We start from the raw sequence: 70,462 nt of genomic DNA on the forward strand, positions 1-70,462 counted from the left end.
ACACTTGATCTACTTGTTAGATAGGAGAATAATATTCATTTTTTTGAAATTTCATCAAAGTAGAAAACCGATCAGGTACATCCCTAACTGAATACGAACTTTTCGATTAGGATTTGATATAGTCATATAGGAATATCTCCCAAATCCTATAGTATAAATATGTACGAAAAGATTATTATCATCTTAGTTTCTATCCCTAATTTATTCTTACTTTTCATAAGCCGCCGTGATATGGAGACACGTGATTTCATCGTACCTATCTTAGTTTCTATCCCTAATTTAATCTTACTTTTCATAAGCCGCCGTAATAAGGAGACACGCGATTCGCAAGAAATATGGTTACCGCAAGAAATATGGAGAGAGATCCTTTCGAGACTCCCGAACAGATGCATTATGAGGTGTCGGACCGTTTGTAAGTCATGGCGTGATCTAATAGAAGGGGATGGTCTACTTGTGAAACAATTCATGGCTTTCGTTCGTCGAGACAAGAAGGGGTATGCAGTGGCTAATGAGGACGGCCGACCACTTTTTCAATTCGACTTGCCCCCTTCTTCAACTCCTCACCATCGGTTTGTACTTAGTTCAGTTGATGGTTTGCTTTGTTGTGGGATGGATTGGATGGTAATAATGATATTCTCTTCGTAGTCAATCCAATGACTCGTGAATATATTGATCTTCCTCCTCTACCTGCACGTAGGTGTCTATTTGGATTTGGGGTGAGCAAATTAAGTGGACAATATAAGATTTTATGTGTCGATGAATCTAGGTTCTGTCATGTGTACACTCTAAGAGGAGAATGTTCATGGAGAAGGATCCCAGCACCAGCGGCAATTAGGTTGCCTCACGCGCTAAATATTACATATAGACCGTCACTTGATTATGCTATATTTTTGAACGGAAATATTCACTGGCTTGCATGTGACCTTGAGAATAATTTTTTGATTTGTTGCTTTGATCTTGAAACAGAGCTCTTCACCAGTTTTCCTCTTAAGGATCCACCCCTTCTCAATGTTATCTTTATGGTTCCGGCACGGTGGTGTCTTTGGGTTTTATTATGTTGGTATCAGCTATGCATTTTAGAGGGTCGACTATGTATATGCGATACATTGCATTTAGGACGTACTAAAATTTGGAAGATGGACAAGTATGGAGATCCAAGTTCTTGGATAATGGAATATAACTTCGAATTTCCATTACATGCCACTCAAGTTATCACTCCGCTCACAGTTTTGACAAATGGCGACTTGTTGTTCTTTAGTAAACATATGTTATTTATCTACTCTAAAAAACACTGAAGCTTATGCACTATGTGATTTTCTTTTACATTATGTCTCTTCTACTTTTTCCTAGCATCATTCTTTATACCCCAAGCTTTTTTTCGCTCAAAACATTGGGGCTTCACAATGTTCAATCATTACGTTTTCATTAGGAACATTTTTGTTATTTCCAGAGATTTTATAATAGTTGTTCAACTAATAAATATATTTTTTACTTTTTGGGGTGTTTTGTACTATTTCTTCCGGTATTCAATCGAAATACATCACATTATATATGTCCAAGATGATTGAGCCATGTGTAGAAAAAGCTTTTCATTCTTGATTTGAGCGGACATATCTTCATATGTACTATGATCAAGATGATATAATAATGAAAATACATAATCTCCTATCATATTATAACGAGGCTATATAGCAAATCATAGCTTATTAAGGATAGGTTAAGAGTGAGTAATTTATTGTGCATCTCTTGATTTGTCCTGAGCATAAGTTCGTATTTATTATATACTAGTATGGTCCATTTTTATTTAAATCAAATTATTTATATGGAATACGAAATAATATCATTATAAGGTCTAAAATTAGAAATATATTTAGCATAAGCGTATAACATAATACATTAATAAAAATTTAATTTATTAAAATAAAGTTGTGATATATAAAATTGTGAGTTAAGTGTAGTTTGTGTGAAAAAAACATAAGAATAATTTTATCATATGATGATAATGATAGTACTGATAAAATGCTTTAGATATAGAACAAAAATATTTAAATGCAGTTAATTTGAATGTAAGTTATTGAGACGTGAAACAAAAATATAGTACTAGTATTAATAAAGTGTCAATCAATCAAAGAATCACTAATAAACTGTGAATCATTTAATTTCATATTCAATGGCTAGAAATATAGTACTCCTACATACTAATTCATGGAAGACGACCGTTGCTTCTCTGGTTGATTTTCAATGTTCGGCTAGTAGTTTGTTTAGATGTTGTTGCGGGAGCCTCCATCCTCTTCTTCACGCTTCATCTTCTGAAATTTCTAGAAATTAGCGTCCATATACATAGTTCTATAGCAACGCTTTATAGAATAATCATTGTCAAATCTCCTCACAAGAACAAGAACAAGAACAAATTGGATGTACACCAACACCAAACTCCTCCTAATAAATGGTTTGCTAGCAGAATTCAGATATCAAAGTCAATTGAGATGAACTTACATTGACTACAAGTATATACTTGTAGGTTTGTCTGACACGATCAAGCTCTGCTGAAGTCTCCTTCACCAACTCCCTAATCTGTAACCTACTTTTACGGCTGCGAACAACAACATAATCGCCTAATGACAGCTTCAAAATCAAACCAAAAAGGAATTTAGAACATACGAGTACAATTTCATGTTTCTCCTCTTTATCCATTGAAATTCCAATCGAACACATAAAATTAGGAATTGATCTCACGGATGTTTATCAATGAAATCTAGTGGAAGGCAGTTAATAGAAACAGTAAATGATCGTGTGTATAGTATATGTGTGGCAAAAAACAGTTTTATTTAAATGATACTAATATTTATTTTAAAAGGATATTTTCCTAAATACTTCCAAAACTCCCCCTAAATTTTTATTTGGAATAGATTATAATAATTACTTAAATTTAACACTTATCAAGTTTAAATTACATATATATATTTTTAAAGATTTATTTGTAACCATATTATTATTTTATTAACACCTTACTCAATAACAGGCTGAATTTGGGATATAATTAGTCAATGTCATTTGAATCAAATTAAATTATATACCCAACGGAAATATATGGAGTATAATGGTAGGAGTATTTTTTTAATTTAATATGAAACATGGAAACTAATCTCCACAAATAAGAAGAAAGGTGGGAAACCAACTAAACTAAACGTGGGGAACCAACTAATATATATGTATATTAGGATTATATATTTATTAGAATTAATTTCTAAATTTAATTTCTGAATTTTATATTAATTGCATTTTACACCCCTCAGCACAAAATGATAATTCAAAACCTCCCAAAACTCCCCTTTTATATATTGTATAGATAGATATATGGGATACCATCTATGTATTTTAGAGGATCGACTATGTTTATAACGATACATCATATCCTATAAATATTGCTAAAATTTTAAAGATGGACAACTATGGAGAGGCAAGTTATAAGATAATTAAATATACCTTCAAATCACCATCATATGTACCACTCTACTTAAAGTTTTGACGAATGGTGATTTGTTGTTCAATGGCCAATGCGTATTACTCCCTCCGTCCCTAAAAAATAGAAATATTTTAAATGGTACGAGTTTTAGTGCATAATTGATAAAATAAAATAGAGATAACAATATGAAGTGATTAGAGTATTGTTAGTGGAGAATGAGAAGTAAGTTTCTTTAAATAGAATTGGTCTATTTTTAAAAGATAGAGATTTCGGAATATGAGTCTCGATTCGCTGACCTTTCCATATTTTAGATTAAATTCGTTAACCTTTTAGAAAATGGGATCGAGCCATGCGAATTTTTCGGAATAAGTGATTTTTGTATTTTTCTTTTATCTTTTCTCTTCTTTTTCATATTATTTCACTCCCAATATTATCAATTGACCAAACTACCCACCTCACACCTGAATTGTAAAAATCAATTGAAATTTAGCTCCGCCTCATCCTATCCTTTCGGCCTCCTCCTCATCCTATTTCTCTTTTTTGCTACCATCGGCGAATCCAGAATCATCAATTGAGGCCGTTTCGCAATGTATAGTCATTACAACTTTTAATAAATAGAAATGCTCATATTTATATTGGATGATCAGAAATGAAAAATGTACACCGAAGAAGTACGTGACAAAGTCCCTTGCCAAGGGATAGGAAACAACGAGTAATATTTTGGCAAAAGTTGAGATAAATTCAATAAAGTTTAAAATTTAAATTGATAAAATCATTAAAAATTGTGGTACTGTATTTGATTAGTACTATGTTGATAAAGACTACCCATTAAACAGACCCAATCAAAATTACGTAAAAAAGAAAAATCAAAATTCCATTTTTTTGAGAAAATCCAATAATGCAACGGGAGAAAGAAATTGTGAATAAGAAGGATAGCACAAAGTATTTAGATAGGAGAATAAAATATTCATTTTTTTGAAATTTCATCAAAGTAAACCTGATTAGGAACATCCCTAATTGAATACGAACTTTTCGATTAGGATTTGATATAGTCATTATCTCCCAAATCCTATTTCTTTCAGCGCTGACTGGATCATTAGGCGGCTTCATCGGCAGCGGCTGCCGCTTCAGCGGTGGCCACGGTGGCGGCGTAGGCCATGATAGCGGCGACGGCTTCAGTATAGTTTTGGGCTTGGGCGACCGCGGTGCGGGCTTGGATGACGCCGTTGTGGGCTCGGATGGCGGCGTTGTGGACTCTCACGGCCGCGGTGGCGGCTAAATCGGCGGCGGCCATAGTTAGTCCCACATCAGCGGCGGCGACAGCCATGTCGGCGTTGTTCAACGCGTCTTCAGCGAGGGCGTTGGCATTTCCCCTGACGTTCTCGGCGGTTTCAGTAACTTGCTCGGCGGAATCAATAGCGGCCTCGGCTTGAGCGAGGACGGCGGGCGAGGGGGCTTCGACGGCGTCATCATCAACCTCAAGTCCGAGGTAATTCGCAAGATCAGGATCAGCGGCGACGCCGGCAGCGGCGTTGGCGTCGGTGACTAAATAGGCAGCTTCTAAAGCGTTGTTGGCTGCAGCGAGGGCTTGGTCGGTGTTGTTGAGGACTTCCGCGACGCTGACGCCGACTTGGACTGCGGAGTTGCGGGCGACGTTGGCCGCCAAGGCGCTTAAGATGGAGTAGGCCACCGTTTGTTGGACAGGACCAGCAATAGCGGCGCGGAAGAATGCCGCTACAGCGACGATAGCGGCGTTGCCCGTGGCAGCTTCCCCGGCTACAGCGTCTGCGGCTGGGGCTTCAGCGGCTTCCAAGGCGGCCTCGGCTTCAGCGGCTGCGGCTGTGGCTTCAGCGGCGTTGTCGGCGTGCGAGGGGGCTGCGACGTCGGGCGCGAGGCCTTCCAAGGCTGCCTCGGTTGTCGGCGTGCGAGAGTGCTGCGACGTCGGGCGGGTAACGAGTATTATGCCAACAGTAGTAGCAATGGCAGCGACAGTAACCACAGATGTCCACAAATTCTTACTCATGGTTGTCGATTTTCAATTGTGTGTAGGATATGAGAGATGAGAGTAGAGAGGGGTGTGAAGGGGAGAAGGAATATAAGAGTAGAGTGGGAGGATAAAACAAAATGTAACAAACCTGCTCTATAGCAGAGCCTGTCTCTGTACGTAGTTTCACCTTGAGGTGCAGGACAGCATACTCTATAGCAGAGCCTGCTCCGGAATATTGGGTCTGGAGCAGCAGAAACAGAGTTACATAGAGTGTCAAAGCAGAAGCTTACGATTTTATGAAACTGGTAGTATTTATTTGTAAGACCTTGTCATATGGAGGGACCATGTTAGCGACATTACGCACCACAAACGCCTCCCCCGGTTGGATGAATCCGAGCATGCAAAGATCATATACTGCAGCGGATAACTGATCGATATGAATCATTTACACCTTATGGGTCGAGTCAAGACTCGAGAGTATGTACCTTGGGAGTCTGGCCTCTAGCGTGTTCGAAATGTGTACCTTGGGAGTCTGGCCTCTGGCGTGGTCGATTCCAGGATCACAACAAAAGAAATTGATAGCTCCCAATTGCAACAGATAAGGTTTAGCTATGATTTTAAATAATAATGTATTGATATTAAATTAATTTATCATAATATTAATATTTAAATGAAATTGAAATGAGCATGCAACTAAATATAAAATTTAGAAATTTTAATTAGTGAACTAAATAAGCCATAAGTTTTAATGAGTAGTTCGATACTAATTAATCGTTATTTTATAAAACTATTGTACAACTTAAATCACTAAAATAAAGTATACTATAGAATGGTTATTGAATCATGAGTTAAAGCTATTTGGATAAAGTAGAGTTTGAAAAAGTTGACCCAATACGTCGCCGTTTAAATAGCACAGCATCCCCTGTCGTGTTTTCACTACAGCGGGGATCCACTCCCGAGCAACCGACCTTAATTTCAAGGGGGTAGATTTCCTAAAACACAGCACAATATGTAGTGCTCAATACGCACAAATTCATGAACAAAACGCAAACTTCTATCACCATTCTCTTTCTTCATATTTTTCAATATTTTAATTCTTATTTCTTTCTTGTTTTCATATTACTAAAAAGCATCTCTTTCTTCATCTTTTTCAATATTTTAATTCTTATTTGTTTCTTGTTTTCATACTATATTACTAAATAATGAAGACATTGTATTATATTTAGCTCAAAAATATTGCATACTTAATTATTTTTTTCTTTCTTAAACAACGAAATTTTGGTGAAATCTGAAAATATAATTGTAGTTATCATTTTTAATAAAATATTTTTAAAAATGATAGCTATAAATTAAGTCATACAGTAGTACTCCCTCCGTCTCGCACTACTCGCACATTTCCTTTTGGGCACGGAGATTAAGGAATGAGTGATAGACAAAGTCAACAGTTACGGCTGTAGGTATAAATTGTTAAATAGTGCAAATAACTTGGGACGCCCAGAAGGAAACAAGTGCAAGTAGTGCGGGACGGATGGAGTATTTAAAATTGAATGATAAATATATGCCCCAATTGAATGTTAATCAAATCATCAAATATATAAAATATGGAGTATTAAAAATAAAAATCAAGGGTAACATATTTTTGAGATAAGTATTTTATTTCAATAATGATAACTATAATTAATACAACTAATATTTAAAACTGAAAGATAAAAATATGCCCCATTAAATATTATTCAAATCAGAAAAAAATGTTAATCAAATCATCAGATATGATGTGAATTTTTTCTTCTTCAGCCCACGTACTTCTCCTTATATAGTTAGGATTTGATTAGTTAGGATTTGATGTGAATTTTATCTTCCTTAATTATACTTAGTATTTAATTTATTTCGATGTTGATTAGGATTTGTTATAAATCCTATACTATAAATATGTACGAAAAGAATTATTTTATTTATTCGCATTATTGTAATTAATTTTGATAAAAAAGATATAGTAGTATGATTTTATTTTATTTTCTAAATTTGACATAATGTATATGCGTAAATATTTGAATATAACTTTTCTTTGGGTCTCTAAATGTATGAAATCACCTTAGTACAAAAAATTTAAATTATTTATAAATGACTTGTTCAAATTTGGCCTCGTATATTGTTGAGATAATATACTAACACTTGATCTACTTGTTAGATAGGAGAATACAATATTCATTTTTTGAAATTTCATCAAAGTAGAAAACCGATCAGGTACATCCCTAACTGAATACGAACTTTTCGATTAGGATTTGATATAGTCATATAGGAATATCTCCCAAATCCTATAGTATAAATATGTACGAAAAGATTATTATCATCTTAGTTTCTATCCCTAATTTATTCTTACTTTTCATAAGCCGCCGTAATAAGGAGACACGCGATTCGCAAGAAATATGGTTACCGCAAGAAATATGGAGAGAGATCCTTTCGAGACTCCCGAACAGATGCATTATGAGGTGTCGGACCGTTTGTAAGTCATGGCGTGATCTAATAGAAGGGGATGGTCTACTTGTGAAACAATTCATGGCTTTCGTTCGTCGAGACAAGAAGGGGTATGCAGTGGCTAATGAGGACGGCCGACCACTTTTTCAATTCGACTTGCCCCCTTCTTCAACTCCTCACCATCGGTTTGTACTTAGTTCAGTTGATGGTTTGCTTTTGTTGTGGGATGGATTGGATGATAATAATGATATTCTCTTCGTAGTCAATCCAATGACTCGTGAATATATTGATCTTCCTCCTCTACCTGCACGTAGGTGTCTATTTGGATTTGGGGTGAGCAAATTAAGTGGACAATATAAGATTTTATGTGTCGATGAATCTAGGTTCTGTCATGTGTACACTCTAGGAGGAGAATGTTCATGGAGAAGGATCCCAGCACCAGCGGCAATTAGGCTGCCTCACGCGCTAAAGATTACATATAGACCGTCACTTGATTATGCTATATTTTTGAACGGAAATATTCACTGGCTTGCATGTGACCTTGAGAATAATTTTTTGATTTGTTGCTTTGATCTTGAAACAGAGCTCTTCACCAGTTTTCCTCTTAAGGATCCACCCCTTCTCAAGGTTATATTTATAGTTCCTGCACAGTGGTGGCGTCGGGTTTTATTATGTCGGTATCAGCTATGCATTTTAGAGGGTCGACTATGTATATGCGATGCATTGCATTTAGGACGTACTAAAATTTGGAAGATGGACAAGTATGGAGATCCAAGTTCTTGGATAATGGAATATAACTTCGAATTTCCATTACATGCCACTCAAGTTATCACTCCGCTCACAGTTTTGACAAATGGCGACTTGTTGTTCTTTAGTAAACATATGTTATTTATCTACTCTAAAAACACTGAAGCATATGCACTATGTGATTTTCTTTTACATTATGTCTCTTCTACTTTTCCTAGCATCATTCTTTATACCCCAAGCTTTTTTTCGCTCAAAACATTGGGGCTTCACAATGTTCAATCATTACGTTTTCATTAGGAACATTTTTTTAATTTTAGAGATTTTATAATAGTTGTTCAACTAATAAATATTCCATTAGGAACAATTTTTTACTTTTTGGGGTGTTTTGTACTATTTCTTCCGGTATTCAATCGAAATACATCACATAGATGATTGAGCCATGTGTAGAAAAAGCTTTTCATTCTTGATTTGAGCGGACATATCTTCATATGTACTATGATCAAGATGATATAATAATGAAAATACATAATCTCCTATCATATTATAACGAGGCTATATAGCAAATCATAGCCTAATACAAAAATATAGTAGTATTAATAAAGTGTCAATCAATCAAAGAATCACTAATAAACGGTACGGTCAATCATTTAATTTCATATTCAATATAGTACTCCTACATACTAATTCACCGTTGCTTCTCCCATAAAATTGCGTGGTTGATTTTCAATGTTCGGCTAGTAGTTTGTTTTAGATTTTCAATGACACGATCGAAGTCTCCTTCCCTAATCTGTAACCTACTTTTACGGCTGCGAACAACAACATAATCGCCTAATTACAGCTTCAAAATCAAACCACAAAGGAATTTACAACATACGACTACAATTTCATGTTTCTCCTCTTTTATCCATTCAAATTCCAATCCAACACATAAAATTAGGAATTGATCTTGCCCAGATAAAGTAGTAGTAATTAGGTGCAGATGTTTATCAATGAAATATAGTGGAAGGCAGTTAATAAATGATCGTGTGTATAGTATATGTGTGCCAAAAAACCAGTTTTATTTAAATAATACTAATATTTATTTTAAAACGATATTTTCCTAAATACTTCCAAAACTCCCCCTATATTTTTATTTGGATTAGATTATAATAATTAATTAAATTTAACACTTATCAAGTTTCAATTACATATATATATTTTTAGAGATTTATTTGTAACCATATTATTATTTTATTAACACCTTACTCAATAATAGGCTGAATTTTGGGATATAATTAGTCAATGTCATTTGAATCAAATTAAATTATATACCCAACGGAAATTATTTTTATTGACATGTGTTTGTGATTGATCTGTAGTATAAATCGAAAAGGGATTTAAATGATATGCGATTTGTGTGCAATTTTTAGTTTATAAACTTATTTGATTATATGAGTTTTTATTGGTACATTAAATTGCTTTTGTATAAATTTGTGAATTTAGAACTTGAAATAATAATAATGTTTCTTATTCAGTACAGTGCAGTACTATATATGAATTCACAGTTTTGAATTAATGCAAATAGAAAATCAATTGAGCCGTACATGGATGTGATACTAGTATAGGATAAAAGTACAGATGAAGTAAATATATTAACTATTTATCTGACAGCAATATATCTTATTCTTCACCACTTCACTCCATCCCACTAAACAACCATTTTTTTCATAATGTCCACTCCATCCCACTAAACAACCATTTTTTTCATCCACGTTTTCTATATTTTGAGAAATGGAATTCTTACCTTCACCTCTATCGACATTATGTGTGTTTACCGTCATTTAATTGTGTTTCATGATGTTATATTTTTAATTATTTTTTGAGAAAACTATATTACTATTACCCCTAAACTATGAAAAATTTATTGAGTTGAGAAGAGTTCTAAATTATCTAATCCAAGTAGATCATATTATCGTCTCTTACACGATAATTGTTTTTGTTTTTTTTAAATGAGTTACTGTATTGTTTTGTGTGTAAGAATAAAACAATTTATCATAAATTGGAGTGACACACTATCAAACATACCATTAACATTTTATTTGAGTTAGTACGAAGGAAAATGCCCGTCAAGCAAAAGAAAGATTCAATCAAATATTTGTGTGAGTTTATTATGATTGTGCCATCTTGTTGGAATGGATTTAAATATGTCACAGTGTTAGTTCGCTGTCGTGACTCGTGGGGAATAACATCATATAATAGGATTTAATAGTTTACGAATTAAAAAATGTTTGAAACGGGTTGCGTTATCATGCCAACTTTTCTTAAATTACTAACTTGCTAATTCATCAACGTAGTATATTAAAAATGTCAACACGATGATACTGAAATATCAACATAAAGTTAAGTTGATATTTTAATATATTGTGTTGACATTAATATTTAAATGTCAACAGAGTTTATCAAAATGTCAATACAAATATGTATTGACATTTTAATTTGATCGTGCTGACATTTTTAATACACTACAATGATGAGTTAGCAAGTTAGCAATTTAAGAAAAGTTGGCATGATAACGCACCCCGTTTCAAACATTTTTATCTCCATAAGAAATTTCTTTGTCTATATATATAAAATGCAAAAAAGTCTATTTAAGGAGAAATTCCACTCCAGCTATGCACTCATGTTTGTGGTAGACTGGTAGACAGTTATTATTCGACGTTGCTTGATAAAGATAAGTGATGAATATGAAAGCTCGAGAATTTCAATTTCAATTTTACGCAAATTTTAACCTTTTAAACTCTTGTAGTATGAAATATTCACATTTTTGTTACACGTGGTGAAAAAATTAATCATTATTTCTGTTTTATTTTACTCATTCCAATCTTACCTTTAAAACTCCTGTAGTGCATTCAAAAAAAAATTTCCAAAAAGCAGCATGTGGATTTGTTATCTGGGAACGAATTGTGATGCAAAATGGGATTTACTTTTTCATAAGATCGAAGTGCATCATCTGTTCTATTGTTATACTCCACCGTCTCACAAAAGATGTCACACTTTCCTTTTTAGTTTGTCCCACAAAAAATGTCACATTTCCATTTTTAGAAAAAGTTATCTCTCATATAAAAATTATATTTTCTCTCTCCATCTAGCACACAAAACAAAACCTCCTAAAATCACGTGTCATCTCATATGTGTGACATCTTTTGTGGGACGGATGACGTATTTTCTTTGGTTGTGTATATAGATATTATTGCCAATTTGCCATACGTTATTAGCGTAATAATCTATAATATCCTAATTAACTTTTTGATTATTTATGCATCTTATTTATAGTTGCTCTTCAGACCTTGATCATTGCCTTGCTATTTCATCACATTGGAACATATACTACTATCTTTCTTTCTCAAAATACGAAAAAAAATATTTTGGAATAATTTAATAAGTTTGTTAAATAATTCCTAGACTTTCTTTAAATTATTACTCTCTCCGTTCCATAGTAATAGAGTTATTTTCCTTTTTAGTAAAAGTCAACACATTTTTCTACACCTACTTTACTCTCTCTTACTTTTTTATCTTTTCATATCTCTATCTTTTTTATTTTTCACTTTATTATCCATTTACTTAACTCAACTAACATAATTTTTCTTAATCTCCGTGCTAAAAAGAACCGACTCTCTATTACTATGGAAACGAGGGAGTATATGTGTACACCGACTTTTGTCACGCATCATCATTTCTCATGATTGCAAATGGCATTTTGCATACCTTATCTTTCCCATTTTTCAAAAAAATCGAAACAGTTTCTATTGTTTCCGATTCTACCTTAATGTAGAAAGGAAAAGAAAAGTTTCGTAATCCATGCTGATTTACAACAAATTAAGCTCAACAACTTGATTAATTTCATCAAAATATCAACATCACAACTACAAAAAATGCATTACATATTTAATTTCCTGTTAGAATGTGGTAGATCACCCCATATGGAGTAAAATACTAGCGCAGCGCCGATCCGGTCGAATTGCTTTTCTCGCACAACGCTCTCCAGCTCGTCTTCCTCCGACGAGGAGCACGACGGCGCGCGATCGCGATCCTCTTCGGCGAAGAGATTTCTCAGCGGAATCGGTTCCGATTGCTCGGTTCCGCCGCTGATTTGTATCAAATCGCGGCTGAATACGGGGAAAACCGGTCCGTCGTGGTGGAATTCCGCGGCGGAGACCTCCTTGTAATTATCGTAGCGCAGCAGAGCGAATTCGAAATCATCGTCTCCGGCGGCGACTCGGACCGCGATCTCTGCTAATCGATCGGATGAGTAGCTGCTGAAGCTAGGGCATACGCAAACATCGTGTTCATTGATTGTGTTTGTGTGTGTGTTTTCAGAGAGAGAAATCAGAGGGTTTTAGAGAGAGAGAGATGGGAGAGGGGGGAAACGAGAAAGAGAATGCGAGTTTGAGTTGAATAAGCGTTAATTTATATGAGGTGAGTGAGAGGTTGAATTGAATAAGCGTGTTTATATGGTGTGGTGTGGTGTGGTGTGGTGTGGTGGGACCCGGATCCTCTGCTGTGGAATAACCAAAGCACAGCCTGCTGTGTATCCAAAACGGTGCCGTTTTGTGTGATATCCATATCCTTTTTCTTAAAATTCTTTATTCGAACTGCTGAGCAAATCAAATTCTGCAAAATAGATTTCTTTTAAAACTCTTATCTTACAAATCTTTTGGTCTCAGTTAATGAAGATGTAATATACCAATTGATTTAAACTTCAAAATAAACTACTCTCTCCATCTACGAAAAAATAGACAAGTTTTACCATTTTTGTCCGTCCACAAAAAATAGATTAAGTTCAAAAGCGAAAATTTTCAACCAATACTAACCTTACACATTAAAACCCGTTTCATTTAATCTTGTCTATTTTTTTTGGACGGAGGATGTATTACCTAGTTTTCACTTCGTCCCCAAAGAATATGCACTTTGGGTACGACACGGGTTTTAATGCAAAATTGATAAAGTAAAAGAAAGGTAGAGAGAAAAAGTAAATAAAGTATTGTTAGTCGAGAATGGGTCCCACCTCACTAGAGAGAAAGGAATTTTCAAAATTAAAAAGTGCATATTTTTTACGGACTAAAAAATGTGCATATTCTTATTGGACAATATTAATCATAAAAATGAGAAAGTAGATAAAATAAAATTAGAACACTACACACACGTCCTATTTTTTCATTCACTCTTCCCATTTCTTTTAGTATTTAGTACTCCACATAGTATGTTAATTATTTTTTATTTTGCAGATTTTCATTTTTTTAAATACTAAATTTCAAGCAGGAATTTACTCTATCATGATTAAAATAGTATAACTATTTTAATTTAAAATTTTAATTAATTTTATGCTTATTTTAGAATTTAAATAAAAGAAAAATTGCAAAATAAAAAAAATAAATGCCATACTGTTTTGAATTAATTATTATTTACAGTAACATATACCAAAATATTTGTAAGAAAGGGTTTTTGGAATAGAAATGGACAGAAATAATTTGGGTTTGCTCCCGTCCCTCGCCACCACCGCGTCGAACTTCATCTGCCCCGCCGGCGTCTCCAGCATCCTCCGGTCCCCGGCCGTCAGCCACTCCCTGCCGGCGCCGGCGCCGCCGAGGGCTTCCTCGACCGCGCTGACGAGCGCCAGGCTGTTGCTGGTGTACTCGGTGCAGTTCCCGAGGTGGCCCTCGGCGAGGGCTCCGAGCGCCGCGTCCGCGGCTCTCAGGTCGTCGACGCACGTCTCCTGGTACGTCGCCGCGGCGCTCATCCACGTCCTGTGGTCGTGGAGGCCGGCGGCGTTGGCGGAGGACGCGGAGTCGTTGAGGTGGTCGAGCGCCAGGAAGAATAGCTCGCGGCAGCTCTCCAGTGCCGTGAGCATTCTGTTGTTGTCTGCGACGACCTTCTGCACTGTAGGGTGTTGGAAGAGTCCGACGGCGGCTCGGGAGAGCTCGCCGAAGGAGACTCGGAGGGAGAGCTTGTAGATGTTGCTAGGGCTGACGTGGCGCGATTTCACGAGTGGGGAGAGGCTGGTGTAGCACGAGTCGGGGTATAGGGTCGCCGCGCAGGAGGCCTTCAGGGAGGTGGAAAGGCCTCCTGCGGATTTGTTGTTGTTGTTGTCGTCGTCTCGAGTTTGAGTGAAGAGGAAGATGGTGCCGCCGATGATAATGACAAGGACTATGCCGACGATGCTCGCGATGCGTTGGTGCGTTTTCCGACGCGCCACGAGCCGTTCTTGCTCGGCCTTATTTTGATTGCCGTAGGGGTTGAAGCTTGCCATGGTGAGTTAATTTTTTTTATGGGTTTGATATTTTTTAACCTTAAAGTGTGTGTGTATATATAAGTATAAGATTTGGTGATATTTTTGGTATTAATTATATGGAAGGTAGGAGTACCATATTTTTGAAGGGGAATCACCATGATCATGTCATGTAATAGAATTTTTGTTTGATGATTATTAATTGAAATATTTAGATAATAAAGTGTGTAATGTCATGGGGGAATTGAAGTGGACTATTCTTGTTTATACCTAATTATTAAATTCTTCATATAACGTCTTGAACCCGGGTAGATGCAATGTTTAATCGCTTGCAAATCGTATAATGAACCAAATCGTTTGCAAATTGTTTGGTAATCAAAAATGTTTATCGACACATTTTGAGTCACTCATCAGGGTACTCTTTTTCCCCTTGGGGAGTTTTATCTCATAGAGTTTTATCCCAAGGGATTTTAACGAGGTCCGCCTACTCTGGGTTTCGATGGGTGATTTGAACTGTGTTAGATCCTGTTGGGGCTTTGCCCTTTGCTTTTAGCACCTTGGTTTTACCTTGTTATTTTGTTCTTGCCGACTTGTGGCTTTCGCTTGTTCTTTTCTCGGGTATGCCCGAGTGTATGATGTAAACATTTGGTTTGGTTATATTTCATTTATTTATTCATAAAAAAAAAAAAAAGAAAGAAATGTTTATCAAATATAATTGCGTTTTTATTATTGATAATATTAGTGAGTGTTGTGATTTACGCACACAAGGCTTTCACACACTCAAGAAGATCACACACACACTCACTATTGTATGAGATCACACAATGCAGAAACACACACACTCACACTTTGAGTATTGAAGATGATAATCTTGGAGAGAAACTGGAAAACTCTTTATTGATAAAACTCTACTTCTAAACTACATACATGGTTTATGAGCTATTTAAAGCTCTACAATCAAGTAGCAACTGCTACTAACTAACTACCGCAAGAATCAAGAAAACAAGAAGAATAACCGCTACATGTCAGCTAACTAACTGCTGCTCCAACGGCTAGTTCGGCTAGGTTGCTTCTTCCTTCTCGGCTTAAGGCCGAACTCCCTTCTCGGCTCAAGACCGAACTCTCTTCTCGGCTCACAACCGAACTCCCTTCTCGGCTAGTTCCAGCTCAAAGCCGAGCTTACCGAACTCCCTTCTAGCCGAGCTTACCGAACTCCCTTCTAGCCGAGCTTACCGAACTCCCTTCTAGCCGAGCTTACCTTCTTCTGCCTTCTTCTTCCAACTGAAATGAGCACTCCATTATTACAATTCTCCACCTGAGGGCTCATCTCAGTTCTTGCACAAACATTGATCAACTTCTTGCAATGATCAAACTTGTCTCTACCTAGAGACTTTGTTAGCATGTCAGCCGGATTGTGCAAGGTGTTAATCTTAATCACCTTCACTCTCCCCTTCTCAATCTCATCCCTTATAAAATGCAACTTTATGTCTATGTGCTTGCTCCTTTCATGAAAACCCGGATGTTTAGCCAAGCACATAGCTGAGCTGCTGTCACAATGAATCACCATTGTCTTTTGGTCAAAACCAAAGTCAGAAATCACTCCTTGAATCCAAAAGCTCTCCTGTACAGCTGCAGTGAGAGCTATATATTCTGATTCTGTTGTTGAGAGAGCAACAACACTTTGCAACCCTGATTTCCAGCTGATTACAGTTCCAAACATGGTGAAAAGATAACCTGTTTGGGACTTTCTGTTGTCCAGGTTTGCAGCATAGTCTGCATCACAATAGCCCTGCACAACCTCCTCAGATTCACCTTCCCAGCCATTGAAGACAATTCCCCAGTCACTGGTTGACTTCATGTACCTCAATATCCACTTAAGAGCATTCCAATGCTCCTTCCCCGGGTCAGCCATGTATCTGCTAGTCACTGAGATAGCATGTGCCAGATCTGGTCTGGTACAGATCATAGTATACATAACACTTCCAACCACACTAGCATAAGGAATAGACTCCATCTCCTCAGCCTCTTGCTTAGATTTAGGGGCCTGCTCCTTTGAAAGCTTAAAACTCTGGGACAGAGGAGTTGATGCAGCTTTTGCATTTTCCATTTTGAATCTCTGCAAAACTTTCTCAATATAGTCAGTTTGCAGCATCCACAGCTTCTTGCAGCCTCTATCTCTCTGAATATGTATGCCTAGGATCTTCCTTGACTCTCCTAGATCCTTCATTTCAAAGCTTGACTTCAGATCTTGTTTAACTTTCTGAATTTCTGTCATAGAAGGCCCTGCAAGTAGCATATCATCCACATAGAGTAATAGGTAGGCAATGGGAGTCCTGCCTGCCTTCTTGATGTAAATACAATCATCATATTCTGACTTGGAGAAGCCAATCTTCTTCATCTGTGCATCAAACTTCTTATTCCACTGTCTAGGACTTTGCTTAAGTCCATAAAGACTTTTCTGTAACAGGCACACCTTGCCTTCTTCTCCAATCTTCACATAGCCCTCTGGCTGTTCCATGAAGATAGTTTCCTCTAGATCTCCATTGAGGAAGGCTGTCTTCACATCAAGCTGTTGTAGCTCCCAGTCAAGCTGATTCACCACAGCCAATAGGATCCTAATTGAAGTGTGCTTCACAACAGGTGCAAACACTTCATTGAAATCGATTCCCTCCTGCTGTGTAAAGCCTCTAGCCACCAGCCTTGCCTTGAACCTGACTCTATCCTTATCAGTGGTCTCAATCTTTCTTTTAAACAACCACTTACAGCTTACCAGCCTCCTTTCCTTACCATCTGTACTCAGCTTGGATTTGTCCACCAAAATCCATGTTTTGTTCTTGAGTAAAGACTCTATTTCCTCATTCATGGCTTCAATCCATCTTTCTCTATCTTTACTCTGCATAGCTTCTTTATATGTGAGTGGATCTGCACCATCAATACTTTCAGCTGCACACAGAGCATAATACACAACATCAGAGAACTTTGTTGGTGGTCTTGTTTCTCTTCTAACTCTGTCCCTTGCAAGCTGATAGTCTCTGATAGAATCTGATGTAGACTCACCAGCCTGGTTGCCCTGAGTTGGAGCCTCTTCTTTATCTGAATCAGACTCACTCCCTGAGTCAGTAACTCCACCTGCTCCTAGGCCAACCCCCACAGGCTCCACCTTGAAGAAATCACCCTCATCTTCACTGGAGTCCAGTTTATCTTTCAGGAATGGCATCTGATCCTCCAAGAACACCACATCCCTACTCACCAAGACCTTCTGCTTACCGGGCTCAATACACCAGAGCCTATACCCCTTAACACCCCTCTGATACCCCAACATAATACATTTCAGAGCCCTAGCTTCAAGCTTGCTTTGCCTAGCATGAGCATAGGCCATACACCCAAACACCTTGTACTTTGAGTAGTCACTATGAGCTCCATACCACATGTAATCAGGAGTTTCAGATTTCAGGGCAGTAGATGGGCATTTATTGATGAGATAGGCTGCTGTATACACAGCCTCACCCCAGAACCTGCTGCTCAAACCAGAACCAAGAAGCAGGCACCTCACCCTCTCTAGGATAGTCCTATTCATCCTCTCCACAACACCATTTTGTTGGGGATTACCAGGAACAGTACGGTGCCTCTTCATACCCTTCTCTTTGCAAAATATATCAAATTCAGCAGACAAGAACTCTAGGCCATTGTCTGTTCTTAAGCATTTAACACTTCTACCCTTCTCTAGCTCAACCTCCTTACACCATATCTTGAACTTTGTGAGTGTTTCAGATTTTTCTTTAAGAATATATACCCACAACTTCCTTGTATAGTCATCAATGATAGCTAGATAATACTTTCCTCCACCAATTGAACACACCGGTGAAGGCCCCCAAAGATCACTATGTATGTAGTCTAAAGGGGCTGTAGAAGAGTGAATACCTGTAGGATATGGTGCCTTCTTTGCTTTTCCAAGTATACACTGCTCACAGGGGTTCATCTTGTTGAAATCTCCAGAGATCAGACCCTTCTTGATGAGTTCTTTCAAGCTTCCTTCAGCTGGGTGGCCCAATCTCTTGTGCCATAGCATTATGGAATCATCTGACACTGCATTGCTTTCTCCATCAACAGCCTTAGCCTTCAGATAATAGAGAATATGCTCTCTGTCAGCCTCCATCATCACTGCATCTCCAGATTTAACAAACAATTTTCCTTGACTCATCAATATGGTGAACCCTCTCTGCTCCAGCATTCCCAATGAGATGAGATTCCTCTTCACTTCTGGAATATACCTCACCCCAGTTAGGATCTTTATAGAGCCATCTTGTAGGCTTAGCTTTACCTTCCCTATTCCTCTGATCTGACAAATGTGATTATTACCCAGCACCACAGTGCCGGCTGCTTCTTGAAGGTCATGAAACCAGCTCCTATTTGGGCACATATGGAAGCTGCACCCTGAGTCCATAATCCACCTATGACTGACCCCACTGTCACTAATATTCATGAGTTGAGCCGGGGGATCAGCACTCTCCACACAATCAGATTGGTTGTGTCCCTCAGAGGCTATCTTTCTCTTCCATGCATGACAATCTTTCTTCAAATGTCCAGGTTTCTTGCACCAATAGCAAGCTCTGGTTTCCTTCTGAGCATCAGAACTTGAGGGTTTAGGGCCCTCAAACTTCTTCTTGAAGTTCTGCTTCTTGAACTTCTTCACATTCAAGGCCTCTGCAGCTTGAACATTGGAGCTTGCAGAGCCTCTGTTGGCTGTCTTCTGGAGTTCTTTGGCCATCAAGGCTGAATAGACTTCTGCATAGGTGATAGGTTTATCTCTTCCATAGATAATTGCATCACTTAACTGGTCATACGAGCTAGGCAAGGCATTCAATGTGAGAATGGCCTTATCCTCATCTGAAATCTTGACATCAACAGATCCCAGGTCATCAATGATCTTGTTGAACTCCTCTAGCTGCTCAATGATGGACCTATCTCCAGAAAAACTATAGGCATACAGCCTCTTCTTGAGATACAGCCGGTTAGCCAAGGATTTGGCCAAGTAAACTTCATCCAACTTGTCCAAGATCTCCACCGCAGTCTTGGCTTCTTGAACATCCCTCAAGACCTTATCTCCAAGGCACAGAATCACTGCAGAATGTGCCTTGAGCTGCATCTCCTCCATCTTTGCCTGAGCTTTATCATCAAGCACTGGAGCCTTTCCTTTCTCCTCTGGTTTTGCAAGAACTGCGGCCAAGCCTTGTTGAATCAAAACCGCCTTCATCTTCATCTTCCACAGGCTATAATCATTCTTGCCTGTGAATTTTTCTGCATCAAGCCTTGCTGCCATCTCTGAAACCGTTTGATCCTCTGCAAATCAGCTTCAATATCCCTTCCCACAGACGGCGCCACTTGTTGTGATTTACGCACACAAGGCTTTCACACACTCAAGAAGATCACACACATACTCACTGTTGTATGAGATCACACAATGCAGAAACACACACACTCACACTTTGAGTATTGAAGATGATAATCTTGGAGAGAAACTGGAAAACTCTTTATTGATAAAACTCTACTTCTAAACTACATACATGGTTTATGAGCTATTTAAAGCTCTACAATCAAGTAGCAACTGCTACTAACTAACTACCGCAAGAATCAAGAAAACAAGAAGAATAACCGCTACATGTCAGCTAACTAACTGCTGCTCCAACGGCTAGTTCGGCTAGGTTGCTTCTTCCTTCTCGGCTTAAGGCCGAACTCCCTTCTCGGCTCAAGACCGAACTCTCTTCTCGGCTCACAACCGAACTCCCTTCTCGGCTAGTTCCAGCTCAAAGCCGAGCTTACCGAACTCCCTTCTAGCCGAGCTTACCGAACTCCCTTCTAGCCGAGCTTACCGAACTCCCTTCTAGCCGAGCTTACCTTCTTCTGCCTTCTTCTTCCAACTGAAATGAGCACTCCATTATTACAGTGAGGTTAATTAAGTAAGGTATATAGAGCTAGTAGTTTAATTGGTAAGATTCTGCACTAGAAAATAATTTGATTAATGATTTTAAATTCCTTATTTGTTAGATTTTACTTATAACAAGAAAAGATATCGGAATCTTAAAACAAAGAAAGTAGTTCAATTTTCCATATTCTTATTTTCTAGCTTTTCTTATAGATTCTTTTTTCCTAATTTCAAGATTCTTACATAGAAAATTATTATTATTATTTGTATTATTATTATTATTATTATATTTATTTTATTACAATACAAACGGTATAATAAACGAATTATAGGAAATGTATTTCAAAGCAAAGATATTCGAAAATCAAAATCTCAAATGCCCTAATAAACACACCATTGAGACCTACTTGATTTATCATTCTTCATTCCTTTATTAATTTAATACAGTATGAATCATTCTATTTCGTACATATCAAAATGAGACTGCTGCTTTTCAGTGCATAGCAGTTCAATCCATCCACAACTCTTTCCTTTACAAGAATCCAAATACTGTTAAACAACTCTATTTGCAAAATCAATTGAACAGAAAATGATCAACACAACAGCAGCTGCTCAGAAACATCAAGAACTGAAAATCCACTGTCAAAACATAAAAGGCTCAAAAATCAACAAGAGTGATCAGTTTATATCCCAAACGAAGCATACAGCAAATATTTCTCGATCACACCACAATCTGCAGACGAACATATATCGGTAGCTTAACAGCATCACCTATAGGAGAACAAAGTAGCATAGAATATACTCGTTAGAGTAGACAAACCTGATCTCGTGGCAAGATTTCCCAACTTATCGGGTTTTCAACGATTCACTGTGTCATAGGATCATCAGCTCCTCGACTTTAACGTCCATCTAAATAATCATCCACATCCACTAAATATGCATGAATTATAAGATAAACATACAATTACAGAAAGGGTCTGTTAAAGTTTATATTTCTCAATAAGAAGAGTACAAGGATGAACAAGACAGGGCTCATTTCATCCATTAAGTTACAGAAAGCTTTCTAACATCAAGTAGTATTCTATGGCCGAAGGGAAAAAAAACATTTCTTCCATATAACAAATAATATAACAGAATCAAACATGAGTTAACTCTGAAGAAAATTTTACTTAGTCATGGGATTCTCGTCTTATAATTTCAAATACCAGCTCGTTCCATGTATCTACTGGACCTGGCATGCACCAATGCAAGCAATCCTGTGGCGGGGGCTTACCATCTGGCCCTCGCTTAGTAATCTTATTAGGATCTGGGCTTCGATATGGACCGGGATGCCCATCATGGCGATAGGAAAAGGCTTCTGTTATGTCCATCAATTTCAGTTTCGACTTGTTTGTCTTTTTCTCTACTGCACGATTGAATCCGTTGACTTGTTTCTCATGCATTATATTGGTAAAGCCATTTTCAACTATTGCACCTTCCAGGGGACTTTCTTTCCCGGTACACGATCCTCCAGTGTTCCATGCTCCACCCTCGTAATGATCCGGAGAAAAGCTGCGGACAATGGTTACACCAGTGTAATTTGGGTGTGTGCCCATGGCAGTAAGAATTGTTTCCACAGATATTCCAAAAGCGTCAATGTTGTTGATTTTCTTTTCACGGGACTTATCTGGCCACCACAATTGACCCCCTACGATCTCATTGTTCAATATGTATACTGACTGCTTCGCAAACCAATGGCCAGATGAAAGGACAATTACATCAAACTCTGAGATATATTCCATGAAGCCCTCATCAGGCGCGTCAAGATGGAGCTTAGTCACACCGGCAGGAGCATAATCAAATGGTTCAGATGTCTGATGAACAAGCCATGAGGACCATATGCGAACAATCATTGTAGATGTAGATCTGAAATAATATCTTTGCATTTTCTTATTACCTCTGTTTTTAGGGGCTTCAACCTGTGAGAACGCAAAAATAGCAGGTTAACTCAATATATGATCCTGAACAGATAATTGACATAGCAATGAGCTAGCAAATCAATCATTATGCAAATCAGAAATTAAATGGAAGAACTGTTCCTCTCACCTGCCACAGGATACACAACATCGACTCCATTTGATTTCTTGCAACTGAATCACCTATAAAAGCTAATGTTTTTCCTCTCATTAGCTCAAGGAACTTCTTTGGATCAAACCTAGGAATGTCACACTGGGATGGTTTCCATCTCCAGTTCTCATAATCTTTGTCTGGTCTTCCATTTCCTTGGCAGTTCTGCATCTGAGTGATTATGGGACAGGAGTCATTTCTATATAATGGTCCAGCTTCATCATGAATCCATTTTCCATGATAAAGATCACAATCTGCAGCATGAGTAAAACAGATTGGTATGGCCAGGATGAGAACAAAGATATGTAGCATAAACTGCTGAAAAAGAACTAGTTCGGCTTAACATACAAAGTGAGTTTTTACTACAGCACTATGCATATGATGGTGCCGACATATCTTCTAATTTACATACTGGGGTACAATCTAGCACAAACTCATATCACTATCTGCTGTTATAATTACTAGTATCATAAACTTAGCCAAATAATCAAAATGTTACTAAATTTGGATGGTAAAACCAGGTCCCCTTTGTCAATACAAAGCACTGGTAATTGAATAATTAGCAACACCAAAAAGAGATCCAGGAACACAGTAACATCCAACTTATGTGTTATGAAATGCAAATCAATATTGTGTTATGGTGACAAAGTGACTAAAATCCAACTTAGGAAGAGAAAGCAAAGGGGTTAATGAGAAGATAAAATGAACAGAAGAGCATAAGAAGTCATAAAGATGTCAAGAAACATTTCAGGAGTACAGTACCTGCTTCGGCAACATTAGGTTGGCTCGAGTCGGTGGCAGCAGAAGAAGAATCAACACTCTCTGACAACTCTGTTGGTTTATCACTGAAGGCGATTGATGCATTTCCCTCAAATGAACTCTCAGGAAACATTGTATTGTTACTGTCACTCCTTGCTCCCTCAGGATGTGGAAGCTTATCCCCCAAATTCCCAGATTCTACTTGGCCTGACTCGGATGCTTCATCCTTAGCCCCTTCGATCAAAGGATCCTTGCTGTCACTTGCACCAGATTCATCAAGTTTGGGACCATCATTGACTTCATTCTGGTGATCCGCAAGAACAGTTACATTTGATTTGTCCCCTTCAACAAACGGCTGAACAATGTGCTCGGACTCTGAAGCCGAAAGATTGAGGGGTGATTCTGAATCAAGCTTTCTCGGGCTAGTAACACCATAGAAATACTCATGAATCGTAGAGCCAATAGGTTGTGAGACCAACACAGTTGAAGCAAGCAGTAAGAATAAGGCAAGCCCTCCAACTGAGGCAATAATTGACAGGAGGGCCTTCGGATACGAAGTTTTTTGCCAATCTTTGAATGAAACAGATTTCATTTCTGTCTTTCAAACAAGCACACTTGTACAATATCCAAGCATCGACCTTGCGTTCCAATAGCTACTTACAAAATCTATGTTACAGCAACTTGCAAATGTAGGTCGAATTTCAATCAGATTTACCACATGATAACATATAAGCTACAACATTCATCCTCCAAAACTTCTTCACCGATCTAACCCAATCTCATCAGCTACAAAATGCAAAGACGACATTTAGAAAAACCGACAAGCAAGTCACATTTTGCATCATTTAACAAAAACATAGCCACATCAACAAGAAAAATCCAGATTTGATAAGGATTTCATGCTTCAACTGTAAAGAAAATCAGAAGATCTTCGTTAAAGAGAGGTGCACAAACCAAGAACAAACAAAAGGTCGCGCAAAATCGAATTTGAAGGGGGAAAAGCAGAAGATCAATTGATATAGATCAGTGGTCAGAGATTTTGGATCTTGAAAGGTCGTTTGGTTGACAGAAAATGAATCGGTTGATGCAATGAGCTGAGATTTTAGGGATTGAATTCGTTTACCTTGATGGTTTAGGATGAATGATTGAACTAATTATGAATGATTAGCTGGCGCGACCGCACGATCTTATTGAAATGGAACAAGCTTTGGACGGTTAATTGAATAGTTAGAAATTGAATATAACAAAAATATTTGAACATACTTATGATTAAATCGTGAACCAACCAATAAATGATTTACTTCTTACTCGTAATTATTTACCTAATTATTTTGGTAGTTAATGAAAATGAAATGCAATTCAATTTGAGAGTTTGTAAATTATTCAAAAGAGAAAGTTACAATTCAAAGTAATTAATATTCCAAATCCAACCCGAATGATAATAAAATTTAAAATTTGATTCGGACTGATGTGATTTTTTTAAAAAAAAATCGGATGTTCGGATTGAATATACTAAATCTGAATTAATCTAAAATTCGAAATATATTTATCTATAGACTATGTATGTAATAAAAATATATTATAATTATAAACCTAAAAATACTATGTATGTAATAAAAATATTTTATACTAAACTTTTGAGTTAGATATAATGATATTTGTTACTTATTAGATTATCAGATTTTAATATTGAATATTTTATATCGAATCAAATTTCAGATTTTTAGACTAAACAAATTAGATCAAATTCATTTCTTATAAATTTTCAGATTTTCGAATTCGGACAAAATTCCAATCCAAAATTTGAATATGGGCTCCTAAAATAATGACAGACACAAAACATAAATAATACTTCACCCGTCCTACAATAAGAGTCTTATTTGCCACTTCAGTTCGATCCATTCCACAATAAGAGTCATATTTCACTTTTACTGGTAAGTAGGTCTCACATTCCACCAACTTATTTCACTCATATTTTATTATAAAACTAATATATATATATAAGTGAGACTCATATTCCACTAACTTTTTCATCTTTTTTTTTTATTTTTTAAAATCCGTGGCATAACCAAATAGGACTCTTATTGCTAGACGAATCATTTTAAAATGACACATGAGAAATAGAAAATGTACTCTATTTAAATGGGTAATTACATGTTTTATACAAAATGTTTTACCATTGTTTCAATTTAGTACAAAAAGTATTAAGTTTATATGAATCATACAAAATATTACATTAGTGTTTTAAGTTAATACATTCCGTTAAATATTTTAAACATCGTTAGTTAGTTTGTTATCTATCCAACTTTTCGGCATAATAATAGAATAAGTGGAGATTTAATACAATTAATCACTCTAAAAAAATAACAGTCAATATCAATTCTTTCAGCAATTGATCGTGGTTTAAAAAAAATTTGTCTATCAATATACTCTATTTTTTATTGTATTCTTTATAGAAATAAAATAGTCCATATTTCATATTTACAAAATGACTAATTTGAGCTTCGAACAGTTAATAAGTTAATATTTGATTTTTACAAAAAGAGTCAATATTTGTTTTTTGTTATATTCTACATTATTACATGAGAAAGCTTCGACAATAAAATGCAATTCGCTAATTTGATGGTGAAGAGTGTTGATTTTTTTCTATGTATTTTTCATTTTTGTGAGTAATAAAAACAAAATAATTAGTAGAATGTTTTAATTTAAAACTTTATGTACAAATCTGAAATATTGTTGAAACATTTTATATGTACGATGTAATTAAAAGTAACAGTGTTAGTAGAGACTTGACGGAATGTATTAACTTAAAACAATAATGTAATTTTTTGTATGGTTTACGTAAACTTAATACTTTTTGTTTTAAATTGAAACAAAGATAAAACATTTTGTATGAAACATGTAATCACCCCTCATTTAAAATGACATGTGAGAAATAGGGAGTATTATTTTTCTTCAATTTTTAAGTCATAAAAATTTATATTAGGCACTCGAGAAAATCAATAACGTTTTGCAATTATCAAGTTCTCTAATCAAACCAGCAATCAATTGACCGGCCCATTATAAAACGTGCCGGACCCATCGCAATAATTTCACCCGACCCGGCCCGGCCCAATGAAATCGTTCTTCAAACAACCTATCTCCTAACGAACACTGCAAAATCCGCACAAGAGACGCAAAAAATTCCCCTTCTGTTTATCACAATTAAGGAGAAATTCGACGAGCCCAGAAGATATTTCCAGTACCAAAGTTCTGAAGAAGATTCCCCTAGTTAATTAATGGCCACTCAAGGACTGTCAGTGTTCTCAATTACGCCCATTTCTTCAGCTGCAGCTCAATCCCGCACAAAATCCTTGGAACATTCGTTGAATTTCAACCCACAGAGTACTTTTTTGGGCGCCAAGCTCTCGACCCAGCTCTCAAATTCAAGTCTTGTTGCTTCGAAACGATGTAGTTACGCTGTCGCCACCATCTCCTTCAGCCTGCCCAGCATGTAATATTCAGTTAATCGTATGAGAAAAATTATTGTTCTGTTATCGTATTGAAAGTAAATTTGGTTTGTTACTTTGGGTTTTGCAGAAAGACAGATGGGCTTAAAAATGATGAGAGGGCCAAGTAAGATTTTGTTATGTTTGTTTTTCTTTCATTCCCCTTTTTTTGGTTGCAATTGTTAATTTTTATGAATTGTATTATTAATGTGGCGTTGGGCATTCTTGTGATTCTGTTGCCGTGTTACAACAATGGTGATTGCAGATGGTCTGCTAGGGCGATTAAATCGTTCGCTATGGGCGAATTGGAGGCACGGAAGCTCAAGTATCCGAACACCGGGACAGAGGCTCTACTCATGGGCATTTTGGTTGAAGGTCTGAAATAAACCTATTGCTGCTTTATTCCAGTTATTTAGAGCTTATATTTGTACCCAAATCTTGATTTTGTTGCTAAAATATGGTTGTTTAAGTTTGATGTCAAATGTAAATTTTCTCAAGAATGCAGATATGGAAAAGAATCTGATTTTGTTTATAAAGCAGTTTACTCAAAAAAGATGGAAAGCCCTTTTTGGTGTTGAGCTGAAATAGCATCTCTGCTGATTGTTGATCCTGCAGGAACCAGTTTGGCAGCAAAGTTTTTGAGGGACAATGGCATTACACTCTTTAAGGTGCGGGATGAGATTGTAAAGTTGATAGGGAAGTCAGACATGTACTTTTTCAGTCCTGAGCATCCTCCGTTAACTGAACCAGCCCAGAAGGCTCTTGATTGGGCAATCGAGGAGAAGCTGAAGTCAGGTACAACCTATTTTTTAACATACCGTGTCATTTAGTTGGCTTCTTTCATATCTTTATATCATCATTTCATTCAAATGTGTATTTGCTAATTTCATTGTTGTATCGTTTTAACCACATTTCGGTAGAGCTACTTTTTTCACCGAACTTGAGTAGAAAATATTGTATATAGCTTCTCTTATCTTTCTTAGTTAATCTACTTTAGAATATTTGTGTTACCCAATGCGTTCGAATTTCGAAATTTGGAGTTTGTTTGGTTTTTTGAGGGGAATCAACAAATTGAGCATTCCCAGCAGTAAGGATTCGAAGTAAGTTCAAGTTTACATGCATCTTTGTGTCATTTCATTCCGGTTCTCTCATTTCAAATCCGTCAAGCAAACCAAAACTGGAACTAATCCTTCTCCCTATTATGAAACTAAAAGGAAATTGGTGACATCCGGCTTTCAACACAGCATTGGTTCAGCTTGAAATAGAGAGGGTGTAATCCAACAAAACCCAGAAATTGATTGCTAGTCTAATTTGTGTACTTTTACAAGATAGACTCATTTGAGGTTTGTTCCATCGGGATGTACACCCGCATCCCAACTAGCTTAGCTCTTTCTCGTTTCATAATGAAATAATGTGGCAAGCACCCAACTGTCTCGATCCAGAGCTGCTGACGTAACAATCTTGACTCACATTTATTCCTCAGGTACTATGTTTGGTAGACACAGGGGATTAAACAGGAGTTGGTCTAAATGTCATAGAAGCCTTGAGTAGACTGTAGTCGTTAGTTGAAATGCACTGCTGTTGATTTACGGGTTTTGTTTTATTGATATAGTAATTTGCAGTCCAGTATTTCCGAGTTTGCTTGCATTTCCTAGATGTCATAGAAGCCTTATGTACACTCACATTTGTCCTCTCTTCCTCCTCTCGCCCACTCCTCCACGACCACTACCACAATGTGGGCTTCCATACAATATAGATCTAGGATTAGGGTTCGCTGCTTTTGCCTATATATATATGTCCTCTACTTGTAATTGTATCTGATGACTTGCCATTGCCCCCCGTATGTAGTTGCAAAAAATATCAAATCGGGTAAACAATTCCAGTGTTTATTTCGTTCGTTTTGTTTCGTGATTCCTTGTGTTTATTTCCTAACAAATACATCCATTGGCCATGGTGCATTTTAACTAAATCTCAGCTGCGATGCACAGGTGAAAGCGGTGAAATAACAGCAGCACATATACTTCTCGGAATTTGGGCACAAAGAGAGGCTGCAGGTCATAAGATACTGGCTGGATTTGGTTTTGATGACGCGAAGGCTGCAGAACTAGCTAAAAATGTAGGCTAACATAAATATTTGAATTCACAAAACAACAATCACTTAAATTTCGTTCACTAAAGCTGCTCCCGTTTACATGCGTGCAGATGGATAAGGATACAATTTACAAGTGACCTCTTCAATTTGTCTGAGAATCTTGAATCATTCATTCAGGTACATTTGAAAGGGAAATGGTTCTTGGCTGAATGATATCGGTTTATAGATTAATTTCAACAGGAATGACGCTTTCTGTAGCTTTTGTTTCGATATTTCCATCATACACTGTAAACCCTGATATTCTTAATGTCACCATTGATTATACCCGTCTGCTTTATGAAATCGTATCTGTAGCTTTATTTTGGATCGTCATGGATCATCATGTTCCATTTTTGTGGACAAATAATACGTATGATGAATTATAGACTTTCCAGCTTTATTTGGTTATTTCTTGCGCCAAAAATTGTTCCTGCATCGGATTGACACGAATTATGAAATAATTAAGCATTTATACATGTTTTTTAAGTTTTAACTGCTCAATACTAAACCTGAATTATGAATCAAGATTTGATTTTTGTCAGTAGAACTGTACGTGCATAAAATAAGTACACAAAAATGCTAATCGTGTGTAGGTAAATGTTAAGAATACGAGCATTGTTGAGAAGCTGTAATATAAATATTGACACAATAAAATCAGCTGGTTGTCTATATAGTTTCGGAATGAGACAATTATACAGAAGGAATTATATGTGGATTAAATGATATAGAACGATCATTATCCTTTTTAACATACGTCCAATCCTACCTAATACTAATAATTATTATTGTAATATTAAAATATGATGAATTCATAGTTAGACGGATTTTGGATCCAGATCCAACCCTTTTGATATTATATTTAGAGTATGTTGTAGTTCTTGTTTAGTATTCCATTTTTGACATTTTATAAGTACAAATTGTAATTTGTATAACAAGAAAGATGAGAGTTCTTATCTCTTATTCAAAGTCAAACATAGAAACAAGATTAAAATTTCATATTTTATGAAAAATGAGATCCATAGTTTTTGGTTTTATGAATCTAGATCCAAACCTCATTCTCCTTAGATCTTATGAACATGCTTCTCCATCACTTGGATTTATAAAGGTAATAAATGATGACTAAAATCATCCACAACTAAGTCACAACTCTGTCAGTCATGATCTAACCATTTGTTTGTCAAATTTATTTATTTTTAACCTTAAATTTCAATATTTCAAAAATATTTTTTTTTAAAATAGCTTGAAAAGTCGTGTATGTACTTAATTAATACTGAAATTTATACATTTAAATCATAATTTAATTTCAGATAGACTACTAGTCGAAAATACAATCCACGGATAATTTTAAACCTAAAAACGAATGTAAAATAAAAGGAAAAAACCCGACTATCCCCAACGTCGTACTCCTTTCATTTCTGTGAATTGCACCACAACTGCGACTCGACTATCCCGAATGCCACCGCCACAATGTACTAGAATTAGCGTTTGCGTTGTGCATGCTCTAGCGACGTGATCTATGGTAATGATTGGGTCTCTTGTGATCCCTTTAGAATGTCCACAACACATGATTGTACTGCCTCACCTAACAATGGGCTGCTTGACTCCTTTGCGCTCTCTCCCCATAATGATAATCCAATCTCTACTGTCGTATACGAAAACCCTCCAACTGCGTCGTCATTTTAAAAAAATTCAATATAATTTTAAAATATTACAATAGAAACGATATAATTGCTAAAATTAATTTGAGATTTAACTAATGTAGGATATATATTAATTGAGCATATTAGTTAGTCACTACAAATTTTACCAGCGGATTACCTACAGCCATAATTACCGACGGTTGTGAATCCATCGGTAATCTTTTACTTTCCGCTACCTTAAATTACCGACGATTTTGGATTTTACCAACGAAAATAAGTTGATAAAACCCAACTTTCTTGTGATGGAATGAAACAGTGTAAAATTGAACATTAAGAAAGCATATCAAATTTATTAGTGTAGAAGAACGATGGGATTACCTAAGAAAACAAGAAACACGATATCAGAGGTGGACAACTCTCCCTTAAAAGCGTAAATAACGAGCAAGGCGAGAATAGCTAAAGTCGCAAAAGCAGAGAGGATAAATTGAGAAAGAGAAGCCCCCACTCTCATCTTGAAAGCTTTCTGCAGAATGTGATCCAATGAATCAAGAATGATTAAATATATAGGGAAAATGGAGGTTTATGTCTTTTAATGAAGCAACGACGTTATGGATGAGGGGTTGTCATATCATGTGAACTTCCTCTAAAATATAATACTATTATAACTTATGTGTGAGAGAGAAATGTGGTTACAATAATTTACATTATGTGAACTTTACCAAAAATATAAAATAATGTCTAGATTTTAAGGAGTAGTTCAAAAAATCATAAAATTGGTCTAAGTTTGATATGTTTCTCAACTTTAAAAGTGGAATAGTAAAATGAAGTTTGGATTTGTTAGCAATTATTTTAAGGTAATTTTTGGTGAAAGTGATCGAGAAATTATATCACTGCTAATGAGTTAAACGATGATGTCTATTCATACAAAAATGATATCGTTTAGCTAAAAAACATCAATAAATACAAGAAAACTCGATGCGAGACAATTGCAAAAAAGTGAACTATTGTGATTTTAAATTCAAATCTTTAAAATTACATAATCCATCGAAATTGATCTAATTTAAGGAGTAGCAATTAACCCAATTAAAAACACAAAATTATAAATTGAAGGAAAGTTTTTTAATATTTTGATCTTCATGGCTTGAACGGAAAAATAGTTGGCACATAAGAGGTGGGCATTAAAATTGCAAGGGTACGACGAATAACAACTTGAAAAGATGTTTATCGAAGGTTTGGGTGTTAACAATTATAGAGAAACCATTAGTAATATTCTATTTTAATAAAGAAAATGTAGTATGAGGTGTGATCCACCCAACATTGCTCGTGAATATTGAATATAAAGTCTCCACCGACTTATAGCAACAAATTGATCAAGGAATTATTTAGAATTGCCTAGCATCATCAATAACCGACTTAAGCTATATATTAGCATTATACTAGTATTAGTTAAGAATAGGCTAGAATATAGCTAGAATTCTCTAGCATTGCAATGTCGGTCACTAACCGACCTATACTACTTGTAATAAATAGGCACTAGGCCTTTGTAGCTAAATGTACAAGTAAGTGTGCGTGTAGTAGTGCAAGAGAGTGAAGAGTTAAAGAGTGTGCGAGGTGTGTCCTCGGGTGTCTTGTGAGGTGTGTCCTCCAAGAGTGTTTCTTGAGGTGTGTCCTCAAGTGTTGTGGTTTTGTGTTGGTGTTGTGTACACAATTAAATGTTTTAGTTCACTTTTACCATTTTTTGGTAATGGACCATATATTTCACTAACTAATTCTCACTCACATTTTATTATAAAACTAATATATAAAAGTAGGATACATATTCCACTAACTTTTTCTATCCACTTGATCTCTTAGAGCACCCGTCGTGCCATCGGCGTGGGGAGTACCGTGCTCGCCGTTGTGCTCTTGTCGACTGCACGGCCGTGCTTGATAGCATGAGCACCACTGTGTCGAAGAGCACGCCTACGTGGCGCCTTCTGATTGAGCTCGTTTTTATTCCGTTAAATTTTTTTTAAAAAAAACTCATAAAAATCGAAAATAATCCGAAAAAAAAGAAAAAAAATTTGGATTCCCAAAAACATAGCCGTTTTTTTCATTTTTTTTAAAAAAATTATCTCAAAATCATCTATAAATACCCACATTCATCATCCATTCTTTACATCAAATTATCTCTCGTTCATACTTCAAAGTTTTTTTAATTATGAATTTAATTGTGTAATTTTTATTTTTTAGAATTTTAATTATGTAATTTTTAATTTTTTTAGTAATTTGTTATAGTATTTCGGGTATTTTTAATGCATTTTAATATTGTGGAAATGTTTTTAGTAATTGAAGTATTTAAATTGAATAATAGAATGGTGAGGCCCTTGAGCATATTCTTGTGGAAGAGCATGAATGCGAGTTTTGTGCTCTTGCGGAAGAGCAGAAATTAAAAATGAATAAAGGTGGATTCGGGCCACATCCGTACTCTTAGCAAGAGCATGGATGTGGACGCTCTAGACTAGCTGATGCATGTGACTTGGTCAATGAATCTTTATAATAGTCTTCATGCATGTGACGAGGTTCCCATTATATAGGAATGCATCTTTTTGTACAGGCAAGCTAAAACCAACCAAAAGTCAATCTTGAGCAACAATGGAGATTGAAACAAAGTTAATCTCAATCAAAACCATCAAACCATTATCTTCAACCCCAAAATCTCTCCAAAAATACCAACTTTCATTTCTCGATCAGCTTGCTTTCACAACATTCATCCCCTTTGTCTATTTCTACACACCAAACCCTAATTTTTCAAAATCCCTAAAATCAAACCAGCTGAAGAAATCCCTATCGCAGGCCCTCTCCATATACTACCCCCTCGTCGGCAACCTCTACGTCGACTGCAACGACGCCGGCGTCCCCTTCATCGAAGGCGAAGCCGACTGCGAGGTCTCGCAGTTCATCGCCGATCCGAACGATAAGAACTTGGAGAAGTTTTTACCTCATCACAAGACAAAAGAGTTCCAACATCTTTGCCTGGCTGTTCGGGTAACCTATTTCCGATGCGGTGGAATTGGTTGAGGAAGAGGTCGTGAACAAAGTCATCACGTTCTCGGCGTCGGAGATCGCCGGCCTTCAGGAAAGGTGATACACATTTTCTTTTATTTCAATAAATATGAGTGGATTATTTAATAAGAATGAATGAATTATTCTCTCTGTCGCACTGTAGTTGAGGGAGGCGTTACTTTTGTACATGAACGAGAATTGACTAAATAATGTTTAGTGAGTTAACGAGTTAAGTGGAGAGAAAATATACTCTCTCCGTGTGTTAGTTGAAGAGACGAGCTTTAAGAAATTATTTGACTTTATTAAGGAAATGACTAAAAATGTTAATAGAATGTGAGTCTAATTTTTATATATTAATTTTATAGTAGAATGTGAGTGTAATGAGTTGGTGGAGTATGAAGTCCACTTATTAAAAATGAAACAAAAAAAAGTGTATAAAAGATAATTGAACTTAAAGAAAAAGAAATTAACTATGTCAATATTTTCATAAATGAAAATTATCCAACTAAGAGTGCGATAATCCAAAATGAAAACGGCCCAAATATAATAAGGTGGAGTATTATTTTCTCTCTCTCCTCTCTCATAGTTAATTTATCCCATTCTTCTCTATGTCATGTTTTATTTGTATTAGGTACACTGTAGGAGGGAATCGTCCGAGCCGAGCGGAGGCGTTGTCGGCTTTTATATGGACCCGGTTCGGGTCCGCAACGGGCGTTTGATCCGACCCGAGTATGATGTGCATTATGTATAATGCGATAAACCTACGTCCCATGGCCACCCCACCTATGTCGAAAAACGCCGTAATACTCCACGGTGATCCATGTATTGATTCTGTTACGGCAGTGGTCTTGAATCTGGCGTTTCACTGGTCCGAAATACCTAGGATCATCGATCCCGTAGGTGTTGATGTCATTGTAGATTTTAGCAGTCTTTTCATGGCTGCTGATGCCGTTGGACAGTATTCTCTTTTCCCGCAGCACCTTGAGGTCTTTGGGCCCGTCGATGAGCGACCTCATCAGGCTGATGTAGGACACCACCTCGCATTGTGTTCGAGTGTGGGTGCGTGGCGAAGAACAAGTACGATTGGACGCCGACGCCGTTGTGGCTAGGTTTGAAGCTGATGCCCTTTGTCCGGAGATCTGTCGCTGATGGTTTCTGTGTGTCTATTTCCACTCGGCGCCTTTCTTGCCACGCAGGAATCTTAGGAGGCGACCGGGATTCGGATAGCATGTGGGAAGCTTCCAGAAGGTGGAGAGGCTCTTCGTCCTCACCGGGGTGATTCACGTATTGCAATAGAACCTGTCAATCTTATAGTCAAAGGACGTGCTGAGAATTGTTTCTGCATCTAACTGACATATACATGGATATCGATAGTAGTAGACTAGTACGCAGTCTTATTGACATATAGTACATGGATATCGATAGTAGTAGACTAGTACGCAGTCTTATTGACATATAATACTTGGATATCGATAGTGGTGGACTAGTATGCAATCTGATTGACATGGATATCGATAGTAGTGGATTAGTATGCAAAATTCAAACTAATCATACAAACAAATTACACTGCCGGCCAGTGAGTACTTTTGTGGTTCGTACTCCTGCATTGTGTGTCTCATGTTAATTCTATAAGATGAAAATGTATTTGAATAAAATCCATTCCGAATAAAATATTTAGAGAATGCATAAAGTACACCTACTATAATTGAAAATATCCAAAAATATACTACCAATAAACCTATCTAACTATAATCTTCACATAAAGCATAATAAAAAATCCCGGACCAATAGCGCCAACCCAGAATGCATATACTTGTGAATGATGAAGAGCTTGATGAGTCTGAATGGGATTTGATTCTGAAATCGCGGACCAATATGCGAAGCATGGTTATAAACTTTTTGTTGTCCTGCTTATCTGGCCACGGCCACGCAAAGACCTCAACTGGTTGGTCTTGGTACAAGTTTTTTATGTTAGCTATGATTTCCCCAATCTTCTTGTAGTAACGTTCTTCAATTCCTTCTCGACTGCAGTTCGCTTGAGCCGGTCGTGGAAGTAGGGTAGGGGCCGATGGAAGCCACCTTAGGGATATAGTCGTGCTCAGTTTCTGTATTTTTGTTTTTCACAATCATGTTGGTTTGAGTTGAGTGTCTTTCTATAAATTCAGACTAAGCTCAACCTTAAGTCTGTTTGGTTTCAGTGAGTTTGGGGTGGCTCGTTTCATCCCCAAGCAATTGAAAAGTCTACCTACGAAAAGAGTTTATGCCTACGCCCACTTTTCAAAATTATCACCACCTCCAACAAATTAAGGCTTTATAACTTTAATTGAAGACTACAATTTTTGGTTTAACCAGAATAACCCAATAATGCGTAGTATTTCTTAACATTTTAAGATATTATTAAAATAAATTCTAACTCTATTAACATCTACAAAATCAACTCGTTTGGAAATTTGTGCAAAATTGGCTAATAGCCAATCCAAAAATAGGTGCTTGACCGAATGTTATTGGTCGAAATGATTCTGAGATTTAACAATGCAGAAAACGACAATGCGTCGTGACAAACACAAATTAAATAAATTAGTTATTCTATAGTTTTCGTTTTTACAAAGAGAATCCATAGTTCGTAAAAGGCATGCTTCTTTTCCCCAAAAATTGTCTATATTAATTCTCATACATATCCCGTTGCCTCCGCTATTTTATATAAATAAAATTATGCAGCCGAATTTAACAAGATTTTTTTCTAAATTTTAGTTAAAAGTAAATATGTTAATAGTCTATATGGTCAAATCTTTTTTACAACATCGCCTCTTTCATCTTGTTTTAATTGAAGATACATTTAACTCGAATGAAAGTTAAGGGTTTTAGTTGAATTAAACGTTTTACTTAGCAAATGAATCGATTTTTATTCGAATCAAAATTATACTAACAATGTAGGTGTCACTCATAATGAATTAAACACTTTATTTATATTTAGTTAAAAAAATCCGTTACAAATAAAAGAAATAAAATTTGATATGAGTATTTATTTAATATTAAAAGGGCACGAGGGGGTGACGTTTTTAAGTACATTTATGATGTACTACCTACTAAAACCATCCAGTAGCATTTTCTCTTTGGAAACTAGTTTTTCAATTATTTTAATAATCTTGAATTACAATTATCTCCCGCTTGCATGATTGGAATCGTGTTTTAATAATGTATATTGATAAGAATTATGAATAATTTCATGATGGTGGGTGGAATAAATATTTGGTGAGAAAGTGGGAGTGACACGTTTATTGAGACGTGAAAATGGCAATGCTGATTAGTTGCACATTAATTTACCGACAAAGCAAGCAACTATCTTCTTTGTTGCCTTGCAAACTATAGGCAAATTCAAAGCAAGTAGTAAATAAAATACAAGAAAATGGAGTGTCTTCTGAAAATTTTAATTGTGAATGAGTGTCTATAGCTATTACTCTTGATCGTGTTAAATTGAGAAATATTATTATGTTCGTTTCATTCAAAGCAAAATACTATTTCCGTTCCACATTAGAAGTTACATTTAATGTGAGCACGAGTTTTAATAAATGTAAAAAAATTGAATTTGAATAAGTTAATGAACTATGAGTCTCACTCATATATATTAGTTTTATAATAAAGTGTGAGTGGAATTGGTTGGTGAAATGTGAGGTCTATTTATCATTTATGGTAAAAGTGAAATGTGACTATTACTGTGAGACAAACCGAAATTGCAAAATGTGACTCATATTGTGGGACAGAGGTCGTAAGTATTTTTCGACTTATAATTTTATGCAATATTGTTAAGTGTATTACATGAAAAGAAAATAAAGTATGAGAAATAAAAATTGAAATAGTATCATTTTAAATAGATTAACAAAAAAATATTTCATTTTTAATAAGAAGAGGAAAAAGGTTAAAATCCACATTCCTATTTTAGGATCATCTAAAATCCATTATAAACACTAGAAGATACAATGTGAATATTGTAAAATATTTTGACTTGAAATTTCTAAGATTTTAGATGATCCTAAAATACAAATGTAGAATTCATCAAGGGAATACAATCATGAGTGATGACATTCCCACATGAAATTTTGATGATTTTTAAAACTAAATAAGCAAATCACTTGGTCAAACTTGAGTTATGCACTCTTGTGACGTAATATATATAGTTGACTAACTTTTATACTCCTACTATATATCATGATTGTGTAACCATCACAAGGAATAGCATCAACAATTCAACTCGGTTGAAAAAATTTAAAAGAGTAATAATTAAGAATAATTTCCATACGCTCATCATCGTATATATGGTTGATCAATACCTTCTTTTTTGTATAACTATTTGGTGATATTGATGTATATAATGATTACATAAATTAAATAGTGAGTTTTTACGAGTGGATTAATAGGATGCTTCTAGTATTTTATTTTTCTATAGTCTTCTTTGTGTAATCTATAATCTATATAAATATATATGTATGTAAAGATAACATTGTTTAACAAAATGTATTTATATACATTATAGAACTATTAATGATAATGCAGAAACTTCCAATTAAATAATTAAAAAAGCAAGTTTTATGCCATGCCCTAGTGTTTCCACTTTCCACCCCAATCAATGGAACAAAAATATCCTTGTGGGCTCATTAAATGTCAGCCAATTATTAACAAACAGACATGGAAATAATAACTTTAATTAGATCAAAAATTCTTAAATTAAGATGATTAAGAGAATAAATGAAACATACACCAAGATTCCTATAATGATCTATATTAATTATTGACGTATATAATATATTCATCACTTATCAAACATACATGTGATCTTATTAAGACTATTGGTTAATACAGAAATTTCTATTTTCTGCATATTATATAAGTATCATCCATTAACACGTCTAATGTTTAGTACACATTAACTTTATTAATTAGATTTGTTTTTACATTTATTTTGATTTTAATATCTCAAAAATTATTGGTATTGTAATTAATTCTACAAATCAGTGAAAATAGATAATTCAGTTTCTTTTACGACTTCAATTAAATAAATAAAATAAAAAATCAAACTTTCATTTTTATGTGAATTTTAAAACTAATTGCGTTAATAAGTATTTCAGATATTAAAATCAAGCTAAATTACCAAAATAAAATATAAATAGCCGTTATAAAATTTTATCTCAAACGAGAATGGTGCTTAGAAAGTGCCGCAGACACACAAGCTTTTCATCCCCTACCATTTTTTGTTTTTTTTACTATATATTGGTAAATACTTATTTGTTTTTTTAATAAATTATTATTGATATAAAAATTCTTCTGTCAATATTTTTAATAAAGTACGAAATATAGAGTATACAGTCAATGTTGAAAACAAATTCTACCTCCACGTCCTAGTCACAAATTACTATTTAAAATATAAGCATAACATTTTTTTTAATTTATACTACATTCGTACAAGTCATTTTCGGAATAAAATTCAATTTTGATGACAACATAGTATTACATATGTATGGAAAGAGTATAGTAGTATATCCCAAAATCTATTGATTCCACCACATATAGTGTGGTAAGTGGAATCCAAAATAGAGTTGATAATAATCCTTCCCATTTCTTGATAATGTTTTCATCTCTCTCTCTCTCTCTCTCTCTCTCTCTCTCTCTCTCTCTCACACACACACACACACACACAATGATCCCATTGGACTGCTTCTATTTGTAATACTTCTCTTTCAAACATCCCATGATAGCTTTGCAAGAACTCACTCTCCTCCATTATCTTATCTCTCTCACACTCCACTCTTCAAATACTATCATTCTCTCTATCAATTCCTCTATATCTCTAAAACCTCTTGCAAATCTCCCCATCTAAAACATGGCCCTTGAAACATGGCTGATCAAGGTGAAAAGATCCATCGCCCACAGCCTCGATTCCGTCCGCGCCGCGCCGCCCCCCGCCGGTGCGATCCGCAAATCCAACGTCTGCGTCCTCGCATTCGAGATCGCCGCCGTCATGTCCAAGCTCCTCCACCTCTGGCAGTCCCTCTCCGACAATAACCTCTCCCGCCTGCGTGGCGACTCCATATGCCTTGAAGGTGTTCGTAAAATTGTCTCAAACGACGACGCCTTCCTCCTCGGCCTCGCCTGCGCCGAGCTCGCCGGCAACCTCCGCCTCATCGCCAAATCCATCGCCCGCATCAGCAAGAAGTGCGAGGACGCCTCCCTCCGCTCCTTCGACCGCCTATTCGAGGAGTTCGCCGACACCGGCCGCGATCGCCACAACTGGCTGATGCTCAGCGCCAAAGAGATCGATATCAAGATGAAAAAGCTCGACCAGTTCGTCGCCAGCGCGGCCGCGCTCCATCGCGAGATGGACGAGCTCGTCTCCCTCGAAAATGGCCTTAAAAAATCGCTTCAGGCCAGAGACACCGGCTCCGTAAAAGAGCATAAGATTGTCGAATTGCATCAGAGAATAACCTGGCAGAGGCAGCAGGTGAAGTACATGAAAGAGAAATCCCTATGGTGCCGAAGCTTTGACACCGCCACCTCGATCCTGGTGAGAACTGCTTTCGCAGTTCTCGCCAGGATGAAGCTCGTCTTCGGAGTCGTGTCGCTCCCGCGGAGCATCTCCTCGTCCTCGTCCGCCCTCGTCCACCCCTCTGAAAACCCTAACCTCTTCGCGTCCGGGCCTCTTATGAAATCCTCCCAATTAAAATTCTTCGAGGTCAACTCGGAGGTCCTGAAGCCGCCGGCCACCACGCTCGGCGCGGCGGCGCTGGCCATCCACTACGCGAACCTGATCATCGTGATGGAGAAGATGATCAGGTCGCCGCAGCTGGTGGGGGTCGACGCGAGGGACGACCTCTACTCGCTGCTCCCGAGCAGCGTGCGCTTCGCGCTGAGGGGGCGGCTGAAGGGGGTGGGGTTCACCGCGAGCGACCCGGGGCTCGCGGCCGAGTGGAGGGAGGCGCTGCACAAGATCCTCGGGTGGCTGTCGCCGCTCGCACACAACATGATCAAGTGGCAGAGCGAGAGGAGCGTGGAGCAGCAGAATCTGGTCCCAGCAACTAATGTGCTTTTGCTTCAGACGCTTTACTTTGCAAACCAGCAAAAGACAGAAGCCGCCATTACCGAGCTTCTTGTCGGCCTCAATTATATTTGGAGATTTGAGAGGGAGATGAATGCTAAGGCCATTTTCCATTGCAGCAACTTCAACTAGATTGCTTGCTTGTTTCTTGAATTTTTGTATTAAATTAACTCTGGTTGATTCCTGCAGATCTGTGAGGATAGTGTTGGTTCTAACCCCTGATCTGTGTATTGTAATATAGTATTGTTCTTGTAAATGTTTTTTGGAAAAAAAGAAAAGAAAAAGATCGTACATTTGCAGTTCCATGTGAACATATTCTTCTTGCGCATGCAATCAGTATTACTCCCTTCTTCTCATTCAAGATTTACATAATGTCACATTTTGCTAGTAGAAGCATTTTTCTTCGTATATTATTATTCAAGAAAGTGATCATTTTGAATGAGACGGAGGGAGTACGAGACGTGGAGCAATGGGATCCATATTTGGATGGACTATTGAATGATTTGAGAACATATGTGTATAAATATGATGGACAAAATTAAATATCAAAGGTATTATATGGTTGTTGGTGGGGCTTGGGTTTCTTGAATTTTGTTGAAGATTAGGTTGATAATACATTGAATATTGAGGGTGCATTTTTCAAGGGATTGATGGTGGCCAGCCATATAAGCATGTGCGCATGAGCTAAATGGGCCTTCACTTTTGGATATATGGAAGAATTAATGAAAAGTTTTGCTTCTTTTTAGTTCCCTTTAGGAATCTTAAAATTTGAAAAAGGTTAAGAAATGCCTTTTAATTTCTATTTTGTCGATCATGCATATTCAATTATTCCTTTACAACCATTTAATACATACATAAAAATATAAATATATGATATGGATCAAATGGGTTGTCTTCTTATAGTGAGCGTGTAAGTAATTCCCCTTTTGATTAATGCATCGCACATAAAAAAATCATTAAATATACTTATAATTGAACTTAACAAAATGAAATTTATTTTCGTTCGAATTTAATTCGGTAAATTATGCAACATCATAATAATGTAAATATCTATTATTCTTGTTAACATATTATTAGAGATTCATTTTTATTATTCAAAGCCTACCGTGTTTATCAAATCATATTGGTCTTTTGCCCCTACCATGTCATGTCATTATCGCAACAACACGAACAAATAATCACCAACATAGTAAAAAGCTCATAATTAAAGTTGAGGGATTAAAGCATAGTTGAGGGATTAAAGCATATATAGAACTAAACAATCACCAACATAGTAAAAAAAAACTCATAATTAAAGGGATTGAAGCATATAGAACAAATAACATTTACTATCACAAAAATAAGAGGTTCTTGAAAACAAAAGCCTCAATCACAAATCCAAATATATATCAATAGGTAAACAAAAAGGGAAAATCATTCAAAGTTGAGTCAAATTCTGTTTTATCCCATAACTTAAAAATCAGCCGATTTTAAAATCATGAAATTTCATCCACCATTGTTTTCCATTATTCAACCAAAAAATGTTGTATAGTGACATCCACATATGAGAGGTGGAAATACTCACTAGTGGAATAATACAAATAAACCAAACTTCATGGTTTTTCCGGACCAATTTTTCTACTAAAAAAATATGAAAAAAAAATAGAAAAACATAAAAGAGAAAGGGTCAAATCCTACGTGTGATTTATCAGATTTACAGGTAGGGTTTTGTTTGTGAATAGTGATCTTCCCAGCTCCCTTGTAATCAAAGGTGCACCCATGCACACATCGGCACACGTGATGCAGCACTCCCAACTTTCTCCTGCATACGCCGCATCGACAAATCTTAGGCTTAATTGAATGTGTTATGAGTGAAGGGATATCGCATAAATTTCATGTAAAGGTTTGTTTAACCGAATTCACGTAAACGTCCACATATCAGGTTACGAAGTCAGTACAGTTTATGGGTTTAGTACGGACTTTGATTTTATTATAGTCGATAACAGAGACCTGGGGTCAGACTTTATGTGCGTTATTGATTATTGATGTGCTCAAGGATTCAAATTTGGAATTTATATATCTAATACTAGTCCGATTGAAAGATAATGGACTAAATTGGAATAATGACTTAATTAATTATAGTTAGATTATGAATTAATTAAATCATACTAATAGGGGAAAAGAGGCCCATTTACTTGGGGCTCGCTCATGTGTCGCTAGACTATACATAATCTCCATTGTAGAGAATTCAAGATATATAAAGTTAAAACAATTATTTCCTAGCTTCTGTATAACTACTGTAGTGGAAATTGTCATGCATCGGATTTGGCAATGCACATGAATACCAAAAGTGGTGAATTTAATGATTTTTTTACCACTTCTAAAATTTGGAAAAAATACTAGATTTTGCCCACACTTTTCGTTTATCCCAGCCAATATCCATATAATGTTTCATCAAAGGAAATATTGATAACTCCAGTTAGAAATAGAACAATCATATGTATGCAAACTTAACTCCCAAAGAAGGTAGCTCCTGCATTTCAACTATGGCTAAATCTGGCCAATTAGAAAACAATAGCATAAGTTTTATACAGAAGGTTTACATATCTCAACAACTTTACGTATACGTTCCATGACTAAAGGAACCTCGTTTACTCTTAACGTCGTAAAACAAAATCTAAACCATCCCGGCTCGATACAGTGACAAGCCGACCCGGGTGTAACGTTGATCTTGGCTGTATTTAAGAGCTTATCCCACAGATCAAGCTCCCCTTTCTCGTTATAAGGACTGATTAATTTGCTCATATCAACCCAGCAATATAAGCCACCACTGCTTTCCGTACACTCTAGTCCCAGCTCTTTCAAACCCGAAACGACTAAATCATACATGGACCGTATCCTTTGCCTGTTCGTATTGATGTATTCCTGGATGAACCTTTTATCTGAGAGCATCGGTGCCAGAATCTGCTGTGTTGGAGTTGAAACTGACGAAAATCTGGTTAATTTCTTGGACGCTTTCAGAACATTTTCATTGAAGGAATATATAACCCCAACTCTAAAACCCGGGATGCAGAGATCTTTGGAAAGTCCGTACACAATATGAACCCTGTCCTTGAAAGCATCTTCTGAGTCGACTATCTCAGCCATGCTCACAAACTTTTCATTCCCATACGTTGAGCCAGCAAAGATTTCGTCTGATATGATATGGATGTTCCTCTCTCTGGCGAAGTCTAGGATGTCGTAAGGATTCAGCATGTTCCCAACAGGGTTTGATGGATTTGATATGAGAATTCCACGGACTTTTTGACCCCGCTTCCTTGCCTGGTTAAATGCTTGTTCAAGAGCTGTGGTGCTTAATGCGAAATTATCACAACTACGACAGTGAACAGGAATTAGTTCGACCCCTGTTCGCCATTTCAGGTCCCTATCGAATCTGCATATAATGGTAAGTAATAAGCATATAACGCAAAACAACATCAAGAGGCACATAAACAGAAGACAAAAATTTACTATTGGAATGTAACGTTAAAAAATGGCGCTTGGGTCAAATATTAGAATAAAAGGTTTCTTGTAATACCCGGGATAATACGGTGCGGGGACAAGGAATGCATTTCCGGGATCAGCTAGACAGAAACTTAGTATCTCAAGTGCGGGAGTCCCACCAGAAGTTAAAACCATCTTTAAAGGGTCGAAAGATACTTCGTTTCCCATAGCTTCTGTCATAAAATCAGCCATTGCCTGCAATATTTGAATAATATATTTTAAGAAAAAGGCAAAGGCGTATGGATCAATAAAGAACATAGTTCCCTAAATACACTGAACAAATAAACGAACAAAATGACTGAATCATGGAACAGATACTTTGACATACAATCTCTAAGATTACGATGTACTAATATGTTCCGAGAATAATTTGTAAAACCAGATAACATGTCAATGAAAGTACCTACTATAGATCACCACAATTAACTCATTATTTTACATCTCAAAATTTCTCTTAAAGATCCTTCTTTTTTGCAACTGAACAAAACAGGAAAAACAAATTATCTATGGTTGATGAATTATTATGAACTAAATAGTCTTATACTTACACTAGGCCAACATTTATTACTTATGAGACATTGTTGCTTCAATGTGGAGGCAAAGATACTTAGTTTCTCCGTGCTTCTCCACACACACAGATTTAAACACGCATCAGTGACTACAGCACTTAACAAACCACTCCGAAGAGCAGCAAACACAAGCCAATTCGGTATTCTTAGAATAAAGCAGCTAACAAAATTTCAATTTTCCAAAGTCCATATCCGTCATCTAGTCCTGACAAACTTCATCCATGGCACTACAACAGCAGCCAACGAAAAATATTCACTTAAGTAACCATCCCGTGTAAGCTGCAAAATTTCAACTTTCCTTTTATGCAGCTCAAGAGATTTATTGTGATCAATGCAACCATTACAAATCATATCCTTCATGCTATCTCCAGTGAGTTTGATTAACAGAGTGTGTATATGTGTTTGAACGCATACATATTCGTATTTGTCTACGATTACTCCAATCTAAACGGCTAAGTAATTCAGAGTACTAATCAAGCAAACACAAAAGCTAACAATGTAGTGGCATTTCCCTTACCATTTTGAACTCCAACAATCCATCAAATGGCTGGTACGTCGCGATTCCCCTCAGTCCGGGAGGGCCGCCTGCTCCGGACATCAAATCGGCCAAATTCTTTGAAAGCCTCTCCTCAATCAAATCCAATGACAACTTCACAGCCATTCCAACAGCAAAATAAATCAGTATCAAAGCAAATTATCAACAAATTACCCCCAAATTGGGAAACAAATCGTTCATTTTTACCCTATTTTCGGCGAGGCCGAGCTGGATAACGCCGTCGGGATTGGTGAGTTCATCATAGGCGTCCTCCCTGACGCGATCCAAGCCAATGTAGTAGGGCGATTCGTTCGCCTTGGCGACGTGATTAGCCCTGGCGGAGAGCTGGACGCGGCCATTGGAGGCGCCGCGGGAGAGCAAATTAGGGCGGGAGGAGGAGCGGGGGAGGTCAGAGGAGGAGGCGGAGCGGGAGGGAGGGGGGTTTGGCGGGGGAGGGGAGCGGTTGCGCTTGAGGTAGAATTGGAGGAAGTAGAAGAGGGCGCAGGGGATGAGGGAGCCGAGGAGGATGCCGCCGCGGCCTTGGACGACGCCCTGCAGCGGGACGATGAGCCTCATGCCGGTGCGGGTGGGGCGTGATTCGTCGTTGGGAGGGGTTTGGGTCATGTGAAGGCGGCCGCGGCGACGGCGGTGAGTCAGTGAGTGTAGTGTGTGTTTTCGTGAAGTTTGAGGTGGTGATTTGCTTGAGTGAAGAGGGAGAGATGGGATTCTGTTTTGGAATCTTTTGCTCTTTGCTTTGTGAGATGACATCTAAGAGCATCTCCAGTGGGCGGACATCCCATTAGGATATCCACTAGGACGTCCCAAAAACACCTCTTGCCACGTCACTAGGACTTCCCATCCCACTGCCACGTCACTAGGACATCCCCTCCTATGTCCGCCCTTCCCACTAGGACATCCCGCAATAAAAAAAATCACAATAATTTAATTACGTAAAAACGGAAATATAATTTTGATACGGAATACGAGAAAGCAAAATACGGGAAAAAATACATATTCATAAAACATAAAAATAAGTTGGAAGTGCGGAGTGCACACTTACTTGAATTCGTTATGATTAGATGGGGGTTCGGGGGCAGCGCCCCCGAGAGCGGGGTCCAAGGGGCAGAGCCCCTGGCTGGGGTCGAACTGTGCAGAAATCTTCATCCGGAAATGGAATTTTCGATAATTGAAGGACCAAATTGCAATTTTATAACCCGCCAACAATCAGTTATTTTCGGTTGTGAAATGAAGGGATGCAACGTTTCATCCTAAACCTCTACATAATCCAACATCCCCGGCTCACTCCGCGTTGAAATGAAGTTCAACGAGCCGTATATATAGAGTTTGTTTTAAAAAAAAATAATAATTTCCGGACGTCCGACCGGGACGTCCGACCCTTGCCACAGTGGCGGACGTCCGCCCGCCCGTCGCCGGGACGTCCGAGGACACCCGACGTCCTCACGGGACGTCCGTATCCGACCTAAACGCCACAATGGTGGACGTCCCGGTCGCCCGTCGCGACGTCCGACCGGATGTCCGACCGGACGTCCGCCATTGGAGATGCTCTAAGCCCTCTTCCCTTCGTCTCATGTTGCCAAAATTAGCCTCTTAATACTATTAAGTATTATCCCAAAATTAAATAGATCAAACTTGTAGAATATGCAAATTGCAGTTTTATCTAATCAATCAAATCAAGCACCAAAGTTTTACCAATATTTTAAATTAATATAAAAAATTTAAGTTCACATATATCATACAAAAAGTTTAACACTCCGTCTAAATCATTTAACACAGTTAACTTTAATTAATTTTTTATTCTTTCTCTATATATTACCTAGCACAATTGGTTTAGTTGATTATGTTAACTAGTAGAAATTCCTCAATAACTTTTTCATTAGTTAATGCAACTTTTCATCAGCATCTCCATCTGTATGGATTCATGGAAATTCCTTTAGTACACACTGAGCTAGTTGCTTGCTGGTTGCATTTAGATACCGGAAATTTTGTTGTTTCTCTAGCATTGACATACTTGGATTTTACATGATTTTAGAGGATGGTTTTGTATGAATTTGATCATATTTTGTCTATTATTGGGCGTGTTTATATCTATTTCTCTATTATGTTGGTATGTTGACCATTTTGTTAAGAATGTGTAGAAAAATGTATAAAATATGTGGATGCGCAGCAGCCTTGGTTTGAGACCATTTTTACTGGAGATTTTGAAGTCCAATCAGCCCATAATGCATACCAATCTCTTTGTCTTTGAAAGAGCTTCGCGTGGGTATCTCGCACGCTTCAATCGGAGTTTATAGAAGAAGTTATGGTCGTTATAAGAACACTGCGCGTTCTAGAAACTTTCACGCGGCCGGGTGAATTTTTACCCTGTAAATTAACCCGACCGGGTACGGTGTTTCTGCGCTGAAAGGGTCAGAAACTGGTCGAAAATCATCACTCGGTCGGATGATTTTTACCCTTTATAATACCACCCGGCCGGGTACGTTGTTTTGGCGTATTCTTTTGCCAAAAACGCGATTTTGATGGGGGATTAAAGGAGAAAACGGCTAGGGTTCACGTATTCTACACCTACCGTCTCCAACATTCACACACACCCCAAAAAGGAAACAGGAAGAAGACTAATGAACAACAAATCACAAAAACATAATTTGGAAGGACATGCCCAGGATCATTTTCATTTAGCACGCTAAATTCGGCAACAATTAAGAAAAGTAATGATTTTTTTATTACTGGCATAATTTTTGTATAAAATAATAAAAGGTTAACGGTGTTAAATGATTTAAACGGAATGTATCAATTTAAAACACTAATTAAACTTTTTGTATGATATATGTAAACTTAAAACTTTTTGTACAAATTTGAAATATTGGTAAAATATTTTGTATGTATAGTGTAATTATCCCCCTAAATACATTCCAAAAACTGCATCTAAACAAACATAGTACTCTCTTCGTCCCACTTTAGGAGTTCCGGTTCACCATTTTTGGGTGTCCAACTTTAGAAGTCCCGGTTGAAATATTCCATAAATGGTATTAGACCTCACATTCCATTAACTTTTTTCCACTCACGTTTTATTATAAAATAAAACTAATATAAAAAAATATGATTCACATTCCACTATTTTTTTTCACCAATTTTTCTTTACATTTCTTAAAACTCGTGCCAAACTCAACTGGGACTCCTAAAGTGGGACGGATGAAGTACTACTCAAAATATATAATATTTAAAATAATGTGAGTTATATAAAAGCAAATAAGACTTTTATGTTCCTAATTAATTAAAGTAATTAGAATGTTATTCACACTAATTATATTTTAAATGGGATAATTAAGTGCCTGCACTACGAATAGAGACAAATTTTGCTTAACTTTTAGATTTACAAATCATAAAAATTTGAAGTAGAATTTAATTTTGTATGATTAAGTGTTTAATTTTAATGAATAATAATTTAAATTCATACTATATTAGTATATTATAACTTCAAATGTAACTGCATAAATTTGAAATTACAACGCATTAAATTCTTTATACCAAATAATATATATATATCCTACAAGTAAATGCAGCACAACTAATTAAAATCGAGAAAGAAATAAAATAAGAGGCGAAATTCATGTGATTAGCATTAATTAGTGGCAGCAATACAAATATGGACAAACTGCATGCCTACATCCTTAAAGATTTCCATATCAAAACAGTCCAAACATAAAACTAAAACAATAGTATAGTACATAATTTTTGGAGCAACAAAGTATCAAATTTTTGATCTCCTATTGTTAAAACATACGCCATTTCCTTCCCTTCCAATCCATCAAACTGAGGGAACAAAATTGGGAATCCCTTCTTCAACTCCATTTCAATTTGTTGCATCTAATCATATCACAAAACCACCAGCCAAAAACTTACAAAGTGTTCTTCGAGATCACCTCTCCGAACCTCACAAACCACTGAGGGTCCGAGGAGGAGTTTGAGACCTCGTGCTGCTGCTGAGGAGTCTGCGGCTTGCCTACCACGAACTTGGCATAGTCGATGCTTTTAGGAGGCGTGGTGGCAGCGCAAGGCTTCTTGGGAGGAGGCAGCGGGAGCAGCGAGACGAGGACTCTAGCCACCTCGTGCATAGTGGGCCTCTCGGATGGGTGGCGCTTCGTGCAGAGCAGCGCCAGCTGGAAGGCTTTCCTCACGTGGGAAGAGTCCATGCACGTGACAGACACCTCAGGGTCCACGGCCTCCATCAGCGTGTTGTCGTCTGCTTTGGAGAGAACCTGAAGCCCTCCACACAGTTATAGCATATGAAAGGAAGGCTACACAAAAAATGGAAGGTTGAAGAGTTTTTTTACCAGCTGATGTAAATTGGAGTCGTTGTCTACAGCCTTCTTTCCGGTCAGGAGCTCCAAAAGAACGATGCCAAAGCTATAGACATCCGACTTCTCAGTCAGCCTAGACGTCCTGGCATACTCGGGGTCAATGTAGCCTATTGTCCCAAGAACATAGGTCGAAGCATGAGTTTTGGCCGTGGGGAGGCATTTTGCAATTCCAAAATCGGATAGATGAGCTTCAAAGTTGTCATCGAGTAGGATGTTGGAAGACTTGACGTCCCTGTGGATGATCTTCGGGTTGCAGTCATGGTGGAGGTAAGCAAGTCCATGCGCAGCTCCAACAGCAATCCTCAGACGCGTCTCCCAGTCCAGTTTCACCTTGGAATGACCTGCAATGTGAACGTATTTCAAGAGCTTAGTCCTATAAAGATTATCTCCAAACGAGGACTGAAATGAAGGTGAAATGAAAAGGAAACGCACGAACCATGAAGAAGATTCCAGAGAGAGCCATTGTCCATGTAATCATAGAAGAGGAGGTTTCCTTGGGGGGAGAGGGAGTATCCGTGCAAGGTGACAAGGTTCCTGTGCCTTATACTTCCAACTGTTTCTAACTCAGTCTCGAACTCACGAGAGTCATGAGGAAACTGCGTGTAGAGTCGCTTAATTGCAATAGGTCGGGAATTCTTCAACACACATTTGTATACTATGCTGGAAGCTCCATATCCTATGATGTATCTCTCATTCAAATTCTCTGTGAGCCTCATTATATCCTCATATGTGTGTATCGCCATGTCCATGTGAAGGACAACGAGCTTCGACGAACCTGATCACGGAGAGAGAAGGTGTGAATATATGAGAGAAAAGGGCGAAAAACAAGAAAATATGCATAAACCTTGCAGTGAGTTCTTGGAGCCCTTTATGAACTGCCTAGGTTGGTTGGACTTGTATATAGCTACTAGCACCATGGATAACAATGCGATAAACCCCAGCACGATACATACAACCGTAGTTCGTGAAAATACAGCTGAATCGAGACATTAGCAACTCAAATCAGAATCCAAGAATTCAAATAGAGATCAAGTATCAGGCAATCAAGGCTTAGTAAGATATCATACAGAACCTTTAGCTTTAGAGGGGTACGGATCGCATATCGAGCCCAACCAGTGACCGCAGAGTAAGGCGTTCCCAATGAAGCTGAGTTCAGCAGCGATCATAAGAAAACAACAGCAATGGAATAAACGTACATGAAATAGGATTTTGATGTCTACCTGTCAGGTGAAAAACGAGAGAAGTTTCTGCCAGAAGGAACAATCCCACTAATGTTGTTGTATGAAATATTCCTGCAACAGACCGAAAAACGTATCATTAGCTACCGAAGGAATGGCTGGTTTAAACGAAGACGTTGCTCTTAGCCACAGCGGGACTCACAGCTTATCGAGGCTCAAGCAGTTACTTAGTTGTTCTGGGATCTTTCCACTGAGATGGTTGTTGTTCAGTATTCTGTATCTCAGAGGAAATTGTGTTCATAAGTAAGCATAAATGGAACTTATTAAAGAGGACCAACTCAAAAACCATCAACATACAGAGAGGCTAAGTTCTGCAGCTGGCCCAACTCTTCGGGGATGCTACCCGACAACGTGTTGAATGACATATCCCTACACAATGAATGAATTATGAGAAAATTATGATATATTTACTATAGGTAAGCTGACTAGGAAGGTGTCTCACATGGTCTGAATGCTTCTAAGATTGCTAAACTCAGCAGGAATGGGTCCGGTTAGATGATTATAACTTAAATTCCTACAGTGAAAAGCATACAATTACATATTTTCCAGGAGCAAATGAATGTAATCAACACTGTAAAGCACATCAGTCTTACAGAGTAAGGAGATGCTCGAGGTCACCAACGGAGGCAGGAATAGTTCCTGTGAAGTTGTTGCTCGAAAGATCCCTAAGGAAAGGAAAAACAGAAGAAAGTCATACGATACGATCATGTTATTAGTTATTAAACTTACAATGTAGAATATTTTGAAGATCTTACAATGTATCAAGATTGATTATGTGCCCCAGCTCAACTGGAATGCTGCCTCTGAATTCGTTGGAAGACAGATTCCTGCCGATCAAGAAGAAACAATTTATTCCAGTCATGTGTGCAATAGAGTGCTAAGGGCAACAAGCCAGGGAATAGGTAGAAAGTACAGGTATGTGAGGCTCTCTAAATGCTTCAAGCCCGAGGGAATGGATCCATTTAGTTGGTTTCCTTGCACATTGCTGCAAAGATTAGAGTTAGCAAAACCAAAAAAGGCAAACACATCTGAGAAGTAACTTCTGGAGAATAAGTAGACATCTTACAACTGATTCAATGCCGTGCAAGAGCTTATATTTTCTGGAATGGGACCTTCAAGGTTGTTGTTGGCCAGATTTCTGATGGAAGTAACTAAAACATTCAGCACTTGTATGATTGATTGAAGGTAAAAAGGGTACAGTGACTCACAGTTCAAAAAGCTGTTCCAGTTTCCCAAGCTCAGATGGAATACCTCCGGTCAGCTGGTTATCATTCAATTGCCTTCAAAATGAGCCGTATTAGCATCAAGCCACAAAAACTGCTATGTAACAACAGCTTACTAAGTCAAGAACTTACAAATAACTAAGCTTTGTCATATTTCCCAGCTCGGGAGGTATTGGACCAGTAAGTTTGTTGCCATGAAGATACCTGAAAGTAGAACAATTGGATCCTTAGAGACCATTCAAAGAAGAGCTGATGAATAAAACAAAATCATAATAATCAATAAAAAAATTCAGACTAACAGTTTTCCTGTGTAAGAGAGGTTGCCAAGAATTGGTGGAATTGGTCCAACTAATTCATTTTCGCTTAAATCCCTGAAAAAAGTAAGCGAGACGATTATTTCATGTATGCTTGTGATAACTCTTAGAAAACCATTCAACAAGAGATGAGCAGTATGCTTACAAGACAGCAAGAGCCTGCATCAGGCCGATAACCTCAGGGATCGCTCCCGTCAGCATGTTTCCCTGTAAAGACCTGTCCATGGCATCCGTGCTACATCAATCTCGACCTTAACACCATAAAAACTAGCAAGAAATCATTCACCGGATACAAGGTTAAGTCAATCAGTTAACTTACAGCGTAGCCACTTGTAAAAATCCGATATTGTATGGAATATCACCAGTGATCTGATTGTAAGATATATCCCTAATATGCAAAGGTATAAGACATTAGAGTTGAACAACAGAGGCTTAAAAGGAACAATCATAATTATACTCACAGAATCTCAAAGCTTGTGCAGTTACCAATATTGCCGGGTATAGCCCCAGTGAGATTATTGCCTCTAACATCGCTACAGATAGACGAGCATAAGATTGCAGCAAAATTCATTCATATGTTAAAAGTGTAAGTTCAGTACAGAAGAATGAAGAGCACTTACAAATACCAAAGGCCAGTCAGTTGGCACATGTCGGGGGACAATGTTCCCGTCAGCATGTTTCCTCGTAAACCACTGCAGTGAGCAAAATAACATGTTAGTACACAGGCACTCTTTTTCACAATTAGGTTGACGATTAGCAAATCCAGTTGCATTACTTACAGATATTGCAGCACTTCATTCCAGTAAATTAGCCTTGGTATCTCGCCTGTAAGCTGGTTTTGAGCAAGATCACTTGAATCCAACACAACAAACAGTCAGAAAACACTAACTATGCCTACTTCTTACAAGGATGGCAATCAGTAAACTTACAGAGTTTTCAGATTAGGATTTTGGGTTAGTGTCGAAGGAATTGGACCAGTAAGCTGGTTGTTCTTCAAGTTCCTGACACGGGTACATAATTCGCACATCAAGCTAAACAACTAACAACTTCATCAGAAATAGCACAAAGCACGTATATAACTCACAATAGCTCAAGCTGCTTAAGCTTAGAGATCGAGAAGGGAATGTCTCCTTCCAGCAAGTTTTCAGACACATCACTGCCAAGATATAATTAAAAACAATATACATCATCTAGATTCTTTCAATGGCAACCATACCACACAAGGAAGACCAACACAACGCTTACATAAGTTCAAGCAAGACACAATTTCCAATCTCATCCGGGATTTGACCTGTTAATTTGTTTCCTTGAAGATCTCTGCCAAAAAAATGCAAGTAAGAATGAAGCCAAGACAAAACAAGACAAGAAAGGTAAGAGAAACAAACAAGCTATTGGATTAAACACTTACATAGACTCAAGATTCCTCAAATCTCCAATGGCAGGTGAGATTTCCCCACCCAGGTTTAGATTTGACAGATTCCTTCATCCAAAACACCATAATAGAAGCTATGGTTAAGCAAAATCAAGAAAGTAATTTGCTGAAACTAAACCAACTACAACCAAGTATGAGTCAGGAATCAAAAAAGGAGGTAAAGGGACATACAGAGCAACAACAGACGTGGTGAGATTCCCACAAGATACACCTCTCCATGAGCAGAAATCATCATTGTGCACTTCATCCCAGTCCAGCAGCACATTGGCCACGTTGCTGAAGGAAGATTTGATCGCCATCAAAGCTTTGCCTATCGCCATCATTATTTAACAATTAAAAAAAGTAAGCATGACAAATAGCAAAAATGATTACAGAATAGTAAAATAAAAAAAAGTAAACATAGGAAACGCCTTTTTCGAGATTCTCCCCAAATACAGTATTGTGATGATGGTCGTTAAATTCTGCTTCGTCCCAACATGGATATCACACGCACATTTCACAAGAAGAAGGGAGGGTGACATTGTTTTAAAATTATACACAAAAAAAGGAAATTTAGTTCTTTTCCTTTAATATTTCTGCAGAATTGAATTCCAGCTATCTAAGAAAACCCAGAAAAGTACTAAATGATTTTTCTCTGAGAAACCAAGAAACATGAAAAAGTTTGAAAGCTGAAGAGAGCAAGAAAAGCCCAGCTTCATCATTTAGATCAAAACAGTCAGCACACCCTTTTCCAGCTTAGATGCCAAAAATCAAAACTTTCTAAAATTGGCAAACTATTTTGAAAACGAACAATGGGCGCAGCAGCAAAAGGCCAAAAGTCACATTCTTCAAAATGAGAATCTCAAGGACAAAACAAACACCCACCAAAAAAATGTGAATGTTAAAAAAATGGATACCTTCATCGCTGAGAGATGAAGAAGCGAGAGGAAACAGAAGTAGTAAGAAGACGACAGGTGCAAAACGGAGGGAAAAACCCTCTTCCATTTTCATCTTCTTTCCTTCAAACCCACAGGAGAGGAGCTCAAAAAAGGAGTCTTGGAGCGGAATTCCACTTTAGTTGGTCTTGTCATTCATCTCTCTTGATAGCTGAATCGTGATATTGGTGGCAGTGAATGTAGGAATATGTGTTATGAGAGAGAGGGAGAAAAGAAGCAGGCGTTTGGCGTGATATGGAAGGCAGAGGAGCAGAAGCAATTAGGGAAGGGAGAGAGAGAGAGTTAAATGTTTGGCAACAGCACACAGCAAGCAGGGGTGGCAGTGTAGTACTGTTAAAAGCTAGGACGATGCGTTATGAGGAGAGAGAAAATGGAGTATTATGAGAGAGAGGAAACGGCGGTGAAGCGACGTTAAGCAGTTTGAAGTAAAAGGATGTGAGATGTGTAGCAGCGGCCGTCAGCCGTACTGCCGTTTCCCAAAGAGGCTACACTTTTTTCATTACTCACTTTTACTATCTACATATCCACGCGCCGCTCTTAATCATCTTTTTTCTTTGGAAATTCTGCAATTATGGTTTCAAAATCGCAACTTGGAATATGGGATTCAGATGGTTTGAGTATTGAAACGATAATGGGATTAAGATATAAGGTTCATCTATACTATTTTTCTCTTATCCGTCCCTTAAATTATTATTCATGGTCTCACTGTACTTTTTTACTTCATTTCTTAACTAAGGGACGGAACCTACAACCCTCTATCTCTTATCCGTCCCTTAACCATCTCTTAAAAAAATAATTCCAACGGATAATCCATTGGCGAATAGAAACGCGCCACGTCGACTGCTCAGCGGCACGGACGTCGTCCGTCGCAGCGAGCACCGCTGCGGATGCTCTAATATTGATAATTACCCTTTTGTTATGTGTTTTCATATTGGTAGTTACCCTTCGTTGAGTTGCGGGTGGATGGGGATGGTCGAGCGACTGGCTCCATGCCTAGAGAGAGACGCGCGATGGGCGCTGCTAGAGGCGCGACCACTCACGAAGTCCGTTGTGGGGGCTGAAGGCGCGATGTACATTGATTATTGAAAAAAATGCTATTGTTGTTTTTTTTGGAGAAAAAGAAAGAAGGAAGAAATGAAATAAAACAGTTTTTGGATTTAATGATTTTAATACCTAATTAATGGCATCCTTAATTAAAATTTTTAATTTCTTAATTACTAAAAGTTGATTTCATTAATTAATGTTTTTTAATTTATTTCTTATTTAATAATTTCCATAATTAATGGTTTCTTTGACTAAATAAAATTGGTGGAATTCCTTAATCAATAAATATTCTATGCACAAATATATATTTAAATATTTTTAAATTTTAATGAAATACTTTGGTATTATATATTGTCTCGTGTTTTCATTTTAAAAACTGAATAATAAATAGTGTAAATTAATGTTCCAGCATGGAAAGAGATTGTTTCGGGTGTCATCCATTGTAGATGCTCTAATTACTAGTAGTATTTTTTTGCTAAAATTAGGAAATAACTCATTTTAAGTTAAACAATCCCAAAAATACGAGTTATTTATGGTGGGACGCGTGGAGTACCATTTACCGTGATACTCCCTTCATCCCGAAAAAATTAATAAACTTGTAAATAACATATATTTTAATGTATAATTAATAAAATAAGAGGGAGAAAAAAGTTAGTGAAATTGAAGTTGACGTTATAAATAATAATTGAGTTACTAGTATATCAAACCACGCACCACATGCACTCTCTCACCGGCGCGTGGAGCAAGGAAGAGCTTTAGCGGGGCCTAGTCTAGTTTTATGCAAGTAAAAGTGCTATTTCCACACCTCTATTTTTTATCTATCATTTCTCCACTTATTCACGAATTTTTACACAGTAATAACAGTCAAAATATCGAAGAAAAATAAAATATTCTGAGTTGAGTTTAGACCAAAGTTACTTTTACTCTGGGTCAAATAAAAGTGGAGGAACCTTTTCTATTTCTATTAATAAAATTTCTGGCCTAATATTTCAATTTTTTCCTTGAAATAGGAAGGGTAAATCCATTTTCTTGATATGCAAGGAAATTTTTTTCGACCCATTTTGGTGACGTGGATCGGTTATATATGGTGATGAAGCCAAAAGTTTCACAATTTTGTGTTGGAATCATTTATGGGGAAACAATTTCATGCATTTGTTTGTTGAGATTGGAAGATATTTGGAAAAGGGGATATTCCTTAATTTGTGGTTGAAAATGTGGGTGTTTGTATATATGAATATTTCATTTTTTTTAATTGATGCACACTTAATTTACTTGTATGGAAAAGGTTTGGATCCCTAGTGTGGTGAGGAGCAAGTTAATATATATTACACACATTTTTCTTAATAGCGCCAATTCCCATTTTCCCCTTCTCCTATTTTATTATCTTTTTATTTAATACTATATATTACACACCTTTTTTTAATTGTCGTGCTGAAAAGAAATGTCTCCACTATTATAAAACTATAAAATAGAGGAGTAGAAAATAGATTTCTAGTTATTTTATTATTTGTTTGGAAAGCTTAGTAATTTTTTTTTTCAATAACTTAATACTTGTCCAATATTAAATGGATATAGATCATATAGTTGTCTTACATAAAGAATGAATTTAAAAAGACATCATTCACCTACACATAACAGCATTAATTTAATACATTTGAATTATGCATCTTTTCCATTAATTATGACCTACAATTGATGAGGAAGACCTAGTTCATATTCCATAATTAAAATTATTGTTTTAAGTGGTTTAGTACATAATTGAAGTTATTGAACTGCTTTCAAAATAATTAATTACTTCAGCAAACAAATGATAGTGGAGTATATTATGAATGTATGATTTCGAATGACGAAGTCTCATGTCCGTTTTGCATGCCTAGATTTTATATGCAATAAATTAATTCTTTTATATATATGTCCATTCAAAAAGAAAGTATGCACTCGTTTATAGATTGTTTTTTATAAACGAGTAGTATGATAAAGATTTCAATAATGGATTCTATATTATTCAAAATGGAGTCCGATGAATCTGATAATAACTCAATTATTTAAGGTCCAAATGAACACAATTTGGTAAGAAAATTTTGAACCATAACACAATCAGCTACATTGAAACACCAAAACATGCACATGATACAAATTCGTTTGTGACAAAGTCACTACAAGGGGCAAATGACCCCTCTCATTTCCAATATATATACATATAGTATAAAATCTGATTTGGCACTTATTTGTTTTAATCTATTCACTAATGTCCTTCCAAATCTCAAAATTTTCCCTATATTATGATAATTGATAGTAATAGTTGTGTAGTTACCGTTGTAAGTTATAACAGGGCCCCCATTTAGAACTTAATAATAATGCAACTACATTGGAAATAAATGAAACTTAGGCCATTTATGTCGTTGAGCAATAATGGTCACGTTTTATTACGCATACATAAATAAATAGAATTAATTATATTAGCAAAAAAAAAATAACTGTAATTTTGACTAATAGTAACATATTCCATTTACACAAGTCAATTATGCTCTAATTAAGGGCATTGCTAAATCACATCTCTCTATATGCTCTCAACGAGGTCAAAATTCTTTTACATCATTATCCCTTTCAAATTATACGATAAACTACAACTCAAATAAGCCATATGCATGATATGCTAAACCAAACCTCAAATCATAAAGCAACATAGTAATATTTTCATTTATAAGTACACTACATTAATTAAAAGTAAATCAAAATTCAACGATAAAATCTGTTAGCGTGCGTCAAAACTTTAATGCGGCCACGAGCTTGTTCTTTGCACCGAGAAGCATGTCCTCTTGCGAATTCTCAAAATCGAGGCATTGCATAATTAGGTTTTCGCTTGTAACTTCGAACTTGAACAACTTTCCTCATAAGCCCAATCAGTCACGTTTCTTTCATCTCCTATTATCATACTATCACGCAGTGCAGTACATATGTGCACAACGGCAGCCATGCACGATCGGCACCACATTCGTACAAGGTCATTGAAAATCGTCGCCCATCGCGATTGGCGCACGCTCCACGTCCTTTCTGGCCGGGACAATGCTCATTATTGAAGAGTCTAATCATAGGAATTTGGATATTCTTGGGGAGGGGAGGGATGTTTGATTTTGAAAGGAGGAAGGAATGGCAACATAGTGCAGTGCAGCGATGGAGAGAGAAGGAAGAAGACAAGCAGTCCACGTGGCGTAGAGTGAGAGGGGGGTAGACGACGACCTAACGCAGCAAAAGGGGGCGGGGCGGGGGGAACAGTAGACAGGGGAGGCAGCGCAGCCGCCGTCAGCTTCCTTAGGCGGGCCCCACCCTCCGAATTTCTTCTCTTCTGTCGCTTTCCTTGTCCACTCTCTCTTCACACAGATTTTGGTTTATGAATAAAGTCTTTATTACATTATTATATTTGTTTAATTGGTTTAGTATGGACAAGGTTGTCAAGTGCACCATACAAAAATCAATAATTTTTTTAATATTGATATAAGAGTTCATATAATCTCAAATAGGAAGGAGATAGTGATAAGGTCATTAACCTCAAACTTGTGGTGCGGTCTGGCCCAACATGTTGTCATGTAATTGCATATTTCACCAGCAAGAAGATCAATAAATAATTGTAAACTTAGCAATTTATAATTCAAAATATTATGACACACTAGATTTGGCATGTATTATAAGTAATTTATTGGCAATTTGCCTTTCTATATAATTATTCTATTATTTGTCATTTTATGCATTGAGCGTAATAAATGAGTTTGGGGATACATAGTGGGTTCCACTGGGCCTTGATGCTGATTAGAAATTAAAGAAGTGGATTGATCATTGATGATACCCATCATACAACACTCGTGATCATCCATCACACCTTACTTGCAATATATATATATATATATAGGGTTGTGATCAATTGAGATTTTTTAGCCTAATTGAGAATTGAGATGCATTATAAGCCACTCATTTTTATTAAATGAGTGGTCTAGAATTTGCCACATGGAAAATATTTTTACATTAATTAATTGTGAAAGGGCATATTTGTAATTTCATCATATATTTTATTTAATAAATATTTTTTTTATTTTTTTTTTAAAAAATTATTTTTTTTTCGATTTTTTATTTTTTTATTTATTTTATTTATTTATTATTTTTTTTGTCAACTACATATACAATTCATGTCAACTACACACATGTAATGTCAACTACATATACAATTCATGTCAACTACACACGTATAATGTCAACTACATATACAATTCATGTCAACTACACATATATAATGTCAATTATAAGCTGTTGACATTTGATGTGCAGAGCTATTGACATTTGATGTGCAGACTACACATCGTAGTTGACATAATGTCTCAGTAGTTGACATCGCGCGAAAATTTTAAAAAAATTTAAAAAAAATTAAAAAAAATTAAAAAAATTAAAAAAATTAATTTTTTTTTAGTTGTTGACATTTTAATACGAGTTGTTGACATTTGATATTCTGGCTATTGAAATGAAATGGCGATAATACCCCTTAGTTGACATAATCTACTTGCAGTTAACATTTCAAAATGAGTGGCTGAAAATGCATCTCAATTCTCAATTAAGCTAAAAAATCTCAACCTAACAAGACCCTATATATATATATATATATAAATTATATTTGGATCCATTCATAAACTATTTAGTCAGCCCACACCTAACATACTAAGGAATTTCTGACAATTCTCTTTCATCTTCTCTTTCATGCAATTGAGAATACAAAACTACTTTTCATTTACTATTCCTTTAACTTATGTATATATTTTTTAGAATGGAAGTTCAACTATAAGTTCTAGGCTCTCATAACATCTCATTTGGGTTCTAAAGATGCTCATGGATGGTTCTAGAAGCACGAGATACATTTCAACGTTTTGTCGACAACAATCATAGTTCAAGAAGTATTGTTACAATCTCAATAGTTCAGGTTTTTGATTGATATTATGTAAAATAGTTCACACTTTTCGAAGAATCGAGCTTCTATCATGACGTTGGATCAGCATTGTGCCATCCCTTTGCACAAGGCGGTATGCTCATGAATTCATCAAATTCTTTGACATTAATGTCACAACATTTCCACTGCAACATGATGAATTATCATAAAGAAACTCATATATGCAGCTACTGGAAATAGAGAAGTTTGGGGTAAACTAAAAATGGTGAAATGTATCTTACCCCTCTCATCCTGTCGTGGAAGACAGGCGGCCCGGGATGATATTCACATGCTGTATCGTGATTATCCTTCTCTTTGAAACTTTTTCCACATCCCTTATTTCTGCAGGTCTGGGGTTGGCTTATAATTATATCAATAATTTTCTTGGGTTTAGGTGGTTCTGGTTCTTGGATATCCAGACCACTTCCATTATTTGGACTTGCTGCAGATTTTGGATTCGTTTCTTGATTGTGTGAGCCTGTTAAGAGCAAAAAATAGAAGAAACTTTAAGGATCTGGTCGTTCGGGTTTATAATGCCAGAATAGTTTGCTGCATCGATAGACTCCAAAGCAAAACATTAGTACTCATGGCTATTCAAGAATTCTAATCTTTCTGTTTGCGTCAACGAATAAAATTAGCATCATATAATTCTTCTGGAAATCATTTATCCTAAGCAATGGGAAAGAAGTTGATACGACAGATAAAAGAGAAATACCATGGTCGGAACAGAGGAATCCTTGGCGGCACCTTGGACAGGTATCCTTTGAAGAGGAATTAACCAGGGGTGTTGGAACGGAAACTGGCTTCATGCCCCCTTCGTCGACCCAGACGCCCCCACCGCCCCAGGCGCGCCCCGACTGCCCTGATCGCGCCCCACGTATCTCGCTCGGCTCACCCATGTTGGGGCGAAGCCGGACTCGACCCTATCGACCCGCGCCCGAGCGCGTTTTTTAACAACACTGCTTCAGATATAAAAAAGAAATCAGCTTTTACTGAAGGAGATTATATACTACATATGTACCAACAAAAGCTTGCTCACATAGTGCAACTTGTGCTAAAATAATGAGACACAAAACTGGACTGCATAAAAACATCCATCACAGCCACCAACATAAGTATTAGTTAAGCAAATCTCTAGTCTTTTGCTTTTGTATTGCTGCAGCTTCAGATATCAACTATAAAGCTTTCACCAACAAATCTAGCAACAAGCCACATACAGACACTAACCATCTTCAATTGTTTTGGTTTCAGTATTGTGCTTCAGTTTTGCATGTTTTAGGTCTTAATTATACTAGCTTCTGATGTAAATATGGCATCTGTAGGTAGGGTGTATTTGTCTCACCAGTTAATTGGAGAAGCAGCATGATTCTGGCCATGGCTTTATTAATTTCTTTTAGTCTGTCAATCATGTTATTTTTATTCATCAGGCTCACATATGCTGTAGGCCTCAGCTTAGCATGGTATTTAAATAATTCCACTTTTCATTAGGAAGGGCGTAAAGATATTCTAGTTGTTAGCAGTCATTTAGCTTGTGCAGAAGGTTCCCTGCGAATCATTCTGAGGACTCTTGTTATTTTCGTTTCCAGTTACACTTGTTCTTCGTGATTGAACGTTCACTACTTTTGCCTAACAATTTTCTTGACTCTATTAGCAATGCACATATGAAAACTGGAAAAGATGATCATTACCATCTTTACTTAGCAAAGGTTTCTTAGCATAGTTATCTATTATTGTGCAACCTCAGATATCAACTTTTACTGAAAAACAGTAGATCAATCACATAACAGATGATGTATATGGATAATGCTCATGAGAAAGAGAGGCAGCAAAATTATCAAGATGGACACAACACTATTTGAAGTAGTTAGTATTTCTAATTTTGTATATATTGCAAGCCGTAGAGGATTTAAAATGGTTTTAAGTGTAAGATATACTCATATACATCATATATTGGAGAACATTAGCCTCAATCACACAATCTATTGATATGTTCCATAATACCAGCCAAAAGAAATAGCTTCAAATTATTTTATTGGATACCTATTTCCAAGAGGCCCTGAGTTTTCAAAATCTTTAAAGGAGTGAAAAAGGAAAATCTATATGTTTACTATCATGTAGTAGCCTAATCACACTTAGAAGTGGTAAAGCAATAGCTCAAGCTCATCTATACTTGCAAAAGTTAACCCAGTTTTATAGAAATATCTTAGACAATACTATCATGTAGTCTGGGAAAAAAGGAAAGAATGCATACCCAGGAATTTCCAAAAATAAACTGAAATCGTGGCTCCTTTTCTTGCAACAGCTCCATTCTTTCATCCCATCATGAAATAAGGGCTGGAAGAGAGCAAATATTCCTATTAATTTCAGGAATAATGTGGCACTATTAATTGAGAGCTGATACTTTTATCAGAAAGAAAATGCAACTTACACCCTGTATTCAGATGGATGTTGCAGCATGTAACATAAGCCATGCATCAAACAATAGAATTAGGTAGTGAACCTAGAGAGTTAAAAATAACAAAAAGGATCAAATAAATGTAAGTAACATAAAAAACAAGTCGTGATGACCAATAGGCAACATTGTTGTGATAAGATGAAAACGGACAGTGTTAAGCACATAAGATTGAAGAACCCTGCAATCTAAAATTAAGAAAACTATGAACAGATATCCTTAACCATCTTATTTTGTGAAGAGGATACAATCTACACAAATGATGAAACCATCACCCAACCAACAACTTCTGCGGCCAAAGCCCATCAACACACATAACTGATAAATCCATAGACTATATTTATATTTGCAAGTACAAGTAAAATCAGCAGACCGGATCGAGTCAACAAAAAAACAGAAATGATACCACATTAATGTAAAAAGTGCAATGATCAAACGATGAGCCCAGATGATAACCATAATATAAGCAATGGAGGTCCAAAAGATGCTAACTGGCTAAATCCGCTAAACAATTCAAGCAGCTTAAAAGATACAGTATACTAAGTCCCACCATATGGATCCCTTTCCGATGTAGGCAAGTCCAACACACACACACACACACACACACACACACACACACACAAACACTACTGTTACTAGCTCCCTGCACTTATCTATATAGACCAGGTTTACATATTCCTCTTTTGTTTAACAACATAAACTGCCTTCCCTTAGCAATTGCTAGACGGCAATATGTAATTAAGGAAAGGAATACATCCAAATACCAGCTAACACACACACACAAACACAAACTACTGTTACTAGCTCCCTGCATCATCCAAATAGACCAATTTTACAAATTTCCTCTTTTGTTTTACAATAAATACAGCCTTCCTTGAGCAATTGTTACACTGCAATATGCAATCAAGGAAACGAAAAGAGTCAAAAGACCAGCTCACGATACATCATCGATCGATTATTTAAGTAAATCTGCATGGGATCAACCGCAACAATTGAAGTCTGAAGTGTTAGATCAATGGAATCATGATACTAGTAGTCACTGAGAGGGAGTAGAGAGGGGTGCTTACAGAAGCATGAAAAGTGCAGGAGCCGTCGGGATTGTCGTCTTCGGAGAACACTGCTTCGCATCTGATTCTCTGGCATCGAACCTACCTTCGCCATTCTCTCCGCTTTACTAGACTCTAGCGAAGCGAAGTGACGAAAGAGAAAAGAGCGTCGTTGTATAAATCTGTGTGAGAGAGAGAGAGAGACAGAGAGAGAGAGAGAGAGACAGAGAGAGACAGAGTGTGATGGTTAATTGGGCCGACGGCCCAAATGAAAACCATTTTGGATGCAAGGCTTGGATCATCGGCCCAAATGAAAACACTTTTGTAAGCCCAAACTCTCAGTTATGGAGTAGTAATTTTTAAATGTAATATCGTTATTAATAAATAGATAGCACTTGAGTATTATTCATACATTTTTAAAAAATTATTACTATTAGTTTTACAAATTACACAACTTCTATTTCTACTTTTTATTCAGTACAAACCACAGATTATTCGAAGTTAAAGTGAAACAAATCGATTTTTTAGTACTCCAACTAGTGTGAAAGAATATAGAAAAAATTGTACTAGTAAAATAATACTCCAAATAATAATGCTAACGTAGATCAAACGCGAATGATAGGAATGTGAGCGACACAACACAAGAGGCCAATATTTAGTACTGAATAATAGCTGAACTATAAACAGCACAACTTCAAATACTATTTCTCTAATTCAAAGCTCTATATATGTACGCAAAGAATGTAAGATTCTTACATCATAACTATGCTTGAATCTAATCTTGCTAGTTAGACTGTGTTTTACAACTGCTCATGCTCTGTTACTGTTAAGCTTCATGCTCGACCGGGTGCTTGCAAATGCGTCACGTGCTTCGAACAATTGGGATTTTATCCTGCAGATTGCGAAAACGTTATAAGGAATGGTAGACAACCTATATCAGGCAAATCAGACCAACACTCGAGATTCGATGAAGTTCGAAGTTTTAACTCGCACCATCACAACTGAAGCATGGTATCAGTGAACAAGATAATAACTCTGATGATCTAATTCAAGAGTATAGCGAAGTTCAGGAAAAGATGAGATAGATATGTTACCTCCTTGTCAATTGCCTCTGAAGGAAACCAATGCATAAGAACCCCTAGATGCATCAAAGCAGGTATCAATTTGAATAAGATGGGAGTTGCGACCTGCGGTATAATTGATCCCGTTTTAGGTCGAAGTAGCTATATGTATTTTAAAGGCAGTTAGAAAATTGGAAGGTACTTACAAGACTGAGTGCTGTTGTTCCCAGAAGGAGAAGGTACATATTCCCCTGCATATTTTAAAGATTTACAATCACAATGTCATCTCTTATGTCAATTTAATCACAACAATGTTTAAAGGCGAGGACGATACGTGGTTCATCTTTATTCCATGTAAAAGAATAATGTTTGGAGAATTTCACCACAAATGAGTGGTTACATCATATGCATACGGATATTCTAACAAAGAGAGAAAGAATTCACCTCAACGATATGCAGATTTGAGGCACGGCTCAAGAGAACAAACGCAAACTCTCCAATTTGTGCCAGTAATACTCCGACCTATAAATGCATGAAAGTCATACATTATACACAAACGATTGTTAAGTAGAAAAAAATGGAGGGAGGATTTTGAATACAACACCTAAAAATGAAACAACAACCACATTCCGATTTTCAACCATGTTAAAAACAAAAGGTTATGGTAATTGGATTTGGAGATAAAAAAAAAATTGGGTTGTACTTATCTGCCCTCAAAACAGAGATTCTCAAACTTACAACAATTGATGCCTTAAGATTATAGCCAAAGGCCTTTGTGATGCCAGCAGCAACAGTTGTCTTAACTACCACAACCAGTATTACCGACACAAGCAATATATCCACATGTGCCCAGAGGAACTGCACATGTATGAGCATTCCGATGCTAGACAGGAAGAGAGCAGCAAATAAGTTACGAACCGGCTCCACCTACAAGAAATACTGATTTTAAAAGATCACGAAACTATCATGTCAGATGAATGAAACTTCAATAGCAGAAAAATAACCGGCAGAGGATTATTGCTGATAAAACTTATTACAATGTTCCTGAGCTCCCTGCTTGGTTATAGGTTCAGGGAATTCTCAAGCATAACAGTGGAATACCTTTCCATCTAATGAATGTTACAAATAATGCCATCTGATTTAGTTATTGCATATATTGACACAGGATTCTTCTAGATCAATCTTCACATTACTACACGACTCACCACAAGAGAAACTATGTATGGAACCCAGAAAACCCTCGTTGTTATGCATATATCGTGTTTCATAACAAAATACGGAGTGAGCAATTAAGATTTTATTAATCATAAATTTCCAAAGGCAGCAAAAGATATGGTACAAACACAGGCATGAATGCACAGTAAAGTTAGTGTCAGAGCTCTAGATAAGTCAAGTTGAAGATAGCAAAGAAAATATGTCACTCCTAGAATACCTGGTTCAAGGTGTGCTGTGTAAATTCGGTAGTGGATATCATGATCCCAGCCACAAATGAACCCAATTCAAGACTGAGTCCCAGTTTGTCACTGCACTGAAATACGGAGAGCATTAGATAAGCAGGAAAAGGGCTGTAATTTTATGAATATATGAGGTTGACTGCACCAGCACTTATACACATAACTAATAAACATGAATTTATGAATATCTAGAATCGATGGTACAGATTTTTTTAAATTTACAAATTCCACATGCTCAAACACCAAAACCTAATTTACAAAACAAGCAACCACCACTGGTTGTTGTACTAAGTTTGAAACCAAATTTCCAGTTCTTAATGGCCTTACTCAACCTCCTAGATCCAATATTTAACTTCTCATCGACAAATCTTGAACTTAAATTTCACAGGCAGTAATTGTATTGGTATGTGAATTAGCAAAGTACAAGGTTGAAAGACAAAAAATCAAAACAAAGAACGAAAAGAGAAATCATATTATACAAAAGTGTTATACTTACCCATGCCGATATCAAGCAGAATGCCACAGTAGCCAGCTGATAGAGCTCATTTGTCTGAATATCAGACATACAAAGTTTCATCAGTAATATAAATGGCTCCCAGTTCTCTAAAGTCTTAAACATAAAAAATTCCGTAAGAACAACATATAAAAGGGTAAAAAGCTTTCGGGGCATTTTCTCTTTCCTTTTCTTTTCCTCATGCAAGTTATCAGACTGGAGAAAACCAAAACCGAGATCCAAGTGAAGAATATAATTCTCAGGAAATTACTATATATCCAAGGCTGAAGGCTCCAACCTAGACATAAATTTTTATTTCTCATCTCTTTATAGTTATTATCATATTAGGAAAATAATTCGTCAGTTTAAGATTGTTTAGATGGGATCATTACTGCTGCAATCAAATAAAAAAACAAGTTACAAAAAAACACATAAATGGAGTAACCTGGGATGATAACTGCATCATCAACTTTAAAAACCGAGGAACGAAAGACCAAGTCAATATGGAAGCCACGATGAGGTACATGAATAGAGTGAGTAGCCTTGAAGTCAACAAATACAAAATTGATTAACAAAGTGAAACATGTCAACTAGGACTTAATAAAGTATTTATCCGGGCTTACAATTTTCCCATGGAGATCATTCCTCGGAGAAGGCCACTATTGCCGCCTAGAACAGGGAGTAGAGCAAATAACAACCCCACAGCACAGTCCTATATGGTTACAATTTTACTTTATATAATGATTGGAAGTTATGTTAAAAAATCAGCACAATTTATTTAGCTTAAAAGATGAGTACCTGAAAAATAAGTGTTCCAATAGTCACTTGACCATGAAGGGCATTGCTACTGTTCTGCTCAACCAGAAATTTCACCACCTGTGCAGTGTATGCCATAGCATTTCACCATTCGCATACTTGAAAATAAATTTATACTACTACTTAGACAGTTAGACTGAAAAGTACTAGTTACCACTGCAGTTGAGGACATTGAAAGAAAACAACCAACAAATACACCCTCGGATAACTTTGCTTCACATAACTGCCAAATAAGTGAAACAACACAATGTAACATTGCAAATTGATAAGTCCAGGCATTAAAGAAACTATTAACAGGATTCTAGATGTGTACCAATGCAGTCATGCCACACAAGAAAATAAGAATGATTATCTGAAGCAATCCACCAAGAACAGCAACAGGACCGACAACTTTAAGCTGTGTCAACAACATACAATAGGAAACTCAGAGAAACAATATTTTAAAATATGTAGCTGCAGATAAGGGATCAACCACAGGGATACCTTTGCTAAAGAGAACTCAAGTCCCAAGCCAAATAGAAGAAATACAACACCAAACTGTGCAACAGTCTCAACCTGAACAGCCAATGGAACAAGGTTGAAATTAAATAAAGACATGAAATATTGAAATAAATAAAATAACAAAATGTGCAAGATAAATAGCTCAGTTCGATTTCTAAAACCACACACAAATGACTTAAAACCTTTAACCACTGAACTTGGAAGATGACCAATACGTAGTAAACTTTATGATTCTAATGAAGAGATTAATGAAATATTCATGTAACTAATAGCCAGAGATTTTCTCACATTATAGGAGTATATTTGAAGTGTTGATTTTCAATATCAAATATTGAGACAAAAGATCAAGAAAAAATATTTGTAAGCCAAACATAGATTCCACCAAGCAACTATAAAATCCATGTTAATGTTGGAACAATAAACATGGAAGCATGTACTTAACTACTTTTATATCTAATTCCTCTACAATCAGAAACAGCTTCGAACATAGCAGACACATTCTTCTGTACTTTCCAAACCAAAGAAACATCTCAGCATCAAAAGGAAAACTAAAACATCAGAGGATAACACACCTGCACCATCTCACTTATAAATTTCAGACCACCAGGTCCAATAATTGATCCAGCAAGAAGATAGCCAACAATGACCTAAAGCAAATAGCCGAATAATAGGATACTTCAACTCTTTTGGAGGAAAAGATCACACAAAGCATGAAGAGTGCAATGAACAGAAAGTACAGACCGGTTGGCCTAAACAGGAAAAGATTATTCCACCAGTGGCAGCAGAGACTATCACAACCACCAAATCTGAAATTAGCCTACAAAATACAACATTTAAAATGCTAGGACATCATAATCTCCTCAAGTTAAATATAGAAATTTGAAAACCGAAATATGTAAAAATATATTTATATATTTCATAAATTGTTTTCAATAGTGGCTGGACAAAAGAAAAGTATAACATGAATCAATGTGTAAAGTTCCATAAAAAAGTTTACCTGAAATCTACTTGAAGCACTGGGTACTTTGATTTCTTGTTTGACATCACAAACACATTATCCTTGAATCGAAAAACTTAATCAGGAAGGCCTTATAAGATAATATAAACGTCTCTGTGAATCTGCTGCATGAGTTCCCTTTTCATTTATTGAAAGGGATTGGGTCTCACCTTTCTGTCTATCAGAGTTTCCACATCATCAGAATCTTCAGTTTCAAGAGAAAAGACATCTTGAAATTGGAAAGGTTTGGTACCACTGTCGAATGAGTGTAAAGGAAAAATTGCGACGATATAGTTAATTTTTTGCATTTTGCCACAAAATTGGAAAGGAAATAAATGAGAATGAAATTAATCATCAGTCCTT

The 70,462-nt window shown here is 36.7% G+C and overlaps 7 protein-coding genes and 1 pseudogene across 10 annotated transcripts in view; 2 read left to right on the forward strand and 6 right to left on the reverse strand.

The window, feature by feature from the left end:
* Positions 1-4,381: 4,381 nt before the first annotated feature.
* LOC121778845 (uncharacterized PPE family protein PPE38-like) lies at positions 4,382-6,018 on the reverse strand. Of its 2 annotated transcripts, XM_042176247.1 has the most exons (4): positions 5,939-6,018; positions 5,779-5,867; positions 5,602-5,694; positions 4,382-5,399 (listed from the first exon to the last, which is right to left on the reverse strand). In XM_042176247.1, exons 2-4 carry the CDS (start codon positions 5,851-5,853, stop codon positions 4,563-4,565), a joined length of 1,005 nt encoding a protein of 334 aa, XP_042032181.1. In that variant the 5' UTR covers positions 5,854-5,867; positions 5,939-6,018; the 3' UTR covers positions 4,382-4,562. The 2 variants fall into 2 exon arrangements, with proteins under 2 accessions (XP_042032181.1, XP_042032180.1); XM_042176246.1 differs by having other exon boundaries at positions 5,779-6,018.
* A 15,809-nt stretch (positions 6,019-21,827) lies between these two features.
* On the reverse strand, positions 21,828-24,941 carry LOC121778314 (protein YLS7-like). Of its 2 annotated transcripts, none has more exons than XM_042175643.1 (4): positions 24,852-24,941; positions 23,732-24,514; positions 22,949-23,223; positions 21,828-22,821 (listed from the first exon to the last, which is right to left on the reverse strand). In XM_042175643.1, exons 2-4 carry the CDS (start codon positions 24,318-24,320, stop codon positions 22,033-22,035), a joined length of 1,653 nt encoding a protein of 550 aa, XP_042031577.1. In that variant the 5' UTR covers positions 24,321-24,514; positions 24,852-24,941; the 3' UTR covers positions 21,828-22,032. The 2 variants fall into 2 exon arrangements, with proteins under 2 accessions (XP_042031577.1, XP_042031578.1); XM_042175644.1 differs by lacking the exon at positions 24,852-24,941 and adding an exon at positions 24,683-24,845.
* A 1,935-nt stretch (positions 24,942-26,876) lies between these two features.
* Positions 26,877-29,667, forward strand: LOC121780457 (ATP-dependent Clp protease ATP-binding subunit CLPT1, chloroplastic-like). The gene is made up of 6 exons (XM_042178091.1): positions 26,877-27,221; positions 27,308-27,343; positions 27,482-27,591; positions 27,832-28,011; positions 29,205-29,332; positions 29,419-29,667. Exons 1-6 carry the CDS (start codon positions 27,007-27,009, stop codon positions 29,443-29,445), a joined length of 696 nt encoding a protein of 231 aa, XP_042034025.1. The 5' UTR covers positions 26,877-27,006; the 3' UTR covers positions 29,446-29,667.
* Positions 29,668-39,458: 9,791 nt separating this feature from the next.
* On the forward strand, positions 39,459-41,432 carry LOC121778215 (protein PSK SIMULATOR 1-like). The gene has a single exon (XM_042175526.1). The coding sequence runs from the start codon at positions 39,908-39,910 to the stop codon at positions 41,249-41,251; it is 1,344 nt and encodes a 447-aa protein (XP_042031460.1). The 5' UTR covers positions 39,459-39,907; the 3' UTR covers positions 41,252-41,432.
* Positions 41,433-43,608: 2,176 nt separating this feature from the next.
* Positions 43,609-46,496, reverse strand: LOC121778261 (probable aminotransferase ACS12). The gene is made up of 4 exons (XM_042175581.1): positions 45,953-46,496; positions 45,728-45,859; positions 44,676-44,836; positions 43,609-44,531 (listed from the first exon to the last, which is right to left on the reverse strand). Exons 1-4 carry the CDS (start codon positions 46,367-46,369, stop codon positions 43,685-43,687), a joined length of 1,557 nt encoding a protein of 518 aa, XP_042031515.1. The 5' UTR covers positions 46,370-46,496; the 3' UTR covers positions 43,609-43,684.
* Positions 46,497-49,353: 2,857 nt separating this feature from the next.
* LOC121778195 (LRR receptor-like serine/threonine-protein kinase ERL2) lies at positions 49,354-55,644 on the reverse strand. 2 transcript variants are annotated; one of them, XM_042175499.1, is made up of 27 exons: positions 55,228-55,644; positions 54,503-54,641; positions 54,308-54,379; positions 54,145-54,216; positions 53,984-54,055; positions 53,829-53,900; positions 53,679-53,750; positions 53,520-53,591; positions 53,361-53,432; positions 53,219-53,287; positions 53,045-53,116; positions 52,885-52,956; positions 52,718-52,789; positions 52,571-52,642; positions 52,429-52,500; positions 52,276-52,347; positions 52,118-52,189; positions 51,956-52,027; positions 51,805-51,876; positions 51,660-51,731; positions 51,505-51,576; positions 51,345-51,416; positions 51,197-51,270; positions 50,969-51,100; positions 50,561-50,899; positions 50,098-50,465; positions 49,354-50,022 (listed from the first exon to the last, which is right to left on the reverse strand). In XM_042175499.1, the coding sequence occupies exons 1-27, from the start codon at positions 55,319-55,321 to the stop codon at positions 49,663-49,665; spliced, it is 2,943 nt and encodes a 980-aa protein (XP_042031433.1). In that variant the 5' UTR covers positions 55,322-55,644; the 3' UTR covers positions 49,354-49,662. The 2 variants fall into 2 exon arrangements, with proteins under 2 accessions (XP_042031433.1, XP_042031434.1); XM_042175500.1 differs by lacking the exon at positions 55,228-55,644 and adding an exon at positions 54,742-54,971.
* A 5,543-nt stretch (positions 55,645-61,187) lies between these two features.
* Positions 61,188-65,062, reverse strand: LOC121779573 (annotated as a pseudogene).
* A 269-nt stretch (positions 65,063-65,331) lies between these two features.
* Positions 65,332-70,462, reverse strand: part of LOC121779572 (K(+) efflux antiporter 5-like) — a 6,189-nt gene continuing 1,058 nt past the window's right edge. Inside the window, exons 4-20 of the mRNA XM_042176918.1 lie at positions 70,270-70,354; positions 70,100-70,161; positions 69,844-69,919; positions 69,675-69,749; positions 69,085-69,156; positions 68,915-68,998; positions 68,756-68,824; positions 68,584-68,661; positions 68,409-68,497; positions 68,231-68,327; positions 67,789-67,842; positions 67,271-67,366; positions 66,577-66,765; positions 66,283-66,360; positions 66,045-66,089; positions 65,872-65,964; positions 65,332-65,669 (exon numbers count right to left, since the gene is read on the reverse strand). Of these exons, the coding sequence (XP_042032852.1) occupies positions 65,640-65,669; positions 65,872-65,964; positions 66,045-66,089; positions 66,283-66,360; positions 66,577-66,765; positions 67,271-67,366; positions 67,789-67,842; positions 68,231-68,327; positions 68,409-68,497; positions 68,584-68,661; positions 68,756-68,824; positions 68,915-68,998; positions 69,085-69,156; positions 69,675-69,749; positions 69,844-69,919; positions 70,100-70,161; positions 70,270-70,354 (1,372 nt within the window). The 3' untranslated portion in view covers positions 65,332-65,639. The remainder of the gene's footprint in view (positions 65,670-65,871; positions 65,965-66,044; positions 66,090-66,282; positions 66,361-66,576; positions 66,766-67,270; positions 67,367-67,788; positions 67,843-68,230; positions 68,328-68,408; positions 68,498-68,583; positions 68,662-68,755; positions 68,825-68,914; positions 68,999-69,084; positions 69,157-69,674; positions 69,750-69,843; positions 69,920-70,099; positions 70,162-70,269; positions 70,355-70,462) is intronic.

Source organism: Salvia splendens, chromosome 19 (assembly GCF_004379255.2).
Source record: "Salvia splendens isolate huo1 chromosome 19, SspV2, whole genome shotgun sequence".
NCBI lineage: Eukaryota > Viridiplantae > Streptophyta > Magnoliopsida > Lamiales > Lamiaceae > Salvia > Salvia splendens.

What these genes read in the sequence shown, in the direction of transcription:
- LOC121778314 (XM_042175643.1), bottom strand. Translation starts at nt 24,320, where the DNA reads ATGAAATCTGTTTCATTCAAAGATTGGCAAAAAACTTCGTATCCGAAG. An exon ending in ACCTAATGTTGCCGAAGCAG is followed by an intron (nt 23,224 to 23,731) that starts GTACTGTACTCC and finishes CTCATGCTGCAG; the next exon opens with ATTGTGATCTTTATCATGGA. An exon ending in TGTTGTGTATCCTGTGGCAG is followed by an intron (nt 22,822 to 22,948) that starts GTGAGAGGAACA and finishes GCGTTCTCACAG; the next exon opens with GTTGAAGCCCCTAAAAACAG.
- LOC121778845 (XM_042176246.1), bottom strand. Translation starts at nt 5,898, where the DNA reads ATGATTCATATCGATCAGTTATCCGCTGCAGTATATGATCTTTGCATG. An exon ending in TGGTCCCTCCATATGACAAG is followed by an intron (nt 5,695 to 5,778) that starts GTCTTACAAATA and finishes CTGCTGCTCCAG; the next exon opens with ACCCAATATTCCGGAGCAGG. An exon ending in CAGGCTCTGCTATAGAGCAG is followed by an intron (nt 5,400 to 5,601) that starts GTTTGTTACATT and finishes CCGACGTCGCAG; the next exon opens with CACTCTCGCACGCCGACAAC.
- LOC121778195 (XM_042175499.1), bottom strand. Translation starts at nt 55,321, where the DNA reads ATGAAAATGGAAGAGGGTTTTTCCCTCCGTTTTGCACCTGTCGTCTTC. An exon ending in CTGGAACAGCTTTTTGAACT is followed by an intron (nt 52,501 to 52,570) that starts GTGAGTCACTGT and finishes TACTTCCATCAG; the next exon opens with AAATCTGGCCAACAACAACC. An exon ending in CTTAGAAGCATTCAGACCAT is followed by an intron (nt 51,732 to 51,804) that starts GTGAGACACCTT and finishes TTCATTGTGTAG; the next exon opens with GGATATGTCATTCAACACGT.
- LOC121780457 (XM_042178091.1), top strand. Translation starts at nt 27,007, where the DNA reads ATGGCCACTCAAGGACTGTCAGTGTTCTCAATTACGCCCATTTCTTCA. An exon ending in TCCTTCAGCCTGCCCAGCAT is followed by an intron (nt 27,222 to 27,307) that starts GTAATATTCAGT and finishes TGGGTTTTGCAG; the next exon opens with AAAGACAGATGGGCTTAAAA. An exon ending in CATGGGCATTTTGGTTGAAG is followed by an intron (nt 27,592 to 27,831) that starts GTCTGAAATAAA and finishes TTGATCCTGCAG; the next exon opens with GAACCAGTTTGGCAGCAAAG.
- LOC121778261 (XM_042175581.1), bottom strand. Translation starts at nt 46,369, where the DNA reads ATGACCCAAACCCCTCCCAACGACGAATCACGCCCCACCCGCACCGGC. An exon ending in TCGGCCTCGCCGAAAATAGG is followed by an intron (nt 45,860 to 45,952) that starts GTAAAAATGAAC and finishes ATGGCTGTGAAG; the next exon opens with TTGTCATTGGATTTGATTGA. An exon ending in CCCGCACCGTATTATCCCGG is followed by an intron (nt 44,532 to 44,675) that starts GTATTACAAGAA and finishes CATTATATGCAG; the next exon opens with ATTCGATAGGGACCTGAAAT.
- LOC121778215 (XM_042175526.1), top strand. Translation starts at nt 39,908, where the DNA reads ATGGCCCTTGAAACATGGCTGATCAAGGTGAAAAGATCCATCGCCCAC.